A 62306-nucleotide genomic window follows, 5' to 3' on the forward strand; every position below is an offset into this window, starting at 1 on the left:
TTGCTCTTACTCTGAAGAAGTAAGAGCACAGTGGTCATTGGGCCCCACAAATAACCCAGAGTTGCATTTTAAATAAAAGCACACATTCTACTCATGTAAAAACACGCTGATTCCCGGACCGTCCGCAAGCCGGATTGAGAAGGCAATTGGGCCGGATCCGGCCCCCGGACCTTAGATTGCCTACCGCTGCTCTACACCATTCATAACCCGCCTCTATTATGCCCCTGGTTTTTTGCCTGTTTTCTAAACTAGAAAGCTCCAAATGTTGTAACCTTTCTTCATAGGAGTTGCTGAAGTCCCTTGATCATTTTGATAGACCATGCATGCTGTTATTCTTGCCTCTAAATGTGGTTGTCCCCCTCAGGTTGCGTCATTCTTAGCTCCATGCTATTGGTGGTTGGCATCTCTCATCTGTTCTTCCCACCTACCCATCACTATCTGAGCTGGACCTGGGAATTTACCTGCTAAGAGAGTCAGGAATGAGGCTGATGGCTGAGGGGGTGAAACACCCAGAGTGCAAGACACAGAAACTGGTGTAAGTGATGGGTTAGCATTCTATCTTCTGTGTTTGCTATTTCTGCTAGAATCATAAAATCCTGTGCCTGACCCAGTTATTCTGTCATTACAAAGAAAACAACCATGTCATCTTCTTTCACTTGGTTCCTGTATATTTATGTATCTTTTTCAATCATTGCTGCTAAAAATGTGGTTTGGACAAACAACTCGTACTCTAATAGCCCACTGGTCCCAGTGTGATATTTCCAAACATCTTTGCAGAAGAAAATATAACTTTTCCAGATAAAAATCAAAGTATTGCTTCACTCTCTTTCTTCTGCTACATGCTGGCCAACGCCCAACAAGAGAGCTGCCCGCCTGCTATTCTGTGTGTTTCTCTGAGCCAATACCTCTTTCTTAGCTGCATATGTAAACAGTAGTAAAACTCTTTTACAGCCAACTTATCGCCTTGTGCTTCAAATCGTAATTTAGTTCTACCCTTGTGTGAAAAAACACCATGCTTCATGGAAAAATACAGAAGCTTTCTTTACAATGCAAACTAAAAATGCAGCAGTTTATTTACATTAAACATAACTTTAATACTGTATAGTGCAAGGAATCCCAGAGGTGCTGCTACACTGAAAGCTCAACTTCTTTCAGATGTGGAGTGAACATCATATGGTCATTGCAGGAGTGCAAGGTCCGCACAGCAAAATGGTCAGGTAGGCACATGTGGTGGGGAATCCCTAAGGTAAACTGGTCTGAAGCTCTTAAAGAGTAAGACCTTGAACTTGGCAGCCAGTGCAGGTCTTTGAGCGGAGGTATGATTTGGTGGTAGGACCGATCTCCTATCAGCAGTCATTCTACACTAACTACAGCTTCCAGACCAGCTGCAAGGGAAACCCCACACAGAGTGTGTTGCATACTCTAACCTTGAAGTACAGTAGAGTGACTCTTGACCTAAACGGAGCAGCCTAAAATTGGGCAGCTCAAAAAAGAGCTGAAACACTTGAGTTTCCTGACTTGGGAGTGTGTGTTTCAGTGAGAGGAGCAATTCATGTATGCAAATACCCAGTTCAGACAAAAAATTTACATCAGCTGTGTATTGAAGCCTAATTTGTGAGACCTTTAAGCGACGGTGCCGCATAGAGACTATGCATGCAGCAACAGAGATCCTGCAAATCACAGTCCGTCTGCGAACAGCTCCTAGGGAGAGGCAGCAGTTATGATATATAGGACCTCTGGCTAAGTATCCCGGGTTTCTTTTTCTTTTTGCCGGTGGGTGGGCAAACTCCCGCCTCGCTGTGGGCAAGACCAGGGAGGGCAGGCGAGTGTTTGGGCGAAGAGGGGTTCTGGATCTGGAGCGCAGCAACCTGCGAGGCAAGGCCGTTGCCTGCTGCGTCACCAGCGCTGTGCGTGCCTTTCGCGTTTATGGGAAAGTGACGCGCATGACTCCTTAAAAGTCCAGAAAAGACACTGGCGGCCCGGCGAGGAGAAATGGGCGCTGGAGCAGCGGGAAGCCGAGCGGTGAGATGCGCCCGAGTGGCCGCGCCTGCTTTTTCTGCCCTTCTCTCCGCTGGGCCTTTCCCCCGCGGTCGTCTGGGCTCTTCCCTTCTCACGTCGCAGCCTGGAAAAAGGGGAGTTTGAGATCTCGTGGGGAGGAGGCGAGAGGGGCCACCATTCTCACCCGCTCCTCGATCTGAGGGGGAAGCTGCGATGGGCGAAAGGCGCTCTGCGCTTTCTCAGAGACCTGTTGCGTCATTAGTGCTTCAGGAGGGCAAGGTTTTTGCTGCTTTTCTGAGCACGTAGCGGGACGCAAGCTGTGCGGTTTGGAAAGAGGAAGATGTGCGGAGTTAGACGCGTGTGTTTATTAAGCACTTAAATAATAGGCAGTGTCAGGGTTACAATGCATTCAGTTGTCATGTTTAAACTGCCGAAGCCGTATCGAAACACCACTTTCTTTTGGGCGGGAATATCCTCTTTCATCTTGGGGCAGATGAAGGTGGCTTCATGTTCATCACCTTCTTAACGCCCTGAAAGCGCCCTTCTTCTTGCAGCTGTTGCTGAACTAAAAGCAGATCCATGAAATAATCATCCTGTATAGCAGATAAGAACTACTGGCTGACTAGTGTGGAGAAACCACAACTGACACAAGGTGTAAGAAAGGTGCAAAGCGAGCTTTGTATCCTTTTGGGGTTCTTTCTCTTTTTCATAATGTGTCTGAAGGGAAATTGGTGAGGTGGGAAAACCTGCTTCTAAAACCTATGCCCCCGGGGCTCAGTTACAGTGTTGAAAAATACTTCCCGCTAATCTTCTTTTAAAAAAAACCCCAAACCCTGCATTTGTTTTAGTTATTGCTCTTAATTGATTTTGTTTCTTTTACAAACATGCATTTTCTTTTTATTTCTGTTCATCTTCTTTGAATGTTTCAAAAAACTGAGGTGGGGAGAGTGGGATAAAATGGTTTTATAAAAACCAAATTGCCCCATGTTTAAGACGTGCTGGCTTGTTTACATACTTGCTTTCTGTATGCAGGAGGAGAGTCAGCCAGTGTTTTTTTTCCTTAGGAGTATTGCAGGGAAGACACTACACATCATGCTCAGGGCATGTTGATATAATAATTACTTTGCTTTAGCGATCATCTGAAATACTGAAAAAAGTATGTTATGTAATTAATGTGTGTGTCATTAACACTGATGACTGACTAAGAAAGATTTCAGAACCTGCTTTTCAATTTTCAGATAACAGTTTTTAGTTTATCACAATTAATTTAATTTAAATATTTACATCCTCTCTTTCTACCCAAGGCAGGTCTCCAAGGGGGCTAACAACATGACTGAGAGTCACTGCAAATAATTCCACAACTAAATTAAGAACCAACCCGCAATAGTCAGTCAAATCAAATAAATGCCACTGGAAGCCTAAGGAAAGAAGACATTTTAACTTGTTGTGCCCAAGCTTAATAATACCATAATGTTTTAAATTTATCCAGTAATTGCTTTTATTTTGAGTAAGCGCTGCAGATTTGTTAGACGCTGGTGAAATATGGTCAATCCTATTGGCCTCGGTTAATAACATACTGGCCTTACTAATGGATATTTCTGTTCTAATGGAAGCTTCTCAGCAATCTTCAAGGCCTGATCCCTGCAGATGAAAATGAAGTAATCTAGAATTATGTTATGGGAGCATGCTAGGTAATTATTGGACTGTTCCATGAGGATAGACATGGGCGTAGCCAGGATTATTGGGGGGGGGGAGGCCTTTTGTTAGGCAAGGTAGGCCCTTCGTTGGGGCCAGAATCTGAGTTTGCTCTGTATTTTTATTGATTTTTCTCGTTTTAGTGGGGGCAGTTGCCCCTCCCTGCCCCCCTGGCTACACCTATGGTGATATTTCAGTTGGTTAGAGCATGGTGCCGATAACTCTAGGGTTGCAGGTTCAATCCCCGTAAGGGACACCTGAATTGCAGAGGGTTGGCCTAGATCATCCTTGGGGTTCCTTCCAACTTTATGATCTCTTCAGTTTGCTTTTCACAATCTCTAAGTAACAGCTTTTCATCTTTTTCTGTCGCTTTGTGTGGCCCCAGATCTGAGAACAGAGTCCTTTTATGAGATCGCCAAAGCTCTGCTCCAGCCTCTAACAAGCAAACCCACAATGGCTCACCCAGATCTAGCGATGGGTAGGAATGAAACCTTAAGTCAAACCCTCTATGATGCCTTGGAAGAACTCCTTGAAGACCAGTTTAACATTTTTAAACAGAAGCTACAAGACATTGACCATGATGGAAAGGGGAAAATCCCCAAAGTTCAGCTGGACAGTGCTGATAGATCCAATGTTATTCATCTCATGTGTGACTTCTATGGTGAAGCCAATGCAGTAAAAGTATGCATATGTGTCCTTGAACATATTGGCAAGGAAGACATTGCTGCAAATCTCAAAGAAGCAACACGGAAAGGTAAGAAATCGTAGCACATTGCTGGAGATTCACTTTTTTCTTTTCTTGTTCATGTTAAAGAGTATCTCCAGTAAGCAAATGCATCGGATCCTGGTGGACCTGCTAACGGGGACTCACCTGAAGAACTCCATTATCAGGCAGGGGCATAAGGACTTGGGCAGCCCTTAAGGTGTGGGAATGTTCTGGGGTGCAGGAGAGGATATATTGACTAATTATATCCTTATCCAACTTGTGCTAACAAGTTCCCAAAATATCAGCAGAGTTTATAGACATTCCCCTTTTAAGTTCGCAACGGTAACGCTTGCACAGGTTCGCTAGAACCTCTATAATAATTACTCTGGTAATTTCCCCTTTGTTCCCTCTTAAAATACAAGACACGACACAGTCTTTATAAAAGTATAAAAGAGTTTACTCACGTTCTGTTCACAATATGATCCCAGAAGGTAGGCAGGCTTAAAAAGGTTACATACACTTAGAATCTATCTTGTAGTAAGATATTACTGTCCTCTCTTGGCTGGGAGCCAAGAGGGCATGTTGCTCCTTCAGAAGATGAAGATGGCAGAGAGGCAAGAGGCAAGAGAGCAAGAGAGAGAGTGGCTGCCTGCCCTGTGCTTTTATCATTACCTGCACAGGTGAGGCCACACCCACCTCTGGTCACATGCGGAGGAAGTCCGTCCCCAGGAAGTTTACCTGCTTGCTGGACAGACATCCCTCCCCATGTTCTAACATGTACACTCTAGGAATGTTGTCATTGACTGCTCCTGTGTTTACATCCCACATACCCCTTCTCAGGCAATACAACATACACAAAACATAAACAACTTTATTCAACTACCCAGAGTCCCAGCTTGACACGTAGATTCTGGAAACTCTCTCTTGGTAGGGGTTTCGTCAGGATGTCAGCAGTCATCTCTTGGGTGCTGCAGTAGGATAGTTCCACAAGTCCATCCTGGATCATCTGGCGTATGTAGTGGTATTTAACCCCAATGTGTTTTGTTCTGGCCAGGAACTTCTCACTCTGCGTCAGCTTCAGGCAACTTTGATTGTCCTCTAGCAAGCTGACAGGCCCTTTTCTCACCAACCCAAAGTCCTTTATGAGTTGATCAAGCCAGGCGATCTCTCTGCAGGCTTCTGTTGCTGCAACGTATTCTGATTCTGTGGAAGATAATGCTACACAGCTCTGTTTATAACTGCCCCATGAAACAGGTCCATCACCAAACATGAAAACATGACCACTTGTTGATTTATAATCAGCATTATCCCCAGCCCAATCCGCATCAGTATACCCAACCAACTTAGGGTCTCTGACGGCTGGTAACCTTAATTTACAATTCATGGTACCCTTCAAATATCGCACCACCCTCTTTACACCTGCCCAATCATGCTCAGTGGGAGAATTCACTTTTCTGCTAAGAATCCCCACAGCATTTGCTAAGTCAGGTCTACATGTGGTAACTAAATACAAAAGTTTACCAATCGCCGACCTGTAGTCATTGTTGTCTGGCAACTGCTTCGAATCCTGCTGATTCTTCAGGAAGTCAGTAGCCATCGGTGTAGCAACTGGATGTGCGTCTTGCATCTGCATGTGCTCAATCAGCTCGTGGATCTTCTGTCTTTGGCTGAGAAGAAATGAGCCGTCCTCTTCTCTTTCCACCTGGATCCCGAGGTAGTACTGGACATCTCCTAGCTCCTTGACCTCCACCTCTTTGCTAAGGTGTTTTACTATCTGTGTATAGTCTTTCTCACTTGCTGTGGCAATAATCAGGTCATCAACAAATGCTAAGATATATGAGAATTGTCCATTATTTGACTTACTGTACAAGCACTTGTCAGCGTCGCCTTGCTTGTACCCAAGTTGCGTCAGCATTTTATGCAACTTCTGGTTCCAGGCTCTAGCAGCCTGTTTAAGTCCATAAAGTCCTTTCTGCAGTTTGCACACTAAATGTGCCTCATGTGGTTTCACAAAACCTTTGGGCTGTTTCATATAGATTTCTTCAGAAATCTGCCCGTGTAGAAAAGCGGTAGCAATGTCTATGTGTTTCACTCTCATTTTCTTGGAGGCTGCAATGCTTAAAAGCATTCTTACGCTGCTGTACCTCACGGTTGGTGCAAAAACTTCATCATAGTCTTCACCAAAACGCTGTGAAAATCCCTGTGCTACAAGTCTAGCTTTGTAGCGCTGCACTTCTCCTTCTGAACCCTTCTTAACCTTGAAAACCCATTTACTGCCAATGGCCTTCTTACCGGGAGGCAGCTCAGTGAGTGTCCAGGTCTTGTTCTGATGCAGTGCATCCATCTCCTCCTGCGCGGCCTTCCTCCAGAGACTGGCTTCTGCAGCTGGCATCTCCTGTATCTCTTCCCAAGTGGAAGGTTCTTGTGGAAACGCCGACCCTGCAAAGTAGGACAACCGTAATGGTGGGACACCTTTGTTGGTTCTGGACGAGCGCCTGACCTCTGGTTCTGCGACCGCATCAGCTTCCTCATCCTCCTCCAACGCAGGCATGTCCCCATCTGAGTCCTCATCTTCGTCTCTGGTGCCGCCAGGGTTCTGGTCCTCTGCGTCTTCTGGTGCGTCGCCTGTAGGGGGCGCTGTAACACTCGAAGGCAGATTAGTACTTTGTGGGGTCTCAAAAGGGAAATATACAAACTCTTGAGTCCTTTCTGACTCATCGGAAGAATCCACAACAGTGTTCTTAGTGTCTACTTTTCCATATTCATCAAAATAAACTGCATGGTATGCATTTGTCTTACCAGTTTGTAAGTCCATAATTCTATATCCTTTGCCTCCAGAGGCGTATCCCACCAGGATACCTGCTTTTGCCCTGGAGTCAAGCTTGTGTCTGTGTTCCTTGGGCACGTGGAAGTAACACGGACTTCCAAACACACGTATGTGCGACAGATTGGGAGCTTTCCCATGCCAAAGTTCAAATGGTGTGCGCTCTGCACCTTTAGTTGGCAGTCTATTCTGCAAATAGACCGATGTGTACACTCCTTCGGCCCACAGCTTCTGTGGCAAACATGCATCCTTTAGCATGCACCTTGTCATGTCCATAATGGACCTAAACTTTCTCTCAGCTATGGCATTCTGCTGTGGTGTGTAAGGAATTGTGGTTACATGTGCAATTCCTTCCTTGGCCAGGAGAGCCTGCATTTCATTTGAGCAGTACTCACCTCCATTGTCGCTCATTAGCACAGCTGGAGCTCTTTGGAATTTATTCTTGACCATGGCAATGTATTCCTGGAGCTTGTCCACTGTCTCACTCTTCTCTTTGAGGAAATACACAACACAAAATCTTGAAAAGTCATCCAGAAATATTAAAATATATCTATTCTTTCCCAGTGAGGGAACACTCATGGGTCCACATATGTCAGTGTGCACTATGTCAAGCACTTTGTTGCTTCTTTGTTCTGCACAACGTGGAAATGAAGGTTTTACAGCCTTCTCAGTAATACAGCTTATGCACTTTGCTGGAGCTTTGTTGCTCTGCTTTACCTGCAAACCTCTTACAAGATCTCTTTTCTGTAGATCCAGAATGACGTTGGTGTCTCTATGTCCAAGCCTTCTGTGCCACAGGTCCAGATCTGCTTCATCCTTCTGGCTGGAATGTGCCACTTTTGCAGACTGATTCTCTGAAAGATCAAGCTCATATACACCATTGATTAGCTCTGCTTGAGCAAACACTTTGCCATTTCTAGTCACCTTGCATACTCCATTTCCAAATGTGATCTGGAAACCTTTCTTGTCCAGTGTGGACACGCTGATTAAATTGCAGCTCAGCTCTGGTACATACAAAACTCTAGAGATTGTGTTCTCAATGCATTCATTGTTTATATTGCATTTCAGACTCATGGAACCTGCACCTTTTGCTTTAACAATGTTGCCATCTGCAATTTCAATTTCAGATCCTTCTTCATCATTTATCTCATTAAAATAGTCCTTTTTATATGAAAAATGCGAACTGGCACCTGAATCTAAAATCCATTTATTACGTCTATTTTCACGATTCTGGACAGTTAAATTCCTTTCTTGCAGTAGCCATGTGCATTCACATTTCCCCTTCTTTTCCCCTTTTGGCTGAAAGGGGTGGGGTTTCTTGGCTTTAGGAGCCTTGCAATTCTTTGCAATGTGTCCTTCTTTGTTACAATTGAAACAAATCACTTTCTTAGGCATCTCTTTGGACTTTGTAAATTGCCTAGATGCATAACTACTGTCTTTGCTTCTAGCATTTCTCACTGGAGATTCGGCTCTATCTCTGCATTCTTCTTTTAAATAACCAATCAAGTCTTTAAAAGTCAGACCTTGTCTATGATCCATCAAACTTACAAATGCGCTAAAGCGTGGTCCAAGTGATGATAACAAAAATGCTATCTTTGTATCTTCATCAAAAGCTTTGGGAGTCAGATCAATTCTTTGAATAATCTCAGTAAACTTGTTGATGTGCTCTGTGAATTCCTCTTTTGAATTCATCCTCACTCTGGTTAATTTACACACCAAGTTTCTGAAGCAGTTTATGCTAGATTCTCCATACACGCGCTCAATATCTCTTAAGATTTGAGATGCATCATCTGTACTATTTATTAATGATAGCTGCTCATCACGAAGTCCACTCAAAATTATGTGTCTAGCTTCGCTGTTCATGCGTTTCCAAGCACTTATCTTGGCTAAAGCTTCCTCAGACGATCCCGTAGGTTGAGGGTTTAAAGCTTCCAAAATGTGCTTATAATCTAAACATGCTATCAAGCGCTGCTTCCAGTGTATGAAATTGTGTTCATTCAGCACAGGCATTCCTAGCTTTGCATCACTATCAAAAGCTGCTCTAGCCATCTTAAAATCCAAAAATTTGAAAATTCTTCAAAATTTCAAAATTTCTCAAAATTTTAAAATCAAAATCTCAAAAATCTAAAAATGCAAAACAATTCTTCACTGCCTTGGGTCACTGTGAACTCTGAGGGAAGGGGGGGGTTGCTTAATCCCCACTGCACAATGGAACAAAGGACCATGTGCTTACCAGGAAGTTAACTCAGAAAAATACTACTCAACTCAAAATCACAATCCAATGCAATCCTTCAAAGATACGCAGAAATATGCAATACCGGGGCCCATAACCCTTTGTGGGAATGTTCTGGGGTGCAGGAGAGGATATATTGACTAATTATATCCTTATCCAACTTGTGCTAACAAGTTCCCAAAATATCAGCAGAGTTTATAGACATTCCCCTTTTAAGTTCGCAACGGTAACGCTTGCACAGGTTCGCTAGAACCTCTATAATAATTACTCTGGTAATTTCCCCTTTGTTCCCTCTTAAAATACAAGACACGACACAGTCTTTATAAAAGTATAAAAGAGTTTACTCACGTTCTGTTCACAATATGATCCCAGAAGGTAGGCAGGCTTAAAAAGGTTACATACACTTAGAATCTATCTTGTAGTAAGATATTACTGTCCTCTCTTGGCTGGGAGCCAAGAGGGCATGTTGCTCCTTCAGAAGATGAAGATGGCAGAGAGGCAAGAGGCAAGAGGCAAGAGGCAAGAGAGCAAGAGAGAGAGTGGCTGCCTGCCCTGTGCTTTTATCATTACCTGCACAGGTGAGGCCACACCCACCTCTGGTCACATGCGGAGGAAGTCCGTCCCCAGGAAGTTTACCTGCTTGCTGGACAGACATCCCTCCCCATGCTCTAACATGTACACTCTAGGAATGTTGTCATTGACTGCTCCTGTGTTTACATCCCACATAAGGTACCTTGGACTCAAGTTGGTAAGGGCCTTGTAAGTTAATACAAGAATCTTAAACTTGGCTCAGTATCATGTGGGCAGTCAGTGCAAGCTTTTAAGCCCTGGAGTTACATTCTAGCAGTAGTCTGTCCCCCATGAACAGTGGAGCCACAGCATTTTACATCTCCATGTTTGTATCTGATGGGATTATATATGTCTGTGTAGTTCATGTACAGTCTATAACAGCTTTTTATATTTACTGATCTTTCTCATTTGAAGACAAGAGATGGAATTCCTAACAAAAAATATTTGGTGCTTTCTCAATACTTCTGCTAGCACATGTCCTTTTCTTAGGTTCTAGGTTAACCTACAGAGACTACATAAAGGGCAAATTTCAGTCAATAAAAGTCCATCCTTCCCTTGGTGAAAATCTGCTTCGAAGCTGCCAGTATTCAAAGCTAACCTTTGATATTGAGAGTCCCAGAAAGCAGGAGGAAGAACATGAAATCATGGCTTTAGGATGGGTATATTTTCGAGACACTTACATGGACTATTGTAGCCTTCAAACAGAGTATACCACTGAAAAGCTATTTAATCCTGATAGAAATGGACTGTTTCCACAAATTGTTGTACTGCAGGGAGCTGCAGGGATCGGGAAAACAACAACGGCAAGAAAAATCATGTTTGACTGGGCCTGTGGAAGACTTTATCAGGCCATGTTTGATTATGTTTTCTACATTAATTGTGGAGAGATGAACCTCTGTAATGAGGATAGTAGTATTGCAGAAATCATTTTAAAACGGTGGCCCCGACAGGATGAAATTAAGAAGATTCTGGAGAATCCGAAGAAACTGCTGTTTGTAATTGATGGGTTTGATGAATTAAGATGCTCCCTTCAACCAGACCCCTTTTGTACTGATCCCTGGCAGAAGGGGCCTGTGGAGGTCCTCCTGGGCAGCTTACTTAAGAAAAAACTCCTCCCTGAATCCTACTTGATAATAACAACGAGACCAACAGCCCTGGGGTATCTCCGTGAGTGCTCAGAGGAATTACGTCGCCATTTCAAGATCCTGGGATTTTCAAAAGAGGACAGAGAGAAATATTTCCACAAATTCTTTGAGAATAAAGACCGAGCAACTCAAGCTTTCAGTCTTGTAAAACAGAACGAAACCCTCTTCACCATGTGCTCGGTTCCCCTTGTGTGCTGCATCATCTGCATGGTGTTGGTACAACAGATGGAGAACAGTGAGGATCTTTGGCAAACATCCAACACGCTCTCTGCCATCTATATGCTTTACCTTTCCAGCTTGCTAAAGCTGCACCACAACAGCCCATCAAAGGAGCATATTAGAAAGAACTTGAAAAGTTTGTGTTCTCTGGCTGCAGATGGAATCTGGAAACGAAAAATACTGTTCTGGGAGGAAGAAATCAAAGAGCTCGGCTTAGATCAGGAAGACTCCCTCCCTCTCTTTCTGAGCAAGAGCATTTTCAGAAGGAACATTGAATGTGAACATGCCTACAGCTTCATTCACTTAAGCTTCCAGGAGTTTTTTGCAGCCTTATCTTACTTACTGGAAGAAGGAGAAGGGCTGAGTTCTGAAAATCCTAATCGAGATGTGGTCAGATTATTAGAAAGCTACGCAGTTTCCAGACCTGATTTAGAAGTAACGGTACGCTTCCTCTTTGGCCTCGTAAATGAAGGAAAGGGAATGAAGGACATGAAAGAGAGGTTCGGATGGAAATTTTCACCTAAGATTAAAGAAGTCTTATTAGAATGGGTGAAAAACACCACAGAAACAAAGATGGATGTTCGTGAGAGGCATAAGCACCGATGGCTTGAATGTTTATATGAGAACCAAGAGGAAAATTTTGTGGAAAGTGCATTGGATCATGTGACTGAAGTTACCGTACACGGAAGATACCTGACTAAGACGAGAGTGATGGCCCAGGCATATTGCTTGGAGCACTGCTCTGCTTTGGAGGTCCTTCACGTGGAGGAAATGTTATTTATGAGATATTATGATTTTACTGAAGAAATACTAGAAAAAGAGGAGGAGGAAGAAGAGGAAAAACATACTAATTCAGAACCACGTTCAGACGGGTATGTATTATTTAAATAAGGGATGTTGAGTTTCTCTGCACCTGCCACTTCCACACACGGGATTTCACCACATGCAGCAACTTTTTGCCCTTTTCTGATATTTTCCAGAGTTTCTGATGAGGACACACATTTGACTTTGAGCTCTCATGAAATTCTCCACACACACACACACACACACACACACACACACACCATGTGTATTCTTGATGCTGACTAGCCAGATCTTCTTTTGATAGACAGATTTCTGGTTAATAGCCAAAAAACAGTTAAGACCCTATTTAACTCTTGGCTGACCAGCTGCTGCATTAGGAATTCCTAGAGTGGGCAAAATGTGTTGACTGTGGCAGCAGGGCAGATGCAGGAGTTGGGAAGTGTGTGGGTGGGTGTGAACTAAATGTTCCCATGACCTTGTATTATGGATTATGGCCTTGGAGGAAAGCAAGAATGCAAAGGAGTCTGGCCCCCAAAACACAGGGGAGTGGCATGGCAGGGTGAGCATCCCAGTTCCTCGGGAGGATGATGAGTAATGCACTACTTTCGTGGTGCTTGGAGCCTGCTGATCAAAATGGGAGGTAGAGAATGCATATTGTATACTGTATTGTATACTGTGAAGCATGATAGGAAATTTTCATGAAGTTAGAGAGGAGCCTACCTGGGCTGTATCTTTGTGGCTCAGTCACAGAGTTATCAGCATACAGTCACATGAAAGAGAAAGTATTTCATGTCTATGCATATCTAAACTGGCAGGCATCCATGTTGGGTGTAGTGCCTCTTCTGAGCTCCTGAAAAGAATGGAAATGTTAATCTTCATCTCCAGGAAAAAGAGGTTGCAATGGAGAAGAGCTTTGATTTTAGCTCAAAATGCAAGATACTTGTTTTTGTATAATCTTTTTTTATTGAGTTTGACATTGCATATTTAAATTCAAACATTAAACCTCACCATCAGCATTTAGGATTCCCTGAATCCTTAGACTCCCCTCCACCCTTCCATGGTTACCATTTTCAATATTTTTCAACTGCCTTACATATTTTCTCTTTTTTTCTTACAGTCCATTTTTACCTTAGTTTTTATTATATTACAAGCGTTACTCAAATCCTGCCAAAGTATTTAGTTGTTTACAGTGTTCTCTAAGTACATTGTAAATTTTTCCCATTCCATATTGAAGTTCCTCTCTTCCTGGTTTCTGATTTTCCTGGTCATTTTCACCATTTCAGCGTCGTCCATCATCTTCATCAGCCATTCATCTCTGGTCGGGACCAGATATTTGTAATCTAAGTTATCGTGCGTTATGCTGGAACCAGTGCAAGAGTTATGCAACTGAGTGTATGTAATTTTTATTGTTTGAAGTTGAGAGCTGAGTTCTGTGATAGTGCAGTTTTTTTGTAGGGATAGAGTTAGGGCCAAAGGCGCCATCTTGAGAGGGCAGGGGACATTGCGCACATGAGCATCACACCTCCTTCCCTAAGCTGGACAGAAGCTTCCCAAGCTTTGGGAAGGAGGCACCAGACTTTAATACTTTAATACTCTAATTTACCGGGAACATGTAGGGGTCCAGCTCAGTATCCCTAGTCAACTGACTGCACACCACTGTTCGGTGAGTAAAGCTTTTTTGAACCATTTTTTTGGACTGGATAATTTTTATTTCAATACAAGAGTCAGTTTTTGCTCATCCAGTGGCTTCTACTGAATAATAATATAATAATCTCAATAGGTTATGGGCCCAGATCCAGAGACTTAGAAGAGACCCAGAGTGCAATAGCTGGACTATGTACAATTTTTTGAATCGATTGACTTGTGGTATTTTTGGGAAACCTGAAGAACCTTTGTTTGGGAAGCTGGAATCCTGTTGGTAAGTCATCCTTTTTGTGTGTGGGGGGGAGGTGGCCTGACCCCTTGGATCAACTCACACCATGATACTGATAGTGGGACAGGTTGTGCAACAGTGGTATTTGATTTGTGTGTCATGATTAAAGTACAGGTTTGAAAACCACCACACTATTCTCTTCATAAAAATAAAAGAATATGACGAACCTTTTCTTAACAAGGACATTTTCTTTCATCTCTTAGTGAACAGTATCAAAACCCAGCCATCTTCAAAGCACTGAAGTCTCCAAAAAGTAACTTAAGGCATGTGAGGTAAGAAGCTGTTTGCGTTTTTAGAGTCCTTTTGCAAAGGCAAAATATTGATCCTGATCCTGGCTGTGATGGACCAAAGTGGGTGTTCCTCTGCACTGTCCTCAGTTTCTTCAGTCAGCGAAAGGCAGCTCTCAAAGCATGGAAAAGAAACCCAGAGAAGTATCCCCAGTGGCTCCTCTCTAGCTCTTTCAAGCCTAATACTGAGCACCAGAATCAGGCAATATCGTGCCCATGTTTCTGGCCCACCAAGGCTTTTTGCCTGATCAGGGCAGTCCTGCACTGCTGCTGCTTTTGGGTAACTATGCCCCAGGATGTTCATTCCGGGGAGGAGGGTTCAGTGAATTTAGGGGGACAGACTTGGCAGGCTTGCTACCACCCACAGTTCTCATGTCTCCTTCCAACAAACGCTATGTATTGGAGGTGATGTTTAAAGGTTGCATTGTAGAGAACGTGGACATTTTGTGGCAAGAAGGAAATACAATGCTAGCATTGTTATTGTTTTGTTTTATTGTATACGCTGAATCATTTCCTATATACAGATTTTCATCCTTTCATCCAATTGTCCTCCACAGAGTGAAGTTTTTTAGTGAACAGCTTGTTCCTTGTGGTTTCCTCGCATCTCTTCTCTCTGTTAACTCAACACTGTTGGAGCTGGAGCTGGGAAGAAATAAAGTCGGAGATTCAGGACTGAAGCTGCTAGCTGAGGGACTAAAGCACCCAAACTGCCAGATACAGAAAGTGATGTGAGTCAGTGCTTTTTAAGATTTCAGCTTCCCTGTGTATCAGCTCCTTTTGCTACAACATGTCTGGGGAAACTTTGGCCTTCTACATGTTGCTGAACTACATCTCTCATATCCGTGGGCATTTTCTATGATTGTTGGGGCTGATTGAAGGTTTAAGGTTTATCTCACTCCTTCATCCTGAAGACAAGTGAGGTCAGCAGTAAGTGGGATGAGAGTCCATCTCTGTCTGCTAACCCTCTTGAGTAGAGCTGGGTGATATTTCAATTCATCATCTGAAACCGATATGAAGTTCAGATTGTGATACCAGTTTCAGACTTTTTGAGCTGGCAATACATCACGGCTCCCTGGCCACCACCAGCACAGAGCATTTTCCTTCCATCTGCCTGCTCTGTACTGGCAGCAGCCAGGAAGCTGCAGTGTACAATGGTACCTCAGGTTAAGAACTTAATTTGTTCTGGAGGTCCGTTCTTAACCTGAAACTGTTCTTAACCTGAGGTACCACTTTAGCTAATGGGGCCTCCTGCTGCCGCCGCGCGATTTCTGTTCTCATCCTGAAGCAAAGTTCTTAACCCAAGGTACTATTTCTGGGTTAGCGGAGTCTGTAACCTGAAGCGTCTGTAACCCGAGGTACCACTGTATTGCCAGCTCAATTGCCTGCTCTCCCATCTGCCTGTCTGCACATTTGCCTTTGCCTGAGCCAAGTGGGACAGGCTGTCTTTCCTCCACCTTCTCAGGCTCCCTCTGCCAAGGCCAAGCTGCAAAGAGAGGATGGGAGGGAGTGGGCAGGAGCTCCTTTGCCCAGCAAGCAGGCAACCTTCTTCATTTTCTCCTAGTCACTCCACAGCCCCACCACTTTTTCAGCCTTTTTCAATATTATTTCAGATATCATGATATATCACTGATGGTTAGTTGGTGGTATATTACGATGTTGAAAACCAGATATTGCCCAGCCCTACTCTTGACATCAGAGATGCAAATGAAACCGTATATGTGGAGGTGTGGGTCAGAAAGGAACATGACAACTTTGTTAGCCAACTTTTGTTGTTGTGACGGAAGGTGTGGAAATGTGGGATGTAGTCATATGTACATACAGCTTTTCCCTCTGAGGCATTCCACTGGCACTTTGCCAGCACCAAGGCAACCAGAATATCTTAGGAGATGGCAATGGGGAAAGGAAAAGATGGGGACAGATGCATAAACATGTTTTATTTTCGTACTTGTATTTCTGTTTGCTGTAGGTTATATAGCTGTGCACTGACAGGAGCATGTTGTGAGGACCTGTCCTCTGTGCTCTCTACCAAGCAGACCCTGACAGATCTGGATTTATCAGACAATGCACTAGGAAATTTTGGAATCCGCCAACTTACTGAAGGTTTAAAACATCCTAACTGCAGGCTGCAGAAGCTCGTGTGAGTGTTAACAAGCAGAACAACAATGAAATAATTGTGCACCTGGAAAACCAACCAGATTTTTGCAGTCACATACACTGTTGTATTGACAACCCTTTCAAAGCCTAACCACCTTGCCAGTAGTCAGCTTGTTCCCCATATAAAGCTCACTTTAAGTTCCTTATTCTCACATGGTTTGGATCTGCTAGTCCTTATTTAACATTAAAAAAGAAAATGTTTACTCCAGTTTTGAACTAAATGTGTGTTTATTTGAGTTTTTATTTGTTTCTGCCTACAAAACTTCCCTTTCTCTTGTTCTTGTGTCTTTTTGGAGAATGTTTGGGGAAATGAGAAATGTTGGCAAAGAAACAAATGTTAAGTTTTTAAGGCTGCCCTAATAATGTAAACTGTTGAGAGACTAAGAACTCAACAAAATAAAATACTCACCAAGGAGTGTAAGGGGCCATTCTCATGGCAGACCCGCACTGGCCTCATTTGGACCTGGGAATTTGGCAACCAGAAAGCCACCCCACTGTCCTTTCTGACCCATTGTGCAAAACCCTTCACTTATTTTGCTTGCTTTTTTAAAAAAATAATCATGTTCAGTGTTTCCTGCATTGCAGGGGCTTGGATTAGATGGTTCTTCTGGTCCCTTCCAATCTGATTGTTCTTGTTTTTGAAATTCTATTCACAACTCATCCAGGAGTATTCTTGTTTTTTCTTTTGCTGTCCTCTGCAGGTTATCCAACTGTTCTTTCTCAGGAACTGCTTGTTGGGGTTTCGCCAAAGTTCTGCGTACAAGCCGGACGCTGAGAGAGTTAGATCTGCGTTTCAATAAAGTGTGGAACATAGGAATGATGTTGCTGTGTATGGGACTAAAGGATCCAGCTTGTAAATTAGAGAACCTACAGTAAGTATTACTGGTGCAGTTCACTCAGCTGAATGCTTCATGCAGGAGTTTTCAACTTTGTGGGGGGGGGAGGCACTTGGATTATTTTTTTTAAATATAAATTTGTATTAATTTTCCAATATTTACCCAATATTACCACAGTTTTGCCAATTATACAGATACCAATTAATATCAAAATAGTTCTAATTAATTCCAAATTTATACAATTTAAGCAAAATGTTTCCCCGCATTCCTTGATCAGTGTTTTTTGTCCAGTTCTTATATTGCTGTGGTTCATTTTTTTAATCAACTTCTAATTACATTTCAGTTAGTATATTAATCATTAAGATAACAGCTGCATTTTTTAGCGAGTACTATTCGTGTTAATGCCATTTCTAACTTTTTCTAGGATTTCAAATAAGGTGTTCTGATTATTTTCCTTTTCTCTGCGTGTGTCAGTCTGAATATGTCCAGTTCTTTTTTGGCGATCACTTGTAGCCGAGGAAGATTGTATTCCATAAACACGGTTTTAACAATGAGTCTGTAAGTGATTGTGGAAACCAATTCTGGATCCACACGTCCTTCCACAGTGGGGACATTGGTTTCCAGGCAGGAGTTGATCACAGTGTGGATTTGCCAAGCGTGCCTTCCTCTTAGCACGTTTTCCCCTTATGTCCTGAGTTTGAGTGTCTTCAAAGCCCATGACACCTTTGGTAAAGGGTGGTCTCCAACTGGAGTGCTCGCAGGCAAGTGTTTCCCAATTGTTGGTGTTTATACTACTTTTTAAAGATTTGCCTTGAGACTGTCTTTAAACCTCTTTTGTTGACCACCAGCATTATGCTTTCCATTTTTAAGTTCAGAAATTATGAAGTCCTTGGCCTTTGTCTGCTGTCCAGTTCTTGAATTCTTCGTGTTTCTCCCCACTCCAACCCAGTCTGGCCTCTCACTTCCATCCCACTGAGAAAACACCTGTTTCTTGGTCAATCATGTCCTCTCCAGACCCTCTCCAGTCCAAAGCAACATCACCAAATAATTGAAACCCTTGCCATATTAAACCCATTCCCACTTTGCCCTTGGAAACCCATGACATGGAGAGAGATGTAGGTGCTGCTGACCTACTCCCCATATGTCTCCCTGGTTGAAAAAATGTACCACCCCAGTGTGAGCTCCCACCCCTCATGCTTTATTTCTTGCTGCATGTAGGAGACAGTGGGACACTGACGCCATGACAACATGCCACGTGTTTCCCCAAGCTACAGATTATCAGGGAGATGCATGTGGCCACCATTAGCCAAACATCTTCCTGTCGCAGGTAGTTTGAGTCTGGTCCAGAGCCACTCCATGTTTCATCCTTCCATCTTTATCATATATGGTGTGTGCTGCTGGAACGAGCTATGTTTCCGTCTTGCAGGTTGATTAAGTGCAGCATCACAAGTTGTGGAGATCTGTCTTCTGTCCTTGCCACAAACTGGATGCTGAAACAAATAGATTTACGAGATAATAAACTGGGAGATTCAGAAGTGAGGCTGCTGTGTGAAGGCTTGAAACATCCAAACTGCAAGCTTGAGGTTTTGTCGTAAGTATGAAATCTGCCTCTTGAAATGCATTGTGTGAAGGGCTTCTTCCAATAATGATAAAAAGAATATCTACAATTATACTTCCGTTCTACAGGGGTTTTTCCCCCTGTAGGTTTCTATGTAATGTGGGATACGTTGCCAAGAAAAGGGTTATCAAAAGTGTAACAGAGAGAAGGACATGGAAATATTTGCTAGATTTTTTTCTACCACCAAAAAGATCTTGAGGCCGTGATGGAGAGCTTGATGAAGTTTGTTGACTCATTGTGCGGCACCTGTAAAAAAGATGAATTCTGTGCTGGAGATCATTAGGAAGGGGGTTGAAAATATGACTGTCGGAATCTTAATTCCTTTATACAGATTTCTGCTGCAATCACACTTGAAACACTATGTATAGTTCTGGTTGCCATACCTCAAAACGGATCTTGCAGAGCTGGAGCGGGTGCAGAGGAGGACAAAATAACCAAGTGGCTGGAACGACTCTGTGAAGGAGAGTTGCTATATTTGGGACTTTTTAGTTTATGAAAGAGCTGAAAGAATAATAGTGGGATTGAAGACTTGTAACAGATACCCCTAAACCTTCCTCTATCTCAACAGCAGCCACTACCTGATCATTCAGAGAATCATAACCTCCTTTAATAAATAAAACACCTGTAGGTACCCTGAAATATGTATGGGGCATCTCCAAACACATTTAAAAAGTAATCTTTCTCCAGATTCTCAGAAATGTAGAGCTAATATTCCAGCACAATAGTTGCAAAACAGTTAGACAGTATTTAACAAATGATATCATAGTTTACAGACATTATCTGCTGGTACATAAATTGGCTTGAAGGATTCAGCATTAGGGAACTTCAGAAGTGATTATATCATAATTGGAAAATGGTTTTTTTTTTTTTACCAAACAGTCATATTACTTCTTCTGTTCATAGCCATTTCCTTCTGTTTGATTTAGGTTGTTTGCTTGCTGTCTGACAGCAGATTGTTGCAAGGCTCTGTCTTCTGCTCTTATTACCAACCAGACCTTAAGAAAATTAGATTTAACTTGGAACGCATTAGGTGATTCAGGGGTGAAGCTACTATGTGAAGGGCTAAAACATCCAGACTGCAAGCTGCAGAGTTTGAGGTGAGTATTTGTGTGAGCATATGAAAATATGCAATGCAGTGTAATATGTAATAAATGCAGCATTTTTGTCATGCAAAATGGAGTGATCATGGTGATACCTATTGGCAGACAAAGACTATCAGGAGTTAAGCTAATGGGAAATTAATGCCCCTCTCGTCGTTGTTGGGGGCACATGTCATACGTTCAACAGCAAATCTATATAGATATTCTTGATTTATTTTTACACTATTTGCAAGTGAGACTGATTCTACATCCAAGTGAGTAAAAATAATCATTTATAATGATTATTTATTATTTATACTCCTCCCATTTGGCTGGGTTTCCCCAGCCACTCTGGGCGGCTTCCAACAAAATATTAAAAATACAGTAGAAGAAAGAATCTTGACAGATTGCCGCTCTGAGTGGCTCGTATGATCTAATTGGGTCCATGTTAAACTGACCAAAGCTCAAAGCCAGGCAAGTATGGGTTATGTTAAATCCACAAGTCTGGAATCTGGAAATGGCAGTCCAGCAACAGGAAATGGATGTTAGGAAAACCAATTGGATGTTAGGAAAACATTCTTTAAGAATGTTCTTTAAGAAACAGATAGAAGTTCCTAGAAGCTTCAAAGAGGGTTCCAGAACTTTCTTTAGTGTGTAGGAGTGGCACTCTAGGTTTGATTGGTGTCAGCTGGAGGTGCAAATAAAGGGAGGAAGTTGCAGGCTGCAATTTCTGCATGAGGAAAGCACACACACACACACACACACACACACACACACACACACAGCATGCACGCTAACAACAAGGTTGGAAGTAGGACAATGTATGCTGCTGATACTGTGAGTTTTGCTGTATCAGGATTGTTAATTACTGGACTGAGATTATACCATGCTGGAGAGATAAAGAAAGAATGTAAATAGTTTATAATAAGAATAACAGAAATGCTTGTGCAACCAGTCAAGCAATAAAGCTCTTGACTGTGAATTTGAGTATGACTCCTGTTCTTGTCCTCTGCCTCTGGGGAAAACAGCAAGAAGTGGTTTTACCGAGATGCCACCACACAAGCAGAAAGTGCAGCAGAAGTGTGTGGGCAGTAACCTCTAATACTGGAATATTGTTTCCTTTTTGTTTCGAAAATGAAATACTTGTTCTAAAGATTGTCAAACTTGTGGGGCAGGAGGTGGGACTTGTGTTACCTATTTAACCCTTTGAAGCACAGGTGGACTTTCCTTTTCCTGGAGGTTTTTAAGCAGAGGTTGGATGGCCATAAGTCATGGATTCCTTAGTTGAGATTCTATGGTAGACCTGTGTGACCCCTTGGCTGCTCTCTAGGTTAGCCCTGGCAACCTGTGCCAGATTAAACCCTGTGGAGGCCCCTAGGTATTCAAAATCTTGGGGCCTCCCTCACAGATGATCTCCTAATATGTTTTTGTAATTTTCTTTCAAAATGAAATCAATATTATTTTGAACCGTTGTTGCGGGCCCCCTAAAAGGTTGGTGCCTTCTCTGCCTATTTGGAAATCCAGCACTGCTGACAACCTTTCGCTAATGCCCAACTGATCAGCCATAAGGATATCTATTGAGTGTGTTTGTATGTCAGTGAATCTGCCCAGTTCTAGCCAAACCCACCACCCGCCACACTCATGACCATGTGATCTCTGAGCACCCACCTACCATCTAAGGCCTTTGGGTGCAAATAGATCACACCATTCATGAGCCGCCAGTATGAATTGCAAAAATGTTTCCCCTTTTTACTTAGTTTTAAACTGTGGGTGACCAAAGGGAACCCATTTTAGTTGAAGCTTTGCAAATTGTTCGAGTCCGACAGGTCACTGTTGTTCTTGACGTCATGTTTATAACTCCTACATCCTGATAACTCTTATCACTGTTCCATGCAGGTTGTCCCACTGCTCTTTTACACAATCTTGTGGCAGGGATCTTGCCGAAGTCCTCAGGGAGAGCCAGACACTGATAGAACTGGATCTGGCTTGGAATGAAATCGAAGACAAGGGAGTGGAGCTGCTCTGCGAGGGGCTAAAACACCCAGACTGTAAACTGGAGATTCTAGAGTAGGTTACCAGCTCATTGCAGAAGCACAACACTCTTTAATCTATGCTTGTTTTCATTTGTCAGGGTGCTGCAACAGTTGTTATAAATGAGGACTCAGTGTCAACTGCATTTTAAAAATAGTTGTGTTACTGTGTATGGATTTTTCATATTAACAGTGGCGTAGCGTGGGTTGTCAGCACCCGGGGCAAGGCAAGTAATTTGCGCCCCCTAACCCCTGGATTTTAGCACTCAAGTGTGAGCGCGCCCCCCCAGATGTTGCGGCCGGCCCCCCTGCACCCCCCCACGCTACGCCACTGGGGCTGGGGGCGAGCGAAGGAACCAAGGACCCCCCCTTAAGGCTCAGCAGGAATTTATTAAATTTATTATTTGCGGAGCCCCCGCGGGCCGAGGCAGCCGAAGCCCCCTCCCCTCGGGCGCCTCCCCGCCCCCTCCTCTCCTTGGGCTGTAGGTGGAGCCCGCGCTCTGAGGCGCTCCAGATCCGGGCTTGGCGAGCGCCTCTCCTCCCCCTGGCCTGGTCCGGGGGCTTCCAGCTGCGCTCCGTCCTCGCCCGACCCCCCCCCCCCGTGGCTGAGACTTGCGCTGAGAGCCGGAGCCAGCGGGAGACCCTCACCCGCCGGGGGACCTTCGCCCGCCCGCCGGCTTCCTCTCGGAGGGTTTTGGGGAGCGCAGGGCGCGGCGAGGCCCCTCGGAGCTCTCCTCCCTCCCAGTCGGCAGAAGCAGCCGCCGCCTGTGGCTAGACCGAGGGGATGGCGTCGGGGTGCGGAGGCTGCCCGTGCCCGGCCAGGCATTGGTGGTGGCGGCGTCGGCGCTGCTGCAGCGGCTGTTCCTCCTGCGAGCAGTGAGTGGAGCGCAGCCGCAGTGGCGGCGGCGGGGCGCGCGCGCTAGGGCGCAAGGCTGGCGGTGGCGGCGGGGAGCCCGGCGGAGGAAGGAACTTGTCCCTTCCCACTGGACTTGCGCCCCCCCAGATGTTGCGCCCGGTGCGGCTGGCACCCCCCACGCTACGCCACTGCATATTAAGAAAACAAACACACATGTGCCCCAGTTTGTCAGTCTGCCCATCACTCTTCATAAGACAGCCTGCCTTACCTAGTTTCTGCTTGGAGGTAATTGTAGATAATATTTAAAGTAGATCTTCTGTGAATTCCAGGGGAAAGGCTTCCTCAACATCCTGTGCAAAGCAGAGAGTGACGGTATTGCCCAGTGGCTTGACCACGTGGCTGTGACAATCGATTCCTCTTTGCGCCTCACATGCAAGTTTAAAAACCAATCCCCTTGCCTCTTATCCTTGCTGTGGGGAGAAGGCTGCCATTTGTGGTTTTTCTGGAGAAGTCGTACACCAGAGTACTCCATTTGAGTACTTTTGCCTGTTGGAATGTGTCCTTGAACAGTGAAACACCTCTTCCTTCCTTGGAAGGAGAATGGAGAACTGTGTGTGTGTGTAAGTAAACTACTGTCTTTGGCATCAGTGGAATGTAGCCTACTATATGCAAAAGTAAGATTCACATCCATTACTCTGTCCATATTTACATCTAGCCCTGCCCACCACTGGTTTGTGGCCCTCAGAAAGTTCTCCATAATGTAATGTGGCCCTTGGCTAAGCCTGCAGTAGATAACCTGAGCAGGTGAAGGGAAGTGATCACATACAGTGGTGCCTCGCAAGACGAAATTAATCCGTTCCGCAAGTCTCTTCGTCTAGCGGTTTTTTCGTCTTGCGAAGCACGGCTATTAGCGGCTTAGCGGCTATTAACGGCTTAGCGGCTATTAGCGGCTTAGCGGCTTTAAGAAAAAGGAAAAAAACTCACAAGAACTCGCAAGACATTTCTTCTTGCGAAGCAAGCCCATAGGGAAATTCGTCTTGCGGAATGACTCAAAAGACGGAAAACTCTTTCGTCTAGCGAGTTTTTCGTCTTGCGAGGCATTCGTCTTGCGGGGCACCACTGTACATGGTTAGATCTTTTGAATCCTGTCATAATGGCAGGACAACTCATATGCCCCAGTGCTGTTCCTGTTGCCCTTCATTAAAACCATGAGAAGCTGGTGTAGGTTGTGGAGATCTTAACAGCAGCTGCCTGGTCCTGAGGAAGATAGTTGCTGTGAGAGAATCTCCCTGCGCTTCAGGTCTTGGATTATTTATTCAGTTATTTAGTGCCAGGCATTTTGAAGCCACGACAGTGAGAATGAAGGGTGTCACTGGGGATTTGTCCTTACATTGTGTAGGCTGCATGGTTGCGGCAAGACACCTGCTGCTTGTGAGAACCTCTGCACTGCCCTGACTACAAACCAGTCACTGACCAGACTCCATGTCAGCTATGACGTCCTGGGAGCCTCTGGCAAGGATCAGTTCAGAAATGCACTGCAACATGGAAGGAGAAGATGGCAGGGACTATGGTGAGTTATTTCTGGCAGCCATTTTGAAATCGTGCCTCATAATGATTGGGCACTTAAGGAAATTGCAATTCTACCAGAATGTGGGATTTCTTGTAGGGGAAATCTGTCATGTCAGAGTGTGGCCTCTAGGGGATTGGGTCTAGGCATTACTCTTACCCCTGAGCCATATATTCCAGCAGGATGGATTATTCTTAAAAGAATCTGGCCTTGTTTTAATACTTCTGGCGGTCTGTCCAGCTTTAGGTTTAAGGCGCTATACCAGAAGAGCACATACAGGGGTGCCAATACAATTTTCTCAGCCCAATACATGTATGCAGTAGATCAGGCCATTTGGTAGCAAAAGAGGACACAGATTTGCATATGTTGTGTGTCATATGCAAATTTGTGTCCGATTATGTGAGTGGAGGGCCCCTCCCCCCCAAAGTAGTGCGCCAGGTTGGCAAATGCTAATACATAGGATTGGAGCCTAAATCTTTAGCGGCAATTCAAATTTGTGCTTAAAATAGGAAAATAAACCATTGTTTAGGCTGCGCAGGCTTACTATCCTTCCGCAAATGTTATAGAAAAGAATATTGAAAGATGGGTTATTAGTTTGTATACAGAACAACCAGGCATTTTGTGTTTTAGGATGAAACACCTGGGGCCTTATTTCTAGCAGTAACTAGAACTTGACCTTTCTCAATACTGGAAAATCAAATGCGATTTTCGGTTACAGGTTGAATGGAGAACATATTGGCATACCCGAGTGATGATGAAAGAAGTGAAGATTTAAGAAAACTATGGGCAGGATTCACCTAATTGGTTCTGTTGGCAGAAGACCTGCACAAAGACTTTCACTTGCACAGTGTGGCTTTCTCTCTCTCTCCCCCCCCTTTTATTTTATTATACAATAATATGCATTATGTATTTCATTATGAAATAACTCCTCCCTCCTTGAGCCCTCTGTGCACCTCCACCCCACTGAAATTGGTTTGGGGTTTTTTTTTGAGAGAAACTGGAATAGTACTGAGGGGGAGGAGGGGAGACTTCCATCTGGCAGGCAGGAATGCTTGCGCAAATGGATAAACAGGAAGAGCACAAGGTTAAATTCCACCCAGTAATTCTGGCAATTAAATGCTTGTATCAAAAAGATATCATTGTTGAGAAATGGCAACCAAAAGTCACCGACCCAACCAAGCTTTACTTTGAAGGGGAAATACATTTGAGATGTAAGTTTCTGCAGGCTGCTTGTGGGTGCCCGTTACATAGTTCATATGAGATTATTTCAATTTTTTTGCAATAATTCTAGTTTTGTCCCTGGGAGCAAATTAACTACTTTGAAGTTTTGGTGCTCCCCCCCCCAACCATAAAGCAGTATATAAATTCCAGGAAATAAATAGAATCAACTTGTTGGTTGTATACAGAAAAAAAGGGTTGTTAGGGCTGTAAAACCCCATACCATTATCATCCATGCAGTCTAAAGGTGTCGTTCTGCCCTATAACTTACCTTTCTTTGTGCCTCACTGCCATCAGAGCTGTATAGGTTTGATAAAGACTTGAGACAGGGCCTTTACAGTGGTGGTAACCAGGTTGTGGAATGGCTTTGGAGGTTTGTATGGCCCCCAGCCTTTTCATTCAGCTACAAAGCCTGTTTTATTTCAATGGGCCCTTTGGTCTTGGGTATTCTTTTTGGTCTGATTCTTTATTGTTATTTGAACGCTGTATTGCATTTGCTGTTTGTGAGTTTTCATTTTTATTTGGTAATTCTAAAGCTGTGTTGGATTTTATCTGTTTTTATGTGTTGTAAGTGGTTTTAAAGCCCTTTACAGTGGTACCTCAGGTTACATACGCTTCAGGTTACATATGCTTCAGGTTACAGACTCCGCTAACCCAGATATAGTGCATCAGGTTAAGAACTTTGCTTCAGGATGAGAACAGAAATCGTGCTCTGGCGGTGCAGCGGTAACAGGAGGTCCCATTAGCTAAAGTGGTGTTTCAGGTTAAGAACAGTTTCTGCTTAAGAACGGACCTCCGGAACGAATTAAGTACTTAACCCGAGGTACCACTGTAGTGGTAAAGGTAGGCTAAATAGAGACAGAGAGATCGAGAGAGAGATCACACACCATTATTTATTTAAAAGTAGCCAGTTGTGTAATAGTTACAATACTACTGCAACTGTTCATCAATGGCTGCTTACCATGTACCACAAACATCATCACCAATCAGCGATTTTATGTGTGAATAGACCATAGAAAATTACATACTGGAGTTAGAAATGTTGGGTCCCCTCCCAATTATTTAAACATTGGGATACTTTCCAATGAGATGCTTAAGGTTTGTCTACACCTGTGTTTCCTGTGTGCTTGCAGCAGTTTGCACTCTCATTTAATTTGCACTGTCCACGTGATGTTACTGTCAAACAACACAATTTTGAGACTTCTCCCTTCTAAATTCTAGTTTACCTAATGTGGGTAGAATCTGATAAAATTTTTTGAGGGGGGACCTCTCCACTTTGAGTTGCAGACAAATTGTTCTGGAGGTTTTGGGTGGGGAGATCAATTGTCACTTTTTGCTATTCCCCTTGCTACGTTCCCCACCCAATACCTCTTCAGTGCTTTCATTTCTTTTTCAGCCACGCTTCTCACAGGGGAATGAATGTAGCTTATGTAGGTTTTTTTAAAAAAAACAATTAATCTCTTAGATTTGCACTAAATCAGAAAAATGCAAACCTGTGTGCTAAGAATTTACAATTGCCTTGGCTTGTGTGCACTGCTTGGGTGGAGATTTATTTATTTTTAAAGTGTGCCTATAGCTATCTGCTTGCATGCCCTTCCTTGCCGTGGAAAAAAGGGTTTGAAGAACATGGAGAAAGCCAGTGTATGTTGAAAAGGGTTCTAGGTAATGCAGCCAAACACTTGAGAGTGGGCAAAATTACGTAGCTGGGCAGGCAGTAGAAGCGGGGGAATGCTTATAAAGCAGTGGGTGCTGGTGAAGGCAAGGAGATTAAGGCAAAAAGCTGATGCCCTGTTGCTATGCTGTGTGAAAATCTGACTAGGCTGAATAGTCAATGCATTGCTTCCATGTGAAGTATGAAGTGAATGCTGTTTTTCCTGTGTTCAGTGTAACATTTCTCCACTGCCTGTGAAGGGCATGTTTCCACAAGCTATGCCTTTTAAATAAACACCATTTAATCGATCTAGATTAAACACCATTTAATCGATCTAGATCTAGACTGGTGTCTGGATATTGACCATCAAACATCTGCTTTAAAACTTCCAAGGAAAAAGAGGCCACCACCTTGTGAGGGAGCCTGTTCCACTGTCCAGAGTTAAAATATTAAGCTAAAATCTGCTCTTCCACTACACGAAAAGGTTCTCAAAATTGATTACATGGTGCTTTTGCAGGTTGTCTTGCAGCCACATACCTTGATTTTTTGGCTATCCCATTTTTCTGGTCTGGTCTGGTCACACTAATACTGACTTCCACCAGCAGATGGTGGACTTTCAGTGTAAGATTACCGGAACCCGAGGACAAATCCATTTCTCTCCACCTTTTTCTTCGGGATACTTCCTTGTTGCTGAATGCATTTAAACTTAAACAGAAACCGATGACGTACAAATGGCCGTCTGCACTGTAGAGATTGTACTGGAGCTTAAGACTGAGAAGAAATTGCCCTTTTGTGTTCCAGAGGAAGTAGTGTCCTGGTTTTGCTCGTTTTCTCTTTCATGTTCATAAATGACACCACCAATGCGGCCAGGTAAGCCAGGATCGTTTTGTTTGCAATCCTGTTCAGATTAGTTCAGGTTGCTTAATTGAAATCAGGTGGACTTTGGTAAGTTTTGATGTAACCAAATTGTGAGCAGTATTGTAGTCATTTTGATAATTTTGGAGTTGCAAAAATAGGGGGGATTTAAGGTAAAGGACCCCTGGATAGTTAAGTCCAGTTGAATTCAACTTTGGGGTGCAGTGCTCATCTCTACTTTCAGACGGAGGGACGTTACGGGCAACCTGCCACTTGTCTGAAAATGGGAGCATTTGCTGTGATTCAAAATCTTACTTGATTTGATAAGGAAGTTTCTTCTGGATTCCAGGAAGTGGATTTTTAAGGACAACTGAAAGGAAGAGTGTTGGAGCAAGACAAGGGTGGTGTCTGAAGTAGGATATTGTACAGTAGGGTTTTGTACAGTGCTGGCCTGCGCAGATTGCTTAGAAGTCCTGAGTTCAGTGGGACTTAGTCCCACGTAAATGTGCACAGGTTTGCAGCTAGTAAACCGCTGTCACAGGTCTTAATTCAAACAGAACTTTTCTCTGTCAAAAATACTTTCTCTGTGAATCAGTTCACGGGTTAACATTTCCCAGTTCGGGGAGCTGGTTCTTGAAAGGAACCATGTAAAAAAATAGGTGAACTCGCCCAGCTTTTGTATCATTTTGCCAAATATATTTCAGAAAGCCTGTCAAATACATCAAAAGCTTACATTTTTTGCAATACACAATGATGCTTGCTCAGTTTCTTTCAGAATTAATAAAGTATGCCTAATGACAAATAATGTCTGAATTAGATTACAGGGAGAAATACAGAGAACATATTAGAGAGAAATACCGAAGCCCTGAAAGAAGGCTCGCTAGCCATGGGGTCTGTGGGCCTCCCAATGAAAAATATGAGCAACTAATTCTTGCAAATGGAGATAGACGAGAGACTGAAATACTGCACAGACCATGGAGACATTCTGGGGTCATGTCAGAGCAAATGGATGCCGTTCCCAACAAGGCCTTGTTTGAGGTTGACAACGATGGACCACAGACTGTGGTGCTCCTGGGAGGGGCTGGGACTGGGAAAACCACCTTGGCCAAAAAGATCCTGCTAGACTGGGCAGCTGGAAGACTCTTTCCCGGGAGATTTGATTACCTTTTCTACCTCAGTTGTGGGCAACTGAATCTCGTTCAGGGCCAGGCGGACTTGGCTGACTTGATTTTAAACGGTGACCCTCAGCTTGGAGAGAGAGAAGAGATAATGGAACTCCTAGAAAACCCTGTCAAGCTTCTCTTCATAATTGATGGCTTTCATGAACTCACTTGCTCCATCAAACACCAGGAAGACAACCCGAGCGTTGATCCCAGGGAGAAGAAGCCGGTGGGAGTCCTCTTGAGTGCATTATTTCACAGAGCCCTTCTTCCAGAGGCCTGCCTGTTAATTACTACCAGGCCATCCACTTTGGAAAGCCTCAGGAATTGCCTGCAATCTGAACGCTGCGTGAGACTTTTGGGTTTTTCTGAGGAGGGCAAAGAAGAGTATTTCCTCAAGGTCTTTGGAGATCAAAAATTAGCAACACAGGCTCTTAGGTACGTTAAAGGGGATGAAGCACTCTTTGCCCTATCCTTTGTCCCCAATTTGTGCTGGGTCCTCTGCACTGTGATGAAACAGCAGCTAGACAGGGGCAAGGAAGATCTAGTGCCAGTGTCTGAAAAACTCACTGCGGTATATGCACTTTATCTCTCCCGTTTGACTGAGTCTCCCTGCAGTAGCTCAGGGCAGTGGAATCTGAGAGGGCTCTGCTCACTGGCTGCTGATGGAATCAGGAAAAACAAGACCTTGTTCAAGGCCGAAGAAATCCAGAAGCAAAGTTCAGGTCACTTAGGTTCTCTTCCTCCTGCTCTTTTTCAGAAAGATCCTGATTCTGAAGGTCTCTATAGGTTCCTCCACCTCAGTGTTCAAGAGTTTCTTGCAGCCTTGTTCTATGTTTTGGAACACACGCCCAAAGATCCTGAGACTATGAAGCAAGATCTGGAACACTCGCTAGAAGGATGCGGCAAAGACCCAGGAGATTTGACCTTATTTGCCCAATTCATCTTTAGCCTATTAAACAGAGAAAAAATGGAATACCTGAAAGAACAATTTGGGTGGCAAATTTCACCTGCAATTAAAGCTGACTTGCTGGATTGGTTTAAAATGGACACACAGATTAAGTCAGATTATCCAAATTATCGCCCGCTGGAGAGGTTTCACTATTTGTATGCAACCCAAGAAGAGGAATTTGCCCAATGTGCTCTCGACCATTTGACTGAAGTAACTATGGACAGATTGACATTTACTCCCCTGGACCAAGCTGTTCTCTCCTTCTGTGTCCAGAACTGTTTACACTTGGAGGCGCTTTGCCTGTACGGATGTTTGTTTCTGTCAAAGGAACCTGAGGGAGAAGAACTTTCAGGGCATCTCAGTCATCCATGTCAGTAAGTAGGACCCAAACTCTTAATTGTATTACTGTTGTAGCTGATTTTTATTCCTCTTCTTTCTTACTTCTCATAATATGCATTACCAAGACTTCTGCTCTTTGCTTTCTTTTTTCTGTTTTTTGGCAGATCCTTCTTTCTTCTCCCCTTTATATCTGGATTATGTCTATGCTAAGCTGTAGAGCAGGGGTGTGAGTACCTGGGGTCCTCTGGATAATAAATAATAAATAAATAAAACCCCGCCCATCTGGCTGGGTTTCTGCAGCCACTCTGGGCGGCTCCCAACAGAACATTAAAGGTAAAGGTACCCCTGCCCGTACGGGCCAGTCGTGTCCGACTCTGGGGTTGCGTGCTCATCTCGCTTAAGAGGCTGGGAGCCAGCGCTGTCCGAAGACACTTCCGGGTCACGTGGCCAGCGTGACGAAGCTGCTCTGGCAATCCAGCACCAGCGCAGTGCACGGAAACGCCGTTTACCTTCCCGCTATAAAGCGGTCCCTATTTATCTACTTGCACTTGGGGGTGCTTTCAGACTGCTAGGTGGGCAGGAGCTGGGACCGAAGACAGGAGCTCACCCCGCCACGGGGATTCGAACCGCCGACCATGCGATCGGCAAGTCCTAGGCCCTGAGGTTTTACCCACAGCGCCACCCGAGTCCCTCAGAACATTAAAAACACAATAAAACATTAAAAACTTCCCTAAACTGGGCTGCCTTCAGGTGTCTTCTAAAAGTCAGATAGTTGTTTATTTCCTTGACATCTAATCGGAGGATGTTCCACAGGGCAGGCGCCACCTCTGCCTGGTTCCCTGTAACCTCATATCTCACAGTGAGGGAACCACCAGAAGGCCTTCAGAGGAGGACCTTAGGCTTAATGATGGGGGTGGAGACGCTCCTTCACGTATACTCCTTCAGGTATACTGAGATGCTCCTTCAGGTGTACTGCTCTTGGACTCCAAATCCCATCAGCCCCAGCCAGTATAGCTAACTGTCCTAAGCACCTTGGGAAATGCAGTTTCGTAAAAGGCCTAGGGCTCTCTGAGGAAGAATGATCACCACGCTTACAGACCTAGAACTTCCTACATTTATTGGAAAGAAGTAGCGACAGTTAAACTTCTTTCAAACCAGTTTAAAGTTTGTAGTGCAATCACTAAAACTGCTTTTTTCTCTCCCAAAACAGAAAGGGTACCATAACCAATAAGCATATTTTGTCCATTATGCTCATTTTATATTAGAAAACAGAACATAACGAACTTTTCTACCTTTTTAGGCCCGATCAGAAAACACAGGAGCATTCAGCAGTTTACCTTCTCTGTCAAGCACTGAAAGATCCAAACAACAAAATCAGGAAACTGGAGTAAGTCACAGCTGTTTTCCCTGCCTTGTTACTTGTTTGGCTCTATTGAATCAGACACACTCAGCTAATGTGTGTCTTATTGAGGTTCAGGTACTTCCACAGCAGTGCCTCAATGGGTCCCAGGGCAGCCCCACATTGTCAGAGGTTTGCTGAATAACTGGCAAGTGGAAATGTCTGAGGTCATGAAAGTTTTGGGAGGCTACGGAGGACTCTATATTAGATCTCACCATCAGCTCCTTTCTCTGGCAATATTCAAATGATCAAGTGCGAAACAGATCTGTCAGCAAGATGTATGTTGAGCTTTATGATTCCTGCATTACGTGAGGTGGAACTACACAGATGACCCTTGGGGTACCTTCCAACTGTACAGTTCAATGATTTTGTGAGAGTTGCACCCAGCCCCTCTTTAGGGAAAGCTTAAATTAATACAGTGGTACCTTGGTTCTTGAACTTAATCCATTCTGGGAGTCCCTTCAACTCCTGAAGCTGTTCAAAAACCAAGGTTCAGCTTCTGATTGGCTGCAGGAACTTCCTGCACTCAATCGGAAGCTATGGAAGTCAAGTCAGACGTTCGGCTTTTGAAAAACGTTTGCAAACACTTACTTCCGGGTTTGCGACGTTCGGGAGTTGATTTGTTCGGGAGCCAAGCCGCTCGACAACCAAGGTACAGTGGTACCTCCATTTACGAACTTAATTCATCCCAGAAGTCCGTTCTTACACTGAAAGCATTCTTAAACTGAGGCACGCTTTCCCTAATAAGGCCTCCTGCCGCCGGTGCCCTTCCACCGTTCAGCTTCCGTTTGGCTTTCAGGACAAAGTTTGCTAGCTGGAACACCTACTTCCAGTTTTGCGGAGTTCGTTCCCCGAATTGTTCGTTAACAGGACTGTTCTTAGACCGAGGTACAACTGTACTAACAATTAAGTGTTTCAGAGTTTCCTTCACATGTCAGTCATCACATGTCAGGAGGGTCAGGCTTCTCCATTCTCATGTGCCACAGGCCTCTGGTGGGTGTGAGCAGTGATCATTCTTTCTCTCCACCTTAGACTTTGAAGGTGGGTGGAGATAATTCCCACAACTATGTGGAGATCCCACACATTCTCTGGCTCCAAGCTTGGGAGGTCAGCCACGGATTGCTTTCTTGCTGGGGCACCCTGATTGCGGAGCAGCAAAATTGGCAGGCTCCCCGCTGGCCTTTCCTCCAGAAATCATTAGCAAGGTGCTTCCTTAGCCACTCCAGCACCCAACACACCTTTAATACTACAGAAAGTCATCTATTCTTTTTGGCTTGGCTAGCAAGACCCGACAAAAATGTTGCTCTCTTGGCAGGAGGGGAGAGAAGGCCACTGGAAAGACCAGGTGGACCCAGGGGGAGAGGAAGGGGGTGAGGTGGGTGCGGGCTGCCCCGGGTGTCACCACTGAGGGGGGTGACAAAATGCCAGGCGGGGCCTGCAGCGTGCCTGAGCCACGTGTCTCTCCACGCTGTCCAAACGATCCGCCCGCTTCCTGCCCCCAGCTGTAAGGCGGCTGAGTGGGAGGAGGCAGGCAGACTCTAGAGGCCCTGCGGTGCGCCCCACTCCTATTGGTGGCTTGCCCCGCCCTGGGCATGCCGCCCCAGGCACCCGAGTGGCTTCCTCCACCACTGGGTGGACCAACACACCCCAAGTGCCAAGGTAGCTGTTAATGTGAAGGTCCATCTCTCTCTGTGTTTTCAGTACAGTAGGAGAGGAGAACCTGTGGCCCCGCTGGATATTGCTGGATTTTAGCTCTCATCAGCCCCAGCAAGCCTGACCCCAGGTGTCAGGGATTATGAGAGTTCCTGCCCAACAACATCCAAAGGGCCACAGCTTAGTCTCCCATGCAGGACAGAATTAGAAGTCGCTTGCTTCCTAAGCCAGTTATTTACATCTGGGTTCCATTTCCCCATATCTGTTGGTCTTTAGCATGTTTCTCAAATGCCTTCCATTTGCCTATGGCAACTTCCCAGAGCATTTCCGTGAATCCCAGAGAAAGAGTTTGCTAATTTAGTGGGAATATTAAAAGCTGTTGTGCTTTGAACCACCTAAGGAGAAAAACACAGGAGAAAAAGAAAAGCTCCAGATGCAGAATGTTTTACACACGTTGAGGTGGCCTGTGCATAATCAACATCTGCTGCATCATTGAGATGATGGAGAAGAATCAGCCATGTTTATGAGGATTTATCCAAAGGATACTCGGGGAAAGAGCTGGCCAATGGAGCTGTTTCTGTCTCATTTTGCAGGCTTGACGGATGCCAGCTCACAGACGATTGCTGTGCAGATCTTTCCACTGTTCTCTCAACAAGCCAGAAGTTAGTAGAACTGGACTTGCAGGCAGCCATTCTGAAGGAATCAGGAGCCAGGCTGCTATGTGAAGGGCTGAGTCATCCCAACTGCATGCTAGAAAAACTGGGGTAAGCTGGAAAAAAAGCTTCTTCTGCCTAAGCATTCCCAGTGGAACATAAAGGCATTGAGGGTGCACGACGTCAGTTGTCTTCAGGTGTGCAAAATTACTCAGGGGTTTTGCTGTTTTAAAAAACAACCACAGCACAATTTTTCCCTCTTGGACAAAAGACTGTTTTGGAGAGATTTCAAAATTTTAAACTAGAACACGAAGCTTAAGGGCCCACTATTTCCCAGAACTCCACATATAGAAAAGTGTGTATATACTGTATGTGTGTGTTTTTAATCAGTTTTAATCTGACTTACTTTTATCTCTTAGTCCAAAGCATCTTTCAACATTAAAGGCACCATTGTTTGAAAATGGATATTACTAAGTTCCCCTATGAATTAAATCATAACTACAGTGGTGCCCCGCAAGACGAATGCCTCGCAAGACGGAAAACCCGCTAGACAAAAGGGTTTTCCGCTTTGGAGGTGCTTCGCAAAACGAATTTCCTATGGGATTGCTTCGCAAGACGAAAATGTCTTGCGAGTTCCTGAAGTTTTTTTCCCCTTCCCCCCTTTTTCTAAGCCGCTAAGCCGCTTATCAGCTGATCCGCTAAGCCGCTTATCGGCTGATCCGCTAAGCCGCTTATCAGCTAAGCCGCTAAGCCCTTTATCAGCTAAGCCGCTAAGCCACTAATAGCGCTAATCTGCTAAGCCGCTAATGGGCTTGCTTCGCAAGACGAAAAAACCGCAAGACGAAGAGACTCGCGGAACGGATTCTTTTCGACTTGCGAGGCACCGCTGTATTCTCAGTGAAACCAATGATCACTATACCTAGTTAGGCAAGTGGGCTTAATTTGATCTATGCTCCCCAAGGAGTGAAAAGGACACAAGGTTCTCCTGTTCTGGATCACACCTTCTTTTTCTTGAGTCTTAGAAGAAGGGTGAGAAGCCACATGATGTCATCTCGATCTCAGACTCTTTTAACGACTCACCTCTTTTTTTACCTTTCAGACTGAAGGACTGTGGCCTGACCTCCATTTCTGGCAGAGACCTTTCCACTGTTTTCAGTACCAGTCAGAAGCTGACAGAGCTGGAACTGGGTTGGAATCCTTTACTGGGAGTTCAAGGAGTTCAGCTGCTGTGTGAGGGGTTGAAGCATCCAAACTGCAAGCTGCAGAGCTTGGGGTGAGGAGCACCATGCTGTCCCTTTCAGAACCAGACTGCCAAAGCCCAGAGCTGGTGGATCAGGTCTAGTGCTTTTTGATAAGCAGATGGTCTTACCAAGCAGGTGATCCAATTTTTTTAGGTCTTAGCCAGCACTTTAAGATGGACTCAGAAATAACACTGGGGGCCAAGGTGAATCAGGCAATGGTGGAATTGTAAGCTCAAAAATGCACCAGCTGTAGTTTTAATTTTGCTTTAAAACATAGTTATTATACTGCTGTATCATAAAAATATATAATAGGAATTTACAACAAAATAAAACCAAACAATAACATCATAGCAAGTTAAAGGCAAAAATAAACTAAAAACATCAGCAGACCATTGTGGGGGGATGTACTCTTAATTGCCTGCGTAGGCCTGGGGGAATAGAAAAGTTTCCCGCAGGCTTTTAAAAGTTGGCACAGAAGTTGCCTGCTGAATCCATAGGATCCATAGGATCCAGCCAATGACTCTGAAGGCTCAGCTTTTCGTTGTTGTCAAATGAGCCTCACCAACTCGGGGAATGACGAAAGGTTTCTGAACGTTCCTCAAGGGCAGTCACACACAGATCATCCTGCAGTAGTCTAAAGCAAGGTCATGTTTTGTGGCCCTCTCCAACACACACACACACTTACTTTTTAAAAGATTGAATGTTTGAGGCCTCAGAACTTTTTATTTTTAAATTTAGGAAGAGAATCACCATGGCATGAGTTGATGTCTTCTCATGCCCTGTGTTTCTCTTTCATGTTTAGCACTGCACAACCACCCAGAATTCTGCTCTGAACCCTCCAGAGCAGATTTTGGGGAGGGGGCTGCAAGGGGACAAAGAGAAATCAGAAGTCTCGCAGATCACCTGCTGTGGTGCTGCAATCCCAAAAGTTTTTTTGTAGGATCCCCAAGACTCCCCCCTCCCAAATTAATTTGTCCATTAAAAAAAAAGTGTGTATTTTGCTGTGTTACTATAATGGCAAAAAAGTGAACTGCCACCCTCAGACCCAACTTTGATAGCAATTAATTGATCACAGTTATTGAAAATATCACACAATAGCTGATAGGAAAGCCTTTGGGATAGCAAACTTGAGGACTGCAGTCTTCACTGTTCCCACACTCTGGCACATGGCATAGTGGGGCGGGGGGGAGAGAGTACTGCAGTGCAAATGGGATGCAGCTCATCTTGGTTGCAGCTTGAAGTATGAAAGAAGCACAGGCTCAGCAAGTGCCCCCCCCCAAAAGTAATAACAATTTTGCACACACTCCCTATGCAGGTTGGACAGCTGCAATCTCTCAGCTGCCAGTTGTCAGGATCTCATCCCTGTTCTAAGTACCAGCCGGACTCTGATGAAGCTGAACCTGGAATGTAACAAAGTGGGAGATGCAGGAGTGAAGCTGATGTCTGAAGGACTGAAACATCCAAACTGCATACTGCAAACTTTATTGTAAGTGGGAGCCAAATTCCTTCCATGTGAAGTCCTTGGGCAGCTTACTTTCAAGGAGTCCTGGGTAGATCGGGGTCCTGCTGGACAACATAGTCTGGTCTCTTGGTTTCTATAGAGCTGTAGGATCATCCATGCCTTTCTTCTCCTTGATAAAACAAAGGATAACCCACCCTGCCTTTCTGAAAGGGAGGGGTAAAAATATGACAATATCGCAAACACTTATTATTTCCTCTTCCCTGCAAAGCAGAACCAGAGTAAACCAGCACTCTGTAGGAACAGACCTTCAGACTGGCCTCCATGTAATTTCCATTGAGGACCTTCTGTTCAGCTACAGTTGCATAAAGGTATTAGGAAATGTTTGATTGACCAGGAAGTTCAGGTGTGCATGCAATGTCAGGGTTTTCGACTCGTCTTCTAAACCTCTTGCAATTGCAAAATCCGTGTGTGAACGGGTGTTTCCTCCATCCCATATATAACACCAGGCATGGAACTGGCCAGTTTGAAAAGGGAGAATCGGGAGCACATTCCTGCTTCTTCATTTCTAGCCGCTGGCAGAATTTAGCACTTTCTGGCAGCAAAGGAAAAGCCTTCCTTTGCAGGTACAGTTTGAACAACCAGGGCTGCAAAGGAGGACTCTGTTGACAGCAGGTGACTGACAGGTGGTTGACCCTTTGGGGTGGGGATGGAGCAACATGGGATCCTGTTCCCTGGCCAGAGCCAGTTCCCCACCCATGCCTTGGAGGGCATGTATGTGATGAGGTCAGATGGAGGTGAGCTGAATGTCCACACCAGCTCTCCATATCAGGAATCCTCACCCTTTCTCCTTTATCGCTGTGGTCTTATCACCTCCATGAGGGATGTGGGTGGCGCTGTGGTCTAAACCACTGAGCCTTGGGCTTGCTGATCGGAAGGTCAGCGGTTCAAATCCCTGCGCTGGGGTGAGCTCCCTTTCTTCGGTCCCAGCTCCTGCCAACCTAGCAGTTTGAAAGCACGTCAAAGTGCAAGTAGATAAATTGGTACTGCTCCGGCAGGAAGGTAAATGGTGTTTCCGTGCACTGTTCTGGTTATCCAGAAGCAGCTTAGTCATGCTGGCCACATGACCCGGATAAACTGTCTGCGGACAAATATCGGCTTCCTTGGCCAGTAAAGCGAGATGAGTGCCACAACCCCAGAGTCGTTCGTGACTGGACCTAATGGTCAGGGGTCCCTTTACCTTTACTATTACCTCCATGACAAAATAATTTCTCACATGCCTAAAAGAATTCTCTGGCACCAGAGCCGAGAACTCAGTGATGGATGAGGACAGGGAGAGTGAGGCTTTGGCTGGGTACACCTTAACCATCTTAAAGCACATCGAGGTGGCTCTTTTTCTCAAGTGGTGTTGAAGCTGATTTGGGAGGAAATGCATCAAAACACAGCCTTTAATAGGATCGCTGCAGCGTAGATATGGATCGTGGGTTGCAGCTAACTGGACACAGAGTAAATGGGAGCAGGTGCCCAGCCTTTGCTGCAGTGAATATCATGTTATAGGTGAGGCCCTGCCTGAAGGGTCCCAACATGAGTTCTTACATCAGGACCATCCACAGATCACGGTATACATGCAGCTCAGCTATGGAGGCAGACAGCCTTCCTTTCGTCACCCATCAATTATAGGCTGCGTCAGCTGTAAAGTGAAGAAATTCACTGACATGATCACTGTGATTTAGAGTGGAAGGACTGTTGTTTCATTTCACAACAACAATTCACAATAATGTATCTTCTTCATATCAGAGGGTGAAATAGAAGGGGCCTGTAGAAGTGAGTGAGCCATATTTGCACTTGTTGGATCTGTTTGTTTTCTCTTGCAGACTGGACACAAATGAGCTCAGCCCTGCCTGTTGCGTGGATTTCAGCTCCATTCTCTGCACCAGCCAGACATTAACAGAACTGGCACTAGAATATAATGGACTGGAAGATGCTGGAGTGAGGCTGCTCTGTGAGGGGCTGAAGCAGCCCAGCTGCAAGCTGCAAAAACTGAGGTGAGCAGCGGCTGGGATTTGTGCTGTGGGGTTCCGTGATTTGGTGTATTGCAGAATACAAAGAAATGTCTGCTCTCAAGGGAAATGAAAAGAGGTGATTCCCTTTTGCACAACTACAGCATCCTTGATCCAGCATATTGGGGAGAGGGTTAATATATTTGCATGCAGGAACAAATAGCTGTATACTTTAAAATATCAGAAAGAATATGAACATAGTTCCCCCCCATCAAAGTTGCTTGATAAACATAGCAGAAGTTGCTTGATAAACATAGAAGAAGAAAGGCAAAGGAAGGAATGTAGGGAGAAGAGAGGAATAACCTGAAGGTAAGGAGGAGGGGAAATGGATCATGACCCAGCACTCCCGAGGGCCTTCAGAGACGTTGCTTGCTCTCTGTGGCTGATCCAGCTGGCTTTGCAGATCTCTCAGCCATTTCTGTCACTTCTAGGGGGCCACACTTTGTCATGGGCACTGTAGTTTCCCTGCAGGTTTCTCATCATGGATCTGTTGTGCTTACTGACATGATTGTCGTCTTTCTCCACCCACCCACAAATGAGGATGGACCAGCAGAGCCAACCATTTTTCACCTGCTTGTTGCTCTTGATTTCCTACCCCTCCTAAAATGTCTGGCAGCAGGACTGTGACCATAGGAAGAAGGCAGAGTTGCTCTGAGAGCCTTTGCATCACATACAAAGTGGGATTCGTACACACAAACCCAGCACACATGGCACAAGGTGATCTGCATGAAAACCTGAAGGGAATCTAGGTTTTCTGAGCAGAACTGATTGCTGCTGCACTTGCCTTGGGGCAGGGAAGGGCCCTAGCTCCATGTCGAAGGGAGGGAACTATCCTTGCTGAACTACAAGTCCCATCATCCTTGCCATGTTTGCTGGGCCTGATGGGAGTTGTAGTTCAGCAGCATCTAGAGAGCAAACGGTTCATCACCCTTGATCATAGAATCATAGAATGATAGAGTTGGAAGAGACCACAAGGGCCATCGAGTCCAACCCCCTGCCAAGCAGGAAACACCATCAGAGCACTCCTGACATATGGTTGTCAAGCCTCTGCTTAAAGACCTCCAAAGAAGGAGACTCCACCACACTCCTTGGCAGCAAATTCCAATGTCGAACAGCTCTTACTGTCAGGAAGTTCTTCCTAAAGCTGCCATCCCCTTTCACCAGGTGGGTCCCATGTACCTCTGCACCATTCAGCAGCACAGGAATGAAGGTAGAGTCAGATAGTTGAAAAAGACCCAGAGGTGAGTGTTGGCTCTTAGGAACATGAAAGATAAACTTTCTCATGCATTTGGAAGGACAGGCCTGGAAACATGAAATAGACAACAAAGTCTGGCCAGTTTTAATTGACTATTGAGACCACACAGAGGGGTGTGAATAGGAGCAGGCTGTGTGCTTGTGACTGAACCAAAACCGCATACGCAAACCAAAATCCTTCCTCAGAGTGCCTGCACACCTGCAATGTTACTTTGAGTCCTTCAAGACTCCTTCATCCTGACAGTGGCTAGGAATAAAGGCTTCAAGGTTTTCTAGCAAGCAGAAGCTGTTTGTGGAGGAAAACATAAACAGGAGAGGTCTTTCTTTCATATTTTCTTTCTCACACAGGCTGGCCCGATGTAATATTACAGCTGCTTCTTGTGGAGATCTCTCTTCTGCTCTCGCAGTCAGACAGACTCTGACAGAGCTGGTGGTGGAATGTAACGAGCTTCGAGATCCCGGGGTGAAGCTTCTGTGCAGAGGTCTGAAGCATCCGCACTGCAAGCTGCAGCTCCTCAAGCAAGTAATCGGCTGGATCCCTCTGGGGTTGGGTAGCATCTTTGGAGCCCAGGTTGCCCCCCCCATGAGAGTGAAGGGATCCTAGAAATGCTGCACCCCAAGCAGGAGCCAGACCGACTTTGTACAGTCAAGCCTGTTGAGGCATCACTTGTTTCTGTCTGGAATCACAGTATTCCAAGATCCCTTCCTAAATTTTGATTCCTTCACCTTAAATATTCATAGGGTATTATCAGGTTGCCCCTCACCCCCACCCCAACCCAAAAAATTGGCTTACATTTCCTGCCATCAAGTGCTGAGAGCAGGGGTCAGCAACCTTTTCCAGCCGTGGGCCAGTCCACCGTCCCTCAGACCATGTGGTGGGCTGGACTATATTTTGGAAGAGAAAAAAAAAAGAACGAATTCCTATGCCCCACAAATAACCCAGAGATGGATTTTAAATAAAAGGACACATTCTACTCATGTAAAAACATGCTGATTCTTGGACCATCTGCGGGCTGGATTGAGAAGGCGATTGGGCCATATCCGACCCCCAGGCCTTAGGTTGCCTACCCCTGGCTGAGAGTGTCACTACACATCTTCTCTGCCTGAGTTTCAGAGTGAGAAGTTTCTGCACCTCCAGGAAACTCTTTGAGGAACATAGAAGCCCATTTTTGCTCATTGAATGGGTTCAGTAGCAGCTACTGTCAGCTGAGGCATGACCAAGAAAGCCCTTGTCATCCAGTTTGTTACATAGGGGCTGCAGGATATTGCTGAATGTGACAGGAATTGTTTGTATTTGAAGAAAGTTGCGAGGTGATCTGAAGAAACGGGAGAAGGGTCTTTACACTTCAAGCCATCCCCTTAAAACCCTGTTCTTCCATGCCCTGCCGGAATCCAGTTCTACAGAGTGATTAGATGCGGTGCAAATGGGATGCAGAGGGACTCTTCTAGCTTTTGTGTGAACATAACACAGCCAATGTTTTTTTTTTCTCCTGCAGCTTGTACAATTGTGATCTCACTGCTGCCTGCTGTGCAGATCTTGCCTCTGTCCTCAGCAGCAACCAGACGCTGACCAAACTCTTCCTGGGAGGTAACCAGCTTGGGGATTCCGGGGTGCAGCTGCTGTGCGAGGGACTGAAACATCCAGAGTGCCCGTTGCAGAAATTGTGGTAAGGAAGAACTCTCTTCCTTCGGGTTCAGATCATGAGCACAGTGCTTGTGGGTCCGGAATTGTGTTCTGTTGCATATGAGGGAGCAATCTACCGTATTTTCCGCTCTGTAAGACACACTTTTTTCCTCATAAAAAGTAAGGGGAAATGTTTGTGTGTGTCTTATGGAGCGAATGCAGGCTCTGCAGCTATCCCAGGAGCCAGAACAGCGAGAGGGATTGCTGTGCAGCGCTCCCTCTTGCTGTTCTGGCTTCTGGGAATATTTTTTTCCTTGTTTTCCTCCTCCAAAAACTAGGTGCGTCTTATGGTCTGGTGCGTCTTATAAAGCGAAAAATATGGTAGTTTTCATGGGGAAAATCCCTCCCTTATCCATCCATCCATACCACTCTCTCTCTTGTTTTCATTTTTATGTCTTTATATGTGCATTTTCATAATTGCAAAAGTACACATGCCCTAGCCAAAGGAGACCCTTCCCAGGCTAATTTCTCCTGTGTTTTCCATCCCTCTAAGCGGACTTTACCTCTTCCCTTGCCCACCCCATTCCTCCCCTCCCACCTCCAATCTACGGTCCATCCCACCACAACGATACATGGAGGCAGTCAACACAGCGCTGTGGAAATCACATTTCAGCCTCCCAGATGGACTGATCCTCTTCTTCTTCCTGCACACCCTGCTCTGGCAGCTCTCTTAACTTCTCCTTGAGCCAATTTGGGGTGGGTTGGGGGTGTTGCAGAGGGAGTGCCAGGCGAGGAGAGAGGAGAAAGGTGCATTGCACCAGCAGGACTTCTTAGTTAAAAGCTGCCCAATATCTCCTGCCCTTTTGGTGTCTTTAATAATAATAATAATAATAATAAATTTTATTTATATCCCGCCCTCCCCAGCCGAAGCCGGGCTCAGGGCGGCTAACAACAATTCCCAAGGAAACTCCCTCCACCCACCCAATTCAGTCTTGGTGGTCTCACCATAAACCACAGGGGCTCCCTCTTCTACCCCTCCCGAAACCCATGGTCACACGAGGTGCACTTGTGTCCTGCAGCTTGTGTAGCACTGAAATCACAGCACCAGGTTGGGGAGAGATCTGTTCTGCCCTCAGCACAAACCAGATGCTGGAAGACATTGATTTATGGAACAATCCATTGGGAGATTCAGGAATGAAGCTGCTGTGTGAGGCACTGAAACACCCAGGCTGCAAGCTTCAGATTTTGTCGTAAGTAAGAAATCTTCCTATCTACACAGTTTTTTTAATCTGTTTTTGAATAATTCAGTTTTTCAAAAACAAAAATATTGTCAGGAAATGAGCAGCGGATGCTTAACAGAAGGGAACAGTGAGAAGAACATGGAAATATGATGAAGCTTTTCCTTCCAACAAAGAGTGAGGACTAGTAACTTTTCTCTTTTCAACCCCCCGAAACCCCAACAAAACCTGAAAGCTGAAATTCTTAATAGGTAGCTTTTCATAGCAAATTCTCATAAAAAGTAAGGGGAAATGTTTTCCCCAATCTGTGACCACAGATGCGCACACCACTTTCAGACCCGGAAGAGGGTGTAACGGGGGGGGGGGGGCTCATGTGCACTCCACCAACAACGGTGACGCGCATGAAGATGTGGAATGCAGCCCCGGCACAAATTGGGGGTTGCCTGTAATATATCAAGAGTTCTCCCGAACTGTTGCTACCCTCATACTTTGTGGAGTTGTATTTACAAGTAAGGAACAAATCAGCAGCCCCTCCCATCCTAGCTGTTTGGGGTTTTTTTCAGGTTATGGAATTGCGAATTCACCTCGGCTTCCTGCAGGGATCTCTGCTCTGCTCTCAGCACCAACCAGAGTCTGAAGAAGCTGGAGCTGGGGGGTAACAAACTGGGAGATTCTGGAGTGAAGATTCTCTGTGAAGGACTGAAAGACCCAAGCTGTGGACTGGAAGCAATTGAGTAAGTTGCAGGCAGCTTCCTTGCTGTGCAACGTTCATTTGAGGTTGCCTAAGATAGGTTCCCAGGGGCAGAGATGCCCCTGACTTTTAAAGGGGAAAGTTAAGAAAACAAGACAGGAGAAGAACCAAGGGAGCCAGTGTGACAATCAAACTGTGAGTAGAACCGGGCATTGGGACATCAAGGTACAAGGGGAAATTGCCTAATCAAGAGTGGCATTTGTGAAAGAAGTCAAGAACAGGAGCATGCTTACCTGTGGAGGTCTGAGTCACTGTTGGCGGACTGTTCCCAGGAACATATTACTACATAGAGAATGGAATGTATAGTATTGTTCTGCTGAGTATAATGATTAAAGCCGGTGAATTATGAATGGGGAGCCTGTGGCCCTCCAGGTATGTTCGGACTCCCATCACCCCTGGCCATTGGCTCTGTTGGCTGATGGGATTTGGAGTCCAGCCACAGGTTCCTGCTCCATGCTGTAGAAGGTCCTTTTCATGAGAATCGCAGGCTTTGAACTAGACCCATTTACTTGATATCATCAAATACATCTGTTACTTAAGCACTAAAAACACACCTTGGGCTTTTGCATCTAAGCACTATCACTGAACCCTGGGTCTCTGCTCCTTACTTAGAGATACCTCCCTCACTGAGTTTTTTAAACCCTGACTTGTTCTGATAAGCACCAAGGAGTCCTATAGAATTCCAGTGAGCATAAGTGTGATTGCATGCATAGGCAATTTAGCTGTTTAAATAAGGAAGGAAATGAATGAAGAATAAAGCCCAGTGGAAGCTTAAATGGCTGTAAGGAGCCTGATAAGGCCCATTAGTCATCTCTGTACTTTTGACTTTCTCTCCATGTAATTGGGCGGGGGGGAGTGTACACAGTATATCAGGGGGCTAAAAAGATTTGCCATTTTAGCAAATACCTGTGAAAGTGGTGTGCTAGAATAAAATAGTATGTATTAAGAAACCATTCTTAGCAACCTCAGCGGGTTTAAATGTCACAATTTCTGTCCTGCAGAACCTTCCCTAGAAACTAATTCTGGGGGACGAGAGGAGTTCCTCCCCCAGGAAATCTTCAGCACCACCATGCAAACTTGCATATTAAAGTGGGAAGCAGGGACCTTGAAACTGCCTTAAAAAAAAAAAATCACTTAAGTTTTGTAGTGTGTATAAGTTGTGCATAGTCTTTGTTGCCATGTATAGGAGGCAACAGAAAGTTTCTTTCTCTTCCATTCACAGACTCGATATTGACGAGTTATCTGAAGACACAGTGAGAGAGCTTAGTAGCGTGAAAAGGATTAAGCCTGACCTGGTTATAGGCACATAGGAGCCGCTATGATGACAGAGGACAGGAATGGTCATGGATGGAGTACCTGGATAGCTCTGTTGGGAACTGGGATTCCACTGAACCACGTCATCTCCTACTTCAATCACTGGGAAGCAACAAAACCAACCTTCAGGCCATACTGAGAATCGGGAGTTGAAGCAGCAGCCAGAACGGGAAGGAAAAGAACCCCTTGCCCATTATAGGATTTCACACATCCGCAATACTCCCCTGCCCAGTTTCTGCAGCCAGTTTTACTTACTGGTGTAGGACTGAGTGTAGGACTGTTTGCTGAACAAATAATAAATTTCTGCCCTGTTTGTTAACCCGTTTATTCTGTTGCTGGTTGGTTGATGTGAATGTGAGTGTTCCATGAATTCTGCTCTTCTCAACAGAACTGATTTTGTGTGTGTGTGTGTTTCATGTTTCATTTGTATACCTTGGTTTCTCCTGGGTTTTTCTTTTTTTTTTTAAAAAAAAATATTTATTAAAATTTTAAAGATTACAAAGATAAAAAATAAAAAGACAAAAAAATAAAAATAAAAAAGACAGAAAAAATACAAACAATTGACAAAAAAAAAGCAGATCAAACCTTTACATAACTTTCTTTCCTTTGCTTATTTCCTTGACCTCCTCACACCTCCCTTTTTTGTATTCTAGTTCAATTAGATGTTTCAGCAAATCCTTTCCAGCTTTGTTTTTATCCTAATAATTTATCTTAATATACTGTAATTATTGTCTTTCACCAATTAAAAAATCAATTTTAACCTAATCCTTTATATCATTTCTGCTAAAACCACATTACTTCATTCCAACAACCTTCTAACATTCCTTAATTTTGCAATGTTTCTGTAGATAAACTTTAATTTTTTTTCCAATCTTCTTCCACCAACTCTTCACCTTGGTCTCGGATTCTGCCAGTCATTCCCGCCAGTTCCATATAGTCCATCACTTTCACCTGCCATTCTTCCCAGGTGGGTAAATCTTGTGTCTTCCAATACTTCGCGATGAGTATTCTTGCTGCTGTTGTTGCATACATAAAGAAAGTTCTGTCCTCCTTTGGCACCAATTGGCCGACCATGCCCAGGAGAAAGGCCTCTGGTTTCTTCAGGAAGGTATATTTAAATACCTTTTTCATTTCATTATAGATCATCTCCCAGAAAGTCTTAATCCTTAGGCATGTCCACCAAAGGTGAAAGAATGTACCTTCAGTCTCACTACATTTCCAACATTTATTTTCGGGCAAATGATAAATTTTTGCAAGCTTGACTGGTGTTATGTACCACCTGTATATCATTTTCATTATATTCTCTCTTAAGGCATTACATGCCGTAAACTTCATACTCCTGGGTTTTTCTTCGCCTCTAAAGGCTGAAGCTTCACCATTTGCTCTATTTTATCACGTCTTGGTTGCCTTAGTGCACCAGGGTACATGCACTGTCTTATCCACACACCAAACACATTGGAATCGGGATGTGTCATACATTAGCTACATCTTGCTTACATTAGATTCTTATGAAGGCGGACCAGCTTCCCCATTTCACTTCATGCTGTAAAAATATACAGACAGAAGTCCCGTTGACCAGCTTTTATTTCTGGCAAGAATTGGTCTCCTCTCCAGTCAATCTTTTGGCTTTACCATAAAGCAGTACTTGCTCCAGTCCCATGGACTAGGATTCATCCCACCTAGATTGCATATAAGAGACATTTTTGGACCTAAATACCCACTGATGATGAAAATGCAGGTTTGTACTGGTCACCTGAGAGGATCTGTCCTCCTAAGGGAAGAGTAGAGGGAAGATCCTGCTTCATTAATCACAGCTTTGAGTCCAGCACAGAGGAAGCATGCCTGTGTGTCCATCTTCCAGTCTGCTTCCACCTTAGTCACACACAACTACCTGGCATCTAGGTGAGAAGGGGGAGGTCCTCCCATTTGTCCTTTTGCACAAAGCAACTTCTTTGGTTATGTGGTGCTTAACTAGCCAGCCAATGACATTGCCTAGACAAAGAAACTGGTTTGGTAAGCTTGCGTTTATACATTCCAAACCCAGCCACCACGGTATCATAGGTTTGGAAGAGGCACAGAGTATCAGCCAGAATGGCCGTTCAACACTACAAAGCCATTCAAAAAAGGAATTGCCGTATTTTTCGCTCCATAAGACACACCTAGTTTTTAGAGGGGGAATGCAAGATAAAAAATATTCTTTAAAGGGAGCGCTGAGCAGAGCCGGTATGCATCCCAGGTTCTGCTCAGTGCTCCCTTTCACGAGCTTGCAGGCTTTTCCCCGAGGAGAGAAAAGGGCAGCCCATCAGTGACAGGCTGCCCTTCTCTCTCCTCGGGGAAAAGCCCCCAAGAGCTGCACACACACTCCGCACAGCTCTTTAAAGGGAGCGGGGCTCTTGGGGGCTTTCCCAGGAGGTGGGGGAAGGGACTGAGGGGCTATCCCAGAAGCTAGAACAGCAAGAGGGAGCGCTGCACAGTGATCCCGCTCTGTGTTCTGGCTTCTGGGATAGCCGTGCGAAGCCTCAGGGCAGTGGGATGAAGGCTCCCCCTTCCCTGAAGAGGCTTTGCGCGGCTAAGCCAGAAGCTAGAACAGCGAGAGGGAGCGCCGTGCAGCGATCCCGCTTGCTGTCCTGGCTTATGGGATAGCTGCGTCGCCTGCATTCGCTCCATAAGATGCACACACATGTCCCCTTTTTAGGAGGGAAAAAGTGCGCCTTATAGAGCAAAAAATACAGCAAATAAAGAGATGGGCAGAAGGAGGAGACACTTCTATGAATGTACTGTAGTAAGGAAATCAAGATCAAGCCTCACTCCAAACAAGATAGCGATGGGATTATGGCTCCAAATAACACATTATTCAACACGAATAAACATTTCCTGATCAGGGCAAAGTAAGGGGTGGGCATTGTGCAATCGAGGGATTTCCAGCCATTGCTCTAGAAATGTACAGTCTTAAATATCATGAACTATGCTGACTCTTGTGAAAGCAAGTATTACACAATAGTGGGGTTCAGCAAAGCCCTTTCCCAAGGCAATAATTTCCTCATTCCTGTTTACATAACTGTTTGGGATTGCCATATATATAAGCCCCTCCACCACCACTTACCTCTGTTTCACCCAGAGGAGCGGCCAAGAAAGTTCTGCAAGGAAAGATGACAGCCTTGACTGGTTTCAGCCTGGCTCTGACTCTCTTGGTGGTTGTGTCTGTGGAGGAGAGAGGAAGCTTTGGACAGGAGGCAGAAACCAGCTGCTGTGAACGTGAGTGCAAAGTGGGATGAGGTGGGAAGTGATCTTTGTTTCGGGACAAGTATAAAAGGCAGTGGGACAGCCGGTGCCTTTTATTCATCCAGTCTATTAAATATTTTAATCTGGGTTGCAGATTGTTTTTATGTTGCCATGATATAAGGACTTTTTTTACTTGTTTAATTACTATTTTATATTGCATTTTTTATTTTTTTATTGCAAGCTGTCCAGGAAATGTTAATTGTACACCTATAGAAATTCAAATAGTTGGGCAGAAGGGTTATAATGAGTAAAGCTGGGCCTAAGTTTGTTCTTCCGTGCAATTATTAAGGGCAAAGGAGCCAATTTTTTTGCATCTCATCAGACCACTGTGTGGCACATGTCAAGGCCAGCACTGTTTCCTCAGTTAATTGTTTGGGTATGTGAAAGTATAACTCAGGGGCTTACATTTTAGTCACAGGGATGTGATAATGTTTAATCTACAAGCAGTGGAGGGGCTGGGAGAGTGAGGCTCTTGAGGAGGACTTTGAAGGCTGGAGAGAGATGTGATTTGGCAGATTGAGTTGTGATCTCTGAAATAAAGGGCATTCCTCAAAAAGAAGCAGCATCTAGTCACTCCATGTGTCTCTGTCTTCTGGCTGCAACTAGCATTTTCTTCAACTTCCTGTCACTGTTCCCTTTAAATGTTCAGATTTGTCAAGATATTCCCAATCAGGCCACAATCAGGCTACCATATTTTTTGCTCTATAAGATGCACCAGACCATAAGATGCACCTAGTTTTTGGAGGAGGAAAACAAGAAAAAAAATATTCTGAATCTCAGAAACCAGAACAGCAAGAGGGATCGCTGCGCAGCGAAAGCAGCAATCCCTCTTGCTGTTCTGGCTTCTGGGATAGCTGCGCAGCCTGCATTCGCTACATAAGACGCACACACATTTCCCCTTACTTTTCAGGAGGGAAAAAGTGAGTCTTATAGAGCTAAAAATATGGTAATTTCATGAATGAGGCCAGAGTGGAAGGGGCAGGTGCCTAATTGGTCTTGAATTCCATAAAAACCTAGCTTCAGGTCTTTCAGAAAACTCTTCAAGATAAGATAGCCCAGGTTTCTTTTTCTTTCCTTTTAAACTGTAGTTAAATGGTTGATTTCATACATGATAGCTTTAAGATATTTACCCGAGATATTTTAAGTATACCTTTGAAAAGGTAAACAAGTGGGGCTGTGCTTGAATCTGCAAAGACACCCACATATCCATTAGAAAGCCAGGGATTATCAATGTCCTTTCTGAAATACTCAACAGGGATTCTTAAATTGGCCCACATTTAAATTAAGATCTATGGAGATATATATATAAAGGAGAAAAGGTTTCCATGGTTGCTTTAACAACCCTAACTACTTCCAACAGCTCAGGAAAGTAATTTTCCTTTCTCAAAAATCCTCACAACAGCTGCTCTGTATGGTTGGTAAAGATGAGAAGATGGTGCCTCAGGATATGAACCTGCCTTCCCCTCATGTAAATTCAGTCCTATCTGCTGCACCACATAAGATGCTTGGCACTCCAGTCCTTTCTTGGTTTAATATGGCCATGCCAGGGAACATGTCTTGTCTCACACAGGTTTATACGCTGTCTCACGTTTCCTGTTTCAGAGCTGAAGGGCCTATCACATTGTGGACCAGGCGGGATCTTTTTCCAGGGCCAGCCAGGGATACCAGGAATACCAGGTGTGCCTGGAACAAGCGGATCACTTGGGCCTAAGGGTGACCCAGGCCCTCAGGGTCCTCCAGGTAAGAAGATCCCAATCTCTCCTTCAGAGTTTGTGCCAGACAGATCTGGAGATCATTTGCTCTAATTCAGCCTCATCACCATGGAGAAGAGGCTCGCTGCTATGCTCTGCAATTGTAAACACCATGTCTAGGAGAGGGGTTGTTAGGGGCAGGAAAGACTGTTTCTAGAGATGTTTTGATTGTTTTCAAAGGCTTCATCTCTCAACTGTTCCCTCTCAGGTGAGAAAGGTGTTGCTGGGATGCCTGGGAAAGCTGGACCCAAGGGAGACAAAGGAGACAAAGGTAATATTGCATCTATAACTTCACTGTGAGGGGAGGGGTGTGGCAATGCAAGGGCTTGGATTATTCACAGGTGAAAGCTGATCCAGGTGAATACTGCACTGTGCATTGTGCTTGAGCAGAAACAGATCCCAGATCTAACAAGGTGACCCTCTTTGCCTCTACTACTCCACTGGAGAAAAAGGAAAATAAACTTAAATAAAAGCATGGAATCTGGAACTGCTTTCACTCTCATGTTTCTTTTTAGCTTGTTCACATCACCAGACATTGTTTTTCTCTTCCTGCAGGAGAAGACTGCAGTTTGGACACTTCTGCTGGTTGTCAGCCGCAAGGTATGTCTTATCATCATCATCTTAATCATCCTCTTGCTAGTACAGCTGTGTTTGTTTGCTTCAACTCACAGTCCTTTCCAATCTAATGTAAGATGGTTGTGAACACAGATCATGAGAAAAATGTAGGAAAGAGTGAACTTACCCCATGAGAAGTTATAATTCTCTGGTTAATAAAAAATAATAACCCCATGGTGGAAGCTCAAATTAAACTTCTCTGTATTCCCAGAATCTTGTTGGTTTCTGTGCAAAACCAAACATGCTAAAGACAGTAGAGGGCCATGCTGCTCTCATCACACACATACTTCCAGAACGGAAGATAGGTTGAACTGTTTTGCATTTTCCTCCTTGATATTTCTCCTAGAGGCTGGAGCCAAAGACTGCAAAGAACTTCTGGAACATGGAGAGACCCTGAGTGGCTGGTACACCATCTATCCTGCCACAGGGAAAGCAATGGTGGTCTTCTGTGACATGGAGACGGACGGAGGAGGCTGGCTGGTGAGCTTTACCCCATGGAGAAGGAAGAGCCATCTGTTTATGACTTATTAAAAGGGTGTCAGGCAATATGATGCACACTTTTAAAGAAGTGGAATCCCCTGCTAGGAAGGCACTTGGGCAACTTCTTCCTCCAGAGACATCTCCTTCACTGAGCAAAAGAGACTTGGCCCATGGTGCTAAGCAAAGCAAAGGCAGCCCCACATGCTTTCTGCACATGCATGTTCATAAACAGTAGACTAGAGAGAGGAAGCAGCAGGAGGAGCTGCCTTCCCTTGTTTGCTGGCTTCTGCAGACCTCAGAGGTGGTGTTGTCCAAGGGTGTTCTGTAGGGGAATGGAGGAGAGTTTGCTATTTATGGCTTGTCCACACTTCCACAATCCTTTGCTTAAAAAACATGGGTCTAAAAGGTTTTCCACTTGTCCTGTTCTTTCTGAAAGGACATGTGGTGCAAGCTGAATGCAAAACTATTAATCTGAATCAACAGAGGAAGGAACATGTACAAGTCTATCCCTTACCATGTTATAGTGCTTTGTAGAGGAGGTATGGTGTGGAAACCCTGCTGATGCCCTTGCGAGAATTTATTTTAATAATCATAATAATAATAAATTTTATTTGTATCCCGCTCTCCCCAGCCAAAGCCAGGCTCAGAGCGGCTAACATCATATAAATAAGACAATATGCATAATACAATATACAATATGCAAATAAAATAACATTCAACATTCATTAAAATAATATAGAATAATATTAAATATCAGCATTTCAAAATTAAACAGAAATCCACTCAACAATTACAGTAAGTAATTTCTAAACTCCAATCAATAAAACAACAGCAAACCACAGTGCACAACACAATACAATACAAAATAAGAAGCAGAGACTGGAGGGTGGGGCAAGGCAGGTGGAAGGAGGCCTTGCCTGATGGAGTCTCTCCCCTTTTCATTTTTTTATGAGGTTATTGTCCTCATTCCCTAATTTATCACCCTGTTGAGATATGTTAGACTGAGGAAGAGTCAGCAGGGATACATCTTTATATTGTGAGGCCTGTTCTGAAACCAATCAGTCTGCCTAAAAGAGCTCACCCAGCCAGGTGCGCCAACTCTATGGGGCTGAGGTGTCTTCAGCCCCCTTAATATTTGCTAGGATGGGGGTGGGCCCCTCCATGTTGAAGGAGGCAGATTGCAGAGCCTAGCATGGCGTGGCTTAAGTGTCGGCCTCCTCCTGAGCACACGTGAGGAGGAGCTGCTGGCCATTGAAGCTGCCCCATGCCGGGCTCTGTTCAGCCTCCTCCCAGTGATATATGACGTTGCACACATCGCGTGTCACGTGCGTGACTTCATGCGCACATGACACACAGTGGGCCCCCTCCATCTTAGCCTCTGCACCTAGCACTTGTAGGGAATAGAAAATGGGCTTGTCTTTCAGCCGGGACACTGACATATCACCTCCCTTTGCCCCCAGGTCTTCCAGAGGCGACAGGATGGGTCAGAGGATTTCTACCGTAACTGGGAGTCCTACAAGAAAGGGTTTGGGAGCCACGCATCAGAGTTCTGGTTGGGCAATGATAAAATCCATCTTCTTACAAGCTCTGGTAAACCAACGTTTCCTCTTCTGTCTGATGCTGGAGCATCACTGGAAAGCTTGGGGATTTTTAATGAATAATGGAGAAAGGTGTGGAATCAGTTATTGAAAGCTCCTCCAGAGTCAGACCTATGAAGTTTTTACATTGGGATAAATAGCTGCAGGGTCCTGTCTAGAGCATATCATTGGAAGAGTGCTCTTGGTGTGTACGCTGTGGAATCCCACAGGGCACTATTTTATTCCCAATGCTATTCAACATCTATATTAAGCCAATCACTGGGAGTTTTGGAGAAAGGTGTCATACACTGATGATACCCAGCTTCTTTACATCCGAGTCAGGACAGACTGTGCAACCCCTGGACATGTGACTGGATGCAATGCTTGACTGGATGAGGGTCAGTAAATTGAGCTTGAATCCTGCAAAGGCTGAGGTCTTGCAGGTGAGTGGTTCCTGTGTCTAGGCGGTAGGTCAACTGCCTGTTCTGAAGGAGCAGATTTTCAGCTTGAGGGGTACTCCTCCATCCATCTTTGATCTAGACGGTGAAGTGATTTGTGTAGCCTTCTAGCAGCTGTGACCATTCTTAGACTGGGATAGCCTGGCTATGGTGGCCCATGCATTGGTAACCTCAAGACTTGACTACTGCAGCCTGTTTTATGTGGGGCTCCCCTTGTATCTAGTGTAGGATGCAGTGTCCAGACTTTTCACAAGAGCAGGTTACTGGCAGCATGTTACTCCTTTCCTAAGAGAAGTGCACAGGTTGCCAGTTTGCTACAGGGCAGGTTGAAGTTTCTTGTGTTGATTCACAAAGCCCTACTTGTTACTTTTTTCTGAACCTCGTCAACAGTTTGCTTCCGTGAAAGGGTGTTGGGAATTGTTTCATTGCAGTAGTGCATGATCACTTCTATGCCTGAAGCTGGCTCCCCATGCTTGTGAAATTTCCATTCTTGGGATAGCCACATGTGTCGAGTAGCTAAGTTATTATACTGCTTTGCTTAAGTGTCCTTACAAAACCAGAACTATGGCTCTGCCTTCCACCCCGCCAGCTACCACAGCCTGGAGCAAAAGCTGCTGGTCTTCATTGTAGCTGTAAATATGTTAAAGGCTTTCTCTTGTCAACAATGACACAACCCCTCTCACACACTAAGTAGAATAATAGAAGCATAACCACCCGACCCCATCCCACTCGCCACTCCTCTTCCCCTCCCTCCTCCTCCTCCTCCTCTTCTTCTTCTTCTTCTTCTTCTTCTTCTTCTTCTTCTTCTTCTTCTTCTTCTTCTTCTTCCTAATTGTTTAAACCAATTCATAAACCAATAACTTATACATTGACCACTAATAATGAAACATATGTTGTAGATATTTTTCCACATTTATTATGCTATTTTTGTGATATACAAATGACATGAGAAAACTTGGTCTACTTATTTGTATAACATTATTCTTGTTTAAAAAACACTATTAAAAACAAACAAACAAAACAAACCAATGCTTACTCTCAGATCTCTTCCGTTCTCTTGGGGGTTAGGAGTACAACAATTGCGAATTGACGTGAAGGACTTCAATGACACTAGAACTTATGCTACATATACCAGCTTCAAAGTCTTGAGTGAGAGGGACAACTACACACTGGAAGTGGGCTCCTATTTAGATGGCAACATGGGTGAGTTATACAGAGAATTCCCTTTGAGGCATCTGATTCAAGGTGACCTAAAAACCTGAATATTGCATTTTTGAAGGTCCAGGAATTGAATCTAGGAGGACCTTCCGCCTGCAGAGCATCTCCTCTGGCACTTATATATGTGACCTAGCAGATCTCTGCTAGCAGTGCATCAGCCTTTTTCTATTGCCTTAGCACACACGGTTAATGCGAAAGAGGTGAATTCAATGTTTTCCCTGCTCTTCTCTTTCAGGTGATTCTTTCTCAGGACACAGGGGCATGGCCTTCTCCACCCGAGACAAGGACAATGATACCAATGAAAAAGGCAGCTGCGCTGTGGTTTACAAGGGGGGCTGGTGGTACAGTGTCTGCCACTCTTCCAACCTGAACGGCCTGTACCTCAAAGGCGAACATTCTTCTTATGCTAACGGCATCAACTGGTATTCTGGGCGGGGGCATCATTATTCTTACAAATATGCAGACATGAAATTTAGACCTCAATAGGTGAAGTGCCCACCTGTTCAGGAACTTGCTTCTGCATTCCATGCCTGGCAGGGCAATCTCTGAATGTGGAATCATCTGCTTTTAAAATACAACACACAGAGAGGCCCTCCTTGGAGCACAGGGCACTGCAGTGGCCTGAACAGGAAGAGGCCAGTCTGATGAAGCACCTGGTTGTCACTTGCATAAGGCCGTCTTTTATTCCCCTTGTATGAATGGTAGAAAGGATCCCACAGTGAACATTTCGAATGGACAGATTGTGGCTGGCTGCTTGCTTTGAAACACCCACAATGTCCCCACATAAAGCAACAGCCTTATGTTGAACTGCAGCGCTGGTGGGTGTTGAACACCACACAAGAAGTTTACATGCCGGTTCAAATGCTTTTTAAAAATGATGTGAAATGTTCTCATTATTTTTTAAATTCCTGGTCTGCGGCATGAGGATGAACAGAGTTCCCAGGTTTTGTTTTGTTATTGTCGCTTGGGTGCTTTATCAATACACATTGGTAAAGCAACACATCACAAAATGATGCATTTTCATATGTACAGTCACATCAATAATGGTTTTATATAGAGTTTTGTCAATGTACATTGATAAATGGAGTGGGGTTGGGGAGATACGAAGGAACCAAAAGTTGTAGCAAACAGCACATTTGCAAATAAAAACCGGAACAATGCAGAGTTCCTAATTGATCAGTTAATACTGCCTTGTGCCTTTTACTTACAATTTGCAGCCAGGTTTCTTTCCCCCCTGTAGCTCTACAATCACTCTTGACATTGCACTGGAGATTATAATCACGAGGGCCTTTCTAGAATATTCATTTATACATTTTTAACAGCACATTTGTGTTGCTAAATACCTACCAACCTCCTGTCTTCTCTTGAGGCTTAATTTTTATTGCAGTATTTCTCAGGATTCCAGTTAGAATATTTTGCTATTGGGAAAATACATACACAACATATTTCATTCTTTTATGGGCCACACACATCAGATGGACATCAAAGCTAGAAAATGACATAAAGATATGTCTTTATTGCATTCAGATAACTGTTCCTTGTGCTTCTTTTTCTGGGGGCACGCATACCCCTAAACATTTTGTGAATCTAAGTTTGGCCTTATTGAGGGGCAGTATTTCAATATGAGTAGGAAAATGAAAGTACCCCTAAACATTTTTTAAGAAGACAAACACTGGCTGTTCCTATAAACAAACAGCTATGCTGACAGGAGATACTGCGGAATCCATTCATTTGCGATTGCCACTCCCTGAGTGATCCACTTTATCGTGCTAGCAGGGCTGATGGGAGTTTTAGTCCAAAACAGTGGGTGAGAGACTTGCAATATATTTTATGCTCTTCTTGGCAGCTTTCACCCTTACACGGAGAGAGAGATGTAGAGAGTTAAACCGTATCCCCAATTTGGGCCTCTTTGGACTTTGGCTTCGCACACTTTCTTTATGTTTATATAACTTCTGCTCCTGGACACGCTGGTTCAAAGAGACAGGGAATAACTGGGAAAACACTGTGACATGAAACAGGGAGAAGCACTGCAGCAAAGCAAAAGGGTGCATATTTACCTTTGGATTACACCGCAAGCATTTTCCAAATTCTAAACATGGAGGGCAAGGGATCTTGGGGGCATTTACTAGAGTAAGACCCTCACTTTGTACAATGGGGGCTGGCAGCATACCAGGATCACGTTATTGTAACATGTGCATCACCCAAACAATGACCTGCTTGTGGGGTGAAAGCGAGCTGGTCTTGTGGGGATGTGCAGGCTGAGCTGTCTCAGAGGCCAAAGGCCGGATCACTTTAAGCACACTGTTAGGACCTGACATGTCTTTTAACAAGGGAAAAGTTTGAATCAGGACCACAGTGCAAGAAGCTTTTCCCGCCAAAAAACGGCTCTGCTCCAGGCCTGTTTGCCACATTACTCCCATAATTGGTGATACATTTTCTTTAAACTTCATTCTAGAATTCGATCAAGCAAGTCACACCTTTAAAGATAAATCTATTTTAATTTTTGCACTGGGTTCTTCAAAAACATTTCACATAGTTTAGTAGAAACTGTTTAGATTCAGTTAGAAGCCCTGATATTTCCTGCTATTGAGGCACCTTTGTGCAGTTGCTTGCTATCCCAGGGAAGCAGCTGAGCAACTCAGCAGCCAATCGGAGCCAAGAAAGCGGTGCTAAATTAGTCTGGGAGGAACGGAGCCACTTGTTTTCCTCTCCGACCTCTTGGAAACCTTCAGCTGCCTTTGGACGAGCGAGCGTGCACTTGTTGTGACACCGACAGCTGCAACTTCCCAGCTCGAGAGCCCGAGCCCGTAGACACTCCCTACCAAAGGGCAGAAAGCACCATTTCAGCAACAGCTTTGGGGAGCTCAAAAGCGAAAGGAAAATGCTGCGTTTCCATAAGACGTTCAGGTTCCTGAATGCGACAATGAGGAATCAGATTGTTCCCCGAGCAAATATTACGGAGAAGCCACCTAAGGAGATCATAACACCAATAGTAAGTATCCTTTTTTGGTGTCTCTGGACCACCAGGAAATTAGGGTAGTGCAGCAGATACATTGTATTGTCGTGTGCTTAGATGTCACGTTCAGATTTCAGAAGGTGAGAATGGTTAAGGTGTCCCCTGAACTGGCAACTACACACTTTATTCAGCCACAAACCTGAAGCCTTGATTTTGGTTTCTGAAAGGAATGTCTGTAACGGGGGGCAGCCTAGGGAATTCCCTTTTTTCCTCCTCCCTTGTCTTTTCTTCCAGTGAATAAATTCCCCACAATTTGCACTGTGATATCAGGCACAAAAATGGCACAGGATTTAAGGCTCCTGAGCTGAATGCCACACATTCACACTTGCCTGCTTCCTCGTTAAAAGTGGCAGCGGGTTCTAACCAAGTGTTTAATTAACGCTTTGAACAGACTGCGTCATTTGGCCCTCAAGCAGCTGGCCTAATAGTTTCTCGACTGCCTTGAGTGCTGCTGGGACTCTAAAGCAGCTCCTCCCCACCCTTCTGAAACATAGGCCATTACACCTTCCCCGCTATATACTGTCTCAAATTCTGTTCCCCAAAGTTGCAGCACAACAGTATGAGTTTATTGGTGCAATCGGGTTGCGCCTATTCCTTGCAATGTGTTTGTGGCACATTTGCTTCGTATAACGTGCAGGAACAGCTCAAAATGGCTCTTGGACCCACAGGCCACATTTGAATGTTACTGTGCACTCTTTTACCTATATAGCATGGACGTATATCAAAGTAGGGCTTTCCCACAGGCCAACCTTCATTTCAAGTCTTCCTAAGCGATGGCTATCCTACTGCAGGTGTGGTGGGTCCATGTTCCATGCAGCCAGGGCTGACTCCAGAGTTTGCAGCCTAAGGCGAAAGACAAATCAGATGTCTAGAAGCCATCAGGATGGCAGTTAGGATCTTTCTCGAACACTGGCACTGGGATATCGCCCTCCACAACTCATGGCGGTAGGCTAGATTAGGAGCCATGTGGCAAACACACCTCTTGTCCTCTTAACCCCTTGGCATCGCACCCCTTCAACCACCAGCATCTGCCCACTGGGAAGGGCAGCACTACTTGCAGGAGGCAGAATGACACATAATACTAATGTTTCTTGTAGCAAAGTACAGATTACATACATATAGCCTTAAACTGTCTCTACATACATCTGAAAACTTTTGAGACGTGAGTACACGTGCGCCGAAACGTGTGTGTACTTTATATTACTCTCCACATGTTGTTTGCTTTGTGGATTTGAAGGTATTCCAAATCACTTTTAGGGGAAAGAAGCTAAGCTTTTGTTTAATACATTTAATCAATGCAAAAAACACTAATAGCCAAAAAAACCCCAGTGCTTTGAGACACATGTAGAACTCCCCCCCCCCCAGCAAATTAATAATAATGGGCAAAGTGTTATTTATAGAGACCATCTCCTCCCACCCTCAACTCTTGCACATCCAGCCTCATTTTAAAAAATCATACAATTCATTTCCTCATTCTTCCCAGCTTAAAGAGCGTTAAGAACTTTGGCAATATGCCTGCACAAAGCCATTGTTCTCCAGATCTGATACACGTACCAGGAAATAGAAATTTCACAGCTCTATACCTTTTATGGCACAATAAAGTGAGAAGCAGCTTTTAGACCTATAAGAAAATCAAATATTTATTTGAATATACATAGGCAGTATCTGCAGCCTTTATTGATCAGTGTAGAATTTTTGCAACCACAAATAAATTCTACCAGTTTTTATGGCCTCAAGTCATGTCCCCCTTTCTTCATGTTGCTTTAATTATTCAGTTTTTCATTTTTGTGGCATGCACATTGATTTTCTTGCTGAAAAACTAAGTTTTTGGCACCAAATTAACAGCCCAGATCATGTCAGTAACAATTTATGATTAAAAGAGTGGTTTCTGAAGGAAGGGCAATTTTTTCTTCATTCTTTCATCAGATGAATCTCAACTGAATTAAATTGTGAGGAAACACAATGATTGAAAATCACATCCACCCTCTATAGGAACCAAACAAAAATATATGTGTTACGTATTTTTTAGTACACACAAGAGTTAGTATGCACAGTCAGTCCCACAGGCGCAAAAGAATATAACTAGTTCAGATGATTTCTAATTGGGATCAGGCAGGCCTGTGCTACTGCTCTCAGGACAAAGTCACTTGAAAGTCAGGCTACTGCCAGTATGCCATTGCAAAAAGATTATCTCCTTGCTCAGAAGTAATCTAAAGGCTGCACCATTCAGCAATACTTATCTGGGCTGACTACAGCCTTTGCATATAGCTAGCAATAGTGAGGGCCCAACTAACACTTTATATTGAATGAGGAAAATTATGTACATTGGATCATAGGAAAAATTAAACGACACAAATTAACAGGCACAGCAAGACCACACATTTGATAGGAATAGGATGTACAGTACACTGTTCATTCTCAGCCAAACCATGGGGTGGGTGGGTGTGTACACATACATACATAAACATAAACCCACTCCCTTGTGGGACTTCTTTGGGAGAAGAAAAGGCTAAGGAGTAAACCCTAAATCAATCCAGAGCGGAATCCTTAAGACGGTTGGATGGTGCCTTGATGCCTCCTTCCAGCAACTCCTGCAGCCAAGCTGGTGCCAAACGTATAGCTCTGCTTTCCTTTGGACCACACCAGTAAGGCCAAGAGGGAGGTCTTGTGGTCTGGGCAACCCAGGACCTCCATACACACTGCCCAGGCTTGTGCAACACAGGAGGCAGCACTTATGAGTTACTGGTTTCCACAGCTACAGCAGGTGCTGTGATTCCCCAGTGGTGTGACTTCATACACACACACCCTAAACACACCCATACTGCAGGTGTTCATCAAAACTGAGGCAAACTTTATAAGACTTAGTCTTAAGATGAAGAATTCTTGTTCTCAACCCCATCCATCTCTATCACCCATTAGCCCGTCCCTCCTCCCCTTCCCTTATTAAAGTGGGAACAGCATCAAAGCTGTGTGAGTGGAGAGCAGAGGATTTTGTTTTCCTGCCCCATTGTGCTTGTGAACAGACTAGAGAGCTATGAGATGTAGTTCTTCAAAAGCTCCTGCTTCTGAATGAAAAGGAGGAGTGCATCTGGGAGCTAGCAAAGGGAGGCCAACACTGGAAATCTAAATATAATATAAGCAATCATATGAATTGTGTTACTTTTTATTAGATGTTATCTTTTGTGGTTGCATTTTTTGCAGTTCCATTTTAAATTGTAACCTGCCCTGGGACCTTGGGGTGAGGGATGGGTAATAACTAAAATAAAAACCCAAGCCCTCTGATTGACTTAAGTTTCCCCAAGTTTTCCTTTTTTGGTAGGAAACCTAGAAAAAAGTCCAATCCAAAGAGTTCCTCATCTCTAGAGCACACATGTATGCAGTATTTATACCCTGCTAAGACTCCCAAGACATTTTCAAAACTACACAATTAGGTGTACAGCAATCTCTTTTAGGTCCTGGCAGTTATTAATGCAATTCAGTTTTCAGGGTCTTCCACAGAAGAGGCTATAGGAGCTGAAGTGGGCTCAGCATGCCTGACTGTTAAAAAAGATACCAACCAACAGGAGGCGGCCTTTCAATTACAGTGGTGCCCCGCAAGACGAACGCCTCGCAAGACGGAAAACCCGCTAGACGAAAGGGTTTTACCGTTTTGGAGGCGCTTCGCAAAAAAAATTTCCCTATGGGGTTGCTTCGCAAGACGAAAATGTCTTGCGAGTTCCCGCGGTTTTTTTTCGCTTTTTTCGCCCTTTTCCTAAGCCCCTAAGCCGCTTAACAGCTGATCCGCTGATAAGCCGCTTCTCAGCTGATCGCTAAAAGCCGCTAGACCGCTAATAGCGCTAATCCGCTAAGCCGTCAATGGGCTTGCTTCGCAAGACGAAAAAACCGCTAGACGAAGAGAATCGCGGAACGGATTAATTTCGTCTTGCGAGGCACCACTGTATCTGCAGATTATTTGGGGCCCTGCAGTCAGACTAGTCAGGCAACTGAGGATTCTTTCAAAACCACAACGAATATCCTATAAGGACTTCACTGCGCTGTACAAAAATAAAGACAAATCACACAGCACATACAGTAACTTTAGCTCATTTGCTTTCTTCCCTGCATGAACTATAAATGGTGATTAGCCCAGGAGAACCCAGAATGTTCTACAACATTCATAATCCTGCAGACGACATTCACCTCCGTTTCTTTGTACAGGAACAAGCTATTGGACTGACTGTGATGTTTGTAACCTTCTTGGTCCCATCCGGTTGGATATTGAGCCATATGGAGGATTACAAGAACGCGCACCGTGAATGAAGCACAGGCAGAAGTTCTCCACTATGAATGTGGTCACAAAGCAGATGCCAAAGGAACTTGTATCCTCCGATATGCAAAGCTGTCTCTTGCTGTTTTTATAATTAAAAAATTGCTTTAAAAAAACCACAGTGAAACTTGTTTGTTCAGGAAAAAATGCCCCTTATTCCTCTTCCCTATAGCAACATGAAATAATAAAACATGCCAAGGAAAGAGAATAAGTATTCAGTTAGCATAG

At 44.4% G+C, this 62306-nt stretch overlaps 2 protein-coding genes across 2 annotated transcripts; both read left to right on the plus strand.

Moving 5' to 3' along the window:
• The first annotated feature begins 386 nt into the window (after positions 1 to 386).
• Positions 387 to 45694, plus strand: LOC309331119 (uncharacterized protein). Its single transcript, XM_081843172.1, has 26 exons — positions 387 to 535; positions 4079 to 4447; positions 10516 to 12266; positions 12572 to 12753; positions 13975 to 14112; positions 14331 to 14399; positions 14972 to 15142; positions 16381 to 16551; positions 17270 to 17440; positions 18831 to 18995; positions 19949 to 20119; positions 21998 to 22168; positions 24387 to 24557; positions 27169 to 27202; positions 28272 to 28293; positions 29096 to 30764; positions 32030 to 32116; positions 34375 to 34545; positions 35534 to 35707; positions 36991 to 37161; positions 39009 to 39179; positions 40797 to 40967; positions 41945 to 42115; positions 43152 to 43322; positions 43874 to 44044; positions 45284 to 45694. The coding sequence occupies exons 2-26, from the start codon at positions 4147 to 4149 to the stop codon at positions 45369 to 45371; spliced, it is 6903 nt and encodes a 2300-aa protein (XP_081699298.1). The 5' UTR covers positions 387 to 535; positions 4079 to 4146; the 3' UTR covers positions 45372 to 45694.
• Positions 45695 to 48400: 2706 nt separating this feature from the next.
• On the plus strand, positions 48401 to 55940 carry LOC309349530 (veficolin-1-like). Its single transcript, XM_081875592.1, has 8 exons — positions 48401 to 48630; positions 50260 to 50397; positions 50617 to 50679; positions 50964 to 51008; positions 51370 to 51503; positions 52964 to 53093; positions 54607 to 54741; positions 54992 to 55940. The coding sequence occupies exons 1-8, from the start codon at positions 48525 to 48527 to the stop codon at positions 55240 to 55242; spliced, it is 1002 nt and encodes a 333-aa protein (XP_081731718.1). The 5' UTR covers positions 48401 to 48524; the 3' UTR covers positions 55243 to 55940.
• The last annotated feature ends 6366 nt before the right edge of the window (positions 55941 to 62306 follow it).

The sequence above is a fragment of the Podarcis erhardii genome, assembly GCF_964252035.2.
Source record: "Podarcis erhardii genome assembly, chromosome: 1".
NCBI lineage: Eukaryota > Metazoa > Chordata > Lepidosauria > Squamata > Lacertidae > Podarcis > Podarcis erhardii.

Excerpts from the sequence above, each read along its gene's own strand:
- LOC309331119 (XM_081843172.1), top strand. The coding sequence starts at position 4,147 with ATGGCTCACCCAGATCTAGCGATGGGTAGGAATGAAACCTTAAGTCAA. Across the intron at positions 39,180-40,796 it reads TGCAAGCTGCAAAAACTGAG|GCTGGCCCGATGTAATATTA; the intron begins GTGAGCAGCGGC and ends TTTCTCACACAG. Across the intron at positions 43,323-43,873 it reads TGCAAGCTTCAGATTTTGTC|GTTATGGAATTGCGAATTCA; the intron begins GTAAGTAAGAAA and ends GGTTTTTTTCAG.
- LOC309349530 (XM_081875592.1), top strand. The coding sequence starts at position 48,525 with ATGACAGCCTTGACTGGTTTCAGCCTGGCTCTGACTCTCTTGGTGGTT. Across the intron at positions 50,398-50,616 it reads AGGCCCTCAGGGTCCTCCAG|GTGAGAAAGGTGTTGCTGGG; the intron begins GTAAGAAGATCC and ends GTTCCCTCTCAG. Across the intron at positions 53,094-54,606 it reads CCATCTTCTTACAAGCTCTG|GAGTACAACAATTGCGAATT; the intron begins GTAAACCAACGT and ends CTTGGGGGTTAG.